General features: G+C 44.1%; 2 protein-coding genes and 1 pseudogene across 4 annotated transcripts in view; 2 read left to right on the forward strand and 1 right to left on the reverse strand.

Annotated features, from left to right (window-relative positions):
• The window catches only part of LOC145860375 (BOLA class I histocompatibility antigen, alpha chain BL3-7), a 15,303-nt gene extending 14,022 nt beyond the window's left edge, over positions 1-1,281 (forward strand). Inside the window, exon 8 of the mRNA XM_082961147.1 lies at positions 1-1,281. This exon is cut by the window's left edge and continues 613 nt beyond it. The gene's annotated coding sequence lies outside the window, so the exon portion shown is untranslated.
• A 10,055-nt stretch (positions 1,282-11,336) lies between these two features.
• Positions 11,337-24,778, reverse strand: LOC106569962 (tapasin). Of its 2 annotated transcripts, XM_014141751.3 has the most exons (9): positions 23,208-23,489; positions 20,754-20,936; positions 18,639-18,887; positions 17,995-18,354; positions 17,411-17,734; positions 17,040-17,138; positions 16,863-16,891; positions 15,050-15,086; positions 11,337-11,896 (listed from the first exon to the last, which is right to left on the reverse strand). In XM_014141751.3, the coding sequence occupies exons 1-8, from the start codon at positions 23,263-23,265 to the stop codon at positions 15,075-15,077; spliced, it is 1,314 nt and encodes a 437-aa protein (XP_013997226.3). In that variant the 5' UTR covers positions 23,266-23,489; the 3' UTR covers positions 11,337-11,896; positions 15,050-15,074. The 2 variants fall into 2 exon arrangements, with proteins under 2 accessions (XP_013997226.3, XP_013997227.3); XM_014141752.3 differs by lacking the exons at positions 11,337-11,896; positions 23,208-23,489 and adding an exon at positions 24,489-24,778 and having other exon boundaries at positions 13,773-15,086.
• Positions 24,779-34,676: 9,898 nt separating this feature from the next.
• On the forward strand, positions 34,677-51,708 carry LOC145850460 (BOLA class I histocompatibility antigen, alpha chain BL3-7-like; annotated as a pseudogene). Its single transcript, XR_014380413.1, has 8 exons — positions 34,677-34,911; positions 39,978-40,238; positions 47,143-47,419; positions 47,759-48,058; positions 48,275-48,373; positions 48,669-48,686; positions 48,949-49,015; positions 50,684-51,708. The product of XR_014380413.1 is annotated as a BOLA class I histocompatibility antigen, alpha chain BL3-7-like (transcript).
• The last annotated feature ends 17,111 nt before the right edge of the window (positions 51,709-68,819 follow it).

The raw sequence follows: 68,819 nt of genomic DNA on the forward strand, positions 1-68,819 counted from the left end.
TGTACTATAATTTTGTTGAGTTATAATGCCACTGTGTGACAGACTTATCTCAGTCTTACAGTTATAATCAATGGAACACCATGAAAATGTGTTTCTGGAAAGGATTAGGTTGTTGTGAGATGTTAAATTAAGATTTGAACTTCTGTTATTCTAACTGAAGCCACCAAAACAATCACATCTTAAAATATATATTAATTTAAATTGGAAAAACACAATTATTTTGTTTGAATGTGTAGTGTAGCAGCACATGTATAACTTTGTGGGTATAACTTTGCTCACAATAACTTGTTTAATTGCCTGTCCATATGTTCCATTTGTACATTTCTCTTTTACTGAAATGGGCTTTATTTTTCTAGTTGTTTTGATTTGATGATACGTTTGATTACGATGGGGCATAACATATTTTTTGACTGTACCTTCTGTAGTTGGTGTATATGGGCTTAAGAAGTCATATAATATACTGCTCTTTTCATGACATACTAACCAGGTAAATCCAGGTGAAAGCTATGATCCCTTATTGATGTCACCTGTTAAATCCACTTCAATCAGTGTCGATGAAGGGGAGGAGACAGATTAAAGAGGGATTTTTAAACATGGATCATTGAGAGGGGGATTGTGTATGTGTGCCATTCAGATGGTGAATAGACAACATATTTAAGTGCCTTAGAACAGGGTATGGTAGTAGATGGTTTGAGTGTTTCAAGAACTGCTACTCTGCTGGGTTTTTCATGCTCAACAGTTTCCCGTGTGTATCAAGAATGGTCCACCACCCAAAGGACTTCCAGCCAACTTGACACAACTGTTGGAGGCATTGGAGTCAACATGGGCCAGCAACGCTTTCGACACCTTGTAGAGTCCATGCCTAGACTAATTGAGGCTGTTCTGAGGGCAAAGGGGGGTGCCACTCAATATTAAGAAGGTGTATATTTTGATGACCTGTATGAAGGTTGATGGGGAGGCAGGTAGTGGTTAAGTGCTTCGGGCAAGTAACCAAAAGGTTGCTTGTTTGAATCCCACCCTTACAACAACAAAAAGAGTACTGCACTTTCAACAATGCAACTGCAGTTGACTGGGATTTTGCAGAACAGTTGAACTGCAGTTATATTTCACTGTGACTGCAGTTATACTGCTTTTTTTCTTCTTTTTTTAAAGCATACTGTGCTCTTGACTGCAGCTGACTAGGTGAGAAATCTGCCGCTGTGTCTTTGAGCAAGGCACTTAACCCTAATTGCTCTTGACAGTGTCTAGTAAATGTTTGAATAAAATGCTTATTTAAAAGGGGGATAATCTCTGCACTGTTTCTTTTGTCCTCTAAAGATAATCATATACAGAGACTAGAATAAATCATGTTCAGTATCTTTACTTGTATGGAGGTCCACAGCACTGCTTGTTTTCATTCTCTTCTAATCAGTGACTGATTCAGACCTGGAAAAACCAGGTGAGTGAACTCTGCCCTACGAATGAATCAATGCTATTTATTGATCAATAAACAGCCAGGCAGAAAATGGCACTAGCAGTACTTGGGCCCTCTAGGGCTGAAATGAACAGTGCTATCACAACCTGAATCCTGCCTGACAACCGATGACATCAATGTTGGTTAATTTTAAAATAGTCTTCAGTATCAACAGTAGCACATTTTAAGGAATGTAGTGAGGTTGCCAGAGAATCTTTATTTTTTTGAGCAGTGTATAAAGGGAACACTAAAATAACACATCCTAGATCTGAATGAATGAAATAATCTTATTAAATACTTTTTTCTTTACATAGTTGAATGTGCTGACAACATAATCACACAAAAATAATCAACGGAAATCCAATTTATCAACCCTGACAGGTCTGGATTTGAAATTACACTCAAAATTAAAGTGGAAAACCACACTACAGGCTGATCCAACTTTGATGTAATGTCCTTAAAACAAGTCAAAATGAGGCTCAGTAGTGTGTGTGGCCTCCACGTGCCTGTATGACCTCCCTACAACGCCTGGGCATGCTCCTGATGAGGTGGCGGATGGTCTCCTGAGGGATCTCCTCCCAGACCTGGACTAAAGCATCCGCCAACTCCTGGACAGTCTGTGGTGCAACGTGGCGTTGGTGGATGGAGCGAGACATGATGTGCTCAATTGGATTCAGGTCTGGGGAACGGGCGGGCCAGTCCATAGCATCAATGCCTTCCTCTTGCAGGAACTGCTGACACACTCCAGCCACATGAGGTCTAGCATTGTCTTGCATTAGGAGGAACCCAGGGCCAACCGCACCAGCATATGGTCTCACAAGGGGTCTGAGGATCTCATCTCGGTACCTAATGGCAGTCAGGCTACCTCTGGCGAGCACATGGAGGGCTGTGCGGCTCCCCAAAGAAATGCCACCCCACACCATGACTGACCCACCGCCAAACCGGTCATGCTGGAGGATGTTGCAGGCAGCAGAACGTTCTCCACGGCGTCTCCAGACTCTGTCACGTCTGTCACGTGCTCAGTGTGAACCTGCTTTCATCTGTGAAGAGCACAGGGCGCCAGTGGCGAATTTGCCAATCTTGGTGTTCTCTGGCAAATGCCAAACGTCCTGCACGGTGTTGGGCTGTAAGCACAACCCCCACCTGTGGATGTCGGGCCCTCATACCACCCTCATGGAGTCTTTCTGTCCGTTTGAGCAGACACATGCACATTTGTGGCCTGCTGGAGGTTATTTTGCAGGGCTCTGGCAGTGCTCCTCCTTGCACAAAGGCGGAGGTAGCGGTCCTGCTGCTGGGTTGTTGCCCTCCTACGGCCTCCTCCACGTCTCCTGATGTACTGGCCTGTCTCCTGGTAGCACCTCCATGCTCTGGACACTACGCTGACAGACACAGCAAACCTTCTTGCCACAGCTCGCATTGATGTGCCATCCTGGATGAGCTGCACTACCTGAGCCACTTGTGTGGGTTGTAGACTCCGTCTCATGCTACCGCTAGAGTGAAAGCACCGCCAGCATTAAAAAATGACCAAAACATCAGCCAGGAAGCATAGGAACTGAGAAGTGGTCTGTGGTCACCACCTGCAGAACCACTCCTTTATTGGGGCTGTCTTGCTAATTGCCTATAATTTCCACCTGTTGTCTATTCCATTTGCACAACAGCATGTGAAATTTATTGTCAATCAGTGTTGCTTCCTAAGTGGACAGTTTGATTTCACAGAAGTGTCATTGACTTGGAGTTACATTGTGTTGTTTAAGTATTCCCTTTATTTTTTTGAGCAGTGTATATAAACATCTGATGTAATTCTCTTTATAATAATCCACTGGGAACTATAGTATACTCCTCATGTAACTACTGCCACACTATTCATATCCACAGTGACTCATTTATCAAGCTGAGAAAATGAACATTTTACAGGAGGAATAGGCCACATCAGGTTTTATGGCAAATTCATTACAATAATTTATGCTCCTAATAAGAACATGTCACAGTAAAAGTCCTTTGATAGCGCAAACCGTTTGTTTGTAGAATTTGTACAATGAACTACAGGGAGGGGGAAAAGTATTTGATCCCCTGCTGATTTTGTACGTTTGCCCACTGACAAAGAAATAATCAGTCTATCATTTTAATGGTAGGTTTATTTGAACAGTGAGAGACAGAATAACAACCAAAAAATACAGAAAAATGCATGTCAAAAATGTTATAAATTGATTTGCATTTTAATGAGAGAAATAAGTATTTGACCCCTCTGCAAAACATGACTTAATACCTGGTGGCAAAACCCTTGTTGGCAATCATAGAGGTCAGACGTTTCTTGTAGTTGGCCACCAGGTTTGCACACATCTCAGGAGGGATTTTGTCCCACTCCTCTTTGCAGATCTTCTCCAAGTCATTAAGGTTTCGAGGCTGACATTTGGCAACTCGAACCTTCAGCTCGAACCTTTGGCAACTCAAACCTTCAACAATTCATATATGTTACGAAATTGCGAAACGTACCATATGTTACGAATTTGCAAAATGTATATGTTACAAGTTTCTATTTGTTGTGGCTAACGCTGGCAAATGCTAACATTAGCTAGTTGGCTAACATTGGCTAGGTTAAGGGTTAAGGTACGGTTAGGAGAAGAATTAGCTAAAAGGGTTAAGGTTAGGGTTACATGCTAAGTAGTTGCAAAGTAGCTAAAAATGTAGTAAGTAGTTAAAGCTGCTAATTAGCTAAAATGCTAAAGTTGTCCATGGTGAGATTTAAACACACAACCTTTGGGTTGCTAGACATTTGCGTTATACACCCACCAATCCATTCTAACCAATCATCCTTTTCTTTTTGCCTTAAGTAACGTTCTGTCTTATGTAACCATATCAAACGTAACATATCATACTAATTTGAGTGGCCCGGATATACATTTACTATGTAAGTTATTCATTCTATTTTTGACAACAAAACATTTTAGGCATGTAACACCTTTAGGTTAAACAATTGAGGCAAGAGTATGCAGTTTGAAACTGTCTTTCGTTGGGGCAGTGTTGGGATCAGTTGAGAGAGAACACAGTGTGTCTGTGTAGATGTGAAGGCTGATCTGGGATCAGAACATGCCCTTCCTGTAGCGGTGGATCAGTTCTGACACTCCAATGGTACTCAAAAATGTTGGGAACCATGAGGATGAAAATGTTGGCTATAAAACAAGGCTTTCAAACACACACACACACACACACGCCACACACACACTCCCCTCCCTCCCACCCTGTACCTTGTTGTCCCAGCCAACGGTCATGCTGCCCATGGAGAGGCCCATGCCTCTGTATCCCAGCATCATGTTACACAGCAGTTTAGAGGCTGCAGACACTGAGATCCTCTGCTTGTTCCTCAGTTTGTACAGCCTGAGACACAAAGAGATGGTCAGTCACTGTATGAGACAAGGCAGTCAGAGTGCTGAAACACCAGATACATTTTAACACCCCAGATACATAAAGGCATTAATGTGGGTTGGAAGCAGACCAAGAAGTTCAATACAGGAGAAGGCTAGTCTAGATAAGCATTATGGCCAAAACGTTAAGTAGATGGTATCTACAAAGTTACTGGTTGATATTGATTTGGTGGTATGGTGCTTACTTTGTTTCCAATGCATTTGTTTTGAGTGTATAGAAATTGATTGGTGCATTTTCTCTTCATCCAACCCTCACTGCCCCCCCTTGCCCACAGTAGTGGTGTGTGGGTAAAATCAGTGGGGAAGCCAAGCCAGGAAAAAAGCCATATTACAACCTATGTTGTGTGATAATTGCATTGTTTGCACTATAACCTATTAGTTCATATACCTTGACACCGTGATATGTAGGCCCAAGGCCCATATAATAAGACACAGTAGAAGAATAAATTCAAACACACCTTTGTTTCATTACAAAACCGGAGAGCAACCTCTGTCCGGTGAAGTCCACAAACCATATTGCATGTAGTTACATGACCTACAGCATGGTCAATCAAGTTAATGTTTCTGACATTTTCGGAAACATTCCAATCAAAAACAGTTTAGTCCAATCAACATATGCTAAACATTATGTGGCTGTCCATGGTACTGATTTCTGTTTGTGTGTGTGCATAAGTAGAAGGAAAACACCCTACTTGTAGAGAAACACCAATGCTATCCTCTTTTTCATATTGACAAAACGGTTTATCACCCTGTCATACAGAACACGCTTCTAGTTTTTGTTGTCCTAGGCTACCTGGCTAAAATTCTTGCTCGCTAGCTTAAAACCTGTTGGGGCTAGGGGGCAGTATTTGCACGGCTGGATAAAAAACGTACCCGATTTAAACTGGTTACTACTCTTGCCCAGAAACAAGAATATGCATATAATTAGTAGATTTGGATAGAAAACACTCTAAAGTTTCTAAAACTGTTTGAATGGTGTCTGTGAGTATAACAGAACTCATATGGCAGGCCAAAACCTGAGAAGATTCCATACATGAAGTGCCCTGTCTGACAATTTGTTCTCCTTCTGTGGCATCTCTATCGAAAATACAGCATCTCTGCTGTAACGTGACATTTTCTAAGGCTTCCATTGGCTCTCAGAAGGCGCCAGAAAGTGGAATGACGTCTCTCCTGTCTCTGGGCGAAAAACAGCAGGAGATTTTGTGAGTGGTCAGGCTGAGAACAATGACACTGGAGATGCGCGTTCATGTGAATTCTCCATTTTTTTCTTTCAGCCTTTGAATGAATACAACGTCGCCCGGTTGGAATATTATCGCTATTTTACGAGACAAATCGCATAAAAATTGATTTTAAACAGCGTTTGACATGCTTCGAAGTACGGTAATGGAATATCTTGAAATATTTTGTCACGAAATGCGCTCGTGCGTCACCCTTCGGATACTGACCTGAACTCACGAACAAAACGGAGGTATTTGAATATAACTATGGATTATTTGGAACCAAAACAACATTTGTTGTTGAAGTAGAAGTCCTGGGAGTGCATTCTGACGAAGAACAGCAAAGGTAATCCATTTTTTCTTATAGTAAATCTGAGTTTGGTGAGGGCCAAACTTGGTGGGTGTCAAATTAGCTAGCCGTGATGGCTGGGCTATGTACTCAGAATATTGCAAAATGTGCTTTCGCCGAAAAGCTATTTTAAAATCTGACACCGCGATTGCATAAAGGAGTTCTGTATCTATAATTCTTAAAATAATTGTTATGTATTTTGTGAACGTTAATCGTGAGTAATTTAGTAAATTCACCGGAAGTTTGTGGTGGGTATGCTAGTTCTGAACATCACATGCTAATGTAAAAAGCTGGTTTTTGATATAAATATGAACTTGATTGAACAAAACATGCATGTATTGTATAAAATAATGTCCTAGGAGTGTCATCTGATGAAGATCATCAAAGGTTAGTGCTGCATTTAGCTGTGGTTTTGGTTTTTGTGACATATATGCTTGCTTTAAAAATGGCTGTGTGATTATTTTTGGCAGGGTACTCTCCTGACATAATCTAATGTTTTGCTTTTGCTGTAAAGCCTTTTTGAAATCGGACAATGTGGTTAGATTAACGAGAGTCTTGTCTTTAAAATGGTGTAAAATAGTCATATGTTTGAGAAATTGAAGTTATAGCATTTTTAAGGTATTTGTATTTCGCGCCACGCGATTCCACTGGCTGTTGACTAGGTGGGACGCAAACCTCCCACCTTGCCCAGGGAGGTTAACTTCCTTTCATGCACGGGCAATGATTATCCAGCTAGTTAACATTAGCCTACTACATCTAGCAACATATGGAACATCCATCCTCCCAGAGGCACAATGTATGAATTTATGGTTGGATCAGAATTGACGTTATAATCATTGTCCAGTTTGGAGAATTAAGTAAAACCACCAGTCCAAATCCCTATCTCCATCCATGGCTAATTTAGGAAAGGGACAATTTTAGCTAGCTAGCCACCGGAGGACAACAACATTTTTCTGCCAAATTAAGTTTGGCTTGATGTGATGTGGGGGGGGGGGGGGGGCTACATGAATACACGCCATTGCTTGACAGACGGATTTACTCAGACAGGCGTCAATGATTATGATATTAACACCATGTAACTGTATAGCAGGACTCAATCCCACAGAGACAAGTTTTAACAGACCTGCACTCCTTAGCCAGCAGTCTCTCCCAGTACTGGCAGTCAGCAGCACTACCAGACATGGTCCCCAGCAGGTAAGGATTGATCTCTATCACCTTGTTAGACTTTATTACATCCCATCACAAATAGTCCTCATTTGCTCAACGTTGTTGGTCATTCCTGGCAATACACTAATCTAACAGCTCTGATGGTAAGACCATCAATAAGAAAAACATTCATTAAAAATAGCCTATACAGGGCAAGATAAAACGTAACCAAAATATTAAAAACAATATTTCAAGTTCAAGTTTTATTGCCACATGCAAGTACAGTGAAATGCTTAACTTGCAAGCTCAACCCAACAGCAGAGTATTCAATATCAAAAAAGTATAATAATAAAACAAATACATATTAAAAGAAATAAGAAATTAACCTATGTACAGGGTCAGTGACAATATCAAATGTACAATGTGCAGGGATACTGGAGTAATTTGAGGTAGATATGTCCATGTAGGCAGGGGATTAGGAGAAAGTAACTGGTAGTAAGATAAATAATTATAAAAACAAAGCACTATGCCAGCAACATAAGTGTTGGATGGGTGTGTGTGTGCAAGAGTGTCAGGGTAGTGATAGACAGATATACATGTAAACAGGGCTGAAAAGTGACTAGTAGCAGGAATATACACTGAGTATACCAAACATTCAGAACACCCCCCTTGCCCTCAGAACAGCCTCAATTCATCAGGGCATGGATTCTACAAAGTGTTGAAAGCATCCCACAGGGATGCTGGCCCATGTTAACTCCAATGCTTCCCGCAGTTGTGTCAAGTTGGCTGGAAGTACCATGTCAAGTCCCTAAGAAACTTGAAACCCATGACACATACCTCCAGGGAATTTCTATAAATAAAACATATTTTCTTGAGACACAAAAATGATATTCCAATTGAATGTTGTCTTATACTCACATGTACCATTAGAATCAATAGAAAGCAATGACAGGGTTCAATCTTTAATTACACAATAGAGCCACTAATTACACAACACACAATTATCTGCATCCACATATACACACGCTCATGTACACAAGTCATTTGAGTTCCTCTAGAGATTAATTCTCAAACAGACAGTATTTTTAATTTGTCAATATTTGAATCGGTCTCATATTAAAAGATCATTTGTCAGATGATTAAGACATGAAGGTCAGTCAAAACAGAACATTTCAAGAACTTTGAAAGTTTCTTAAAGTGCAGTCGCAAAAACCAACAAGCGCTATGATGAAACTGGCTCTCGTGAGGACCGCCACAGGAATGGAAGACCCAGAGTTACCTCTGCTGCAGAGGATAAGTTCATTAGAGTTACCAGCCTCAGAAATTTCAGCTCAAATAAATGCTTCACAGAGTTCAAGTAACAGGCACATCTCAACATCAACTATTCAGAGGAGACTATGTGAATCATGCCTTCATGGTCGAATTGCTGCAACGAAACCACTTCTAAAGGACACCAATAAGAAGAAGAGACTTGCTTGGGCCAATAAACACGAGCAATGGACATTAGACTGGTGGAAATTTGGTCCTTTGGTCTGGAGTCCAAATTGGAGATTTTTGGTTCCAACCGCTGTGTCTTTATGAAACGCGGTGTGGGTGAACAGATGATCTCTGCATGTGTATTTTCCACCGTAAAGCATGGAGGAGGAGGTGTTATGGTGTGCGGATGCTTTGCTGGTAACACTGTGATTTATTTCGAATTCAAGGCACACTTAACCAGCATGGCTACCACAGCATTCTGCAGCGATATGCCATCCCATCTGGTTTGGGCTTAGTGGGACTATCATTTGTTTTTCAACAGGACAATGACCCAACACACCTCCAGGCTGTGTAAGGGCTATTTTACCAAGAAGGAGAGTGATGGAGTGCTGCATCAGATGACCTGGCCTCCACAATCTCCCGACCTCAACCAAAATGAGATGGTTTGGGATGAGTCGGACTGCAGAGTGAAGGAAAAGCAGCCAACATGTGCTCAGCATATGTGGGAACTCCTTCAAGACTGTTGGAAAAGCATTCCAGGTGAAGCGTGTTGACAGAATGCCAAGAGCATGCAAAGCTGTCATCAAGGCAAAGGGTGACTATGTGAAGATATAGTATCTCAAATATAAAATATATTCTGATTTGTTTAACACTTTTTTGGTTACTACATGATTCCATGTGTTATTTCATAGTTTTGATGTCTTCACTATTATTGAACAGTGTAGAAAATAGTAAAAATAAAGAAAAACCCTTGAATGAGTAGGTGTTCTAAAACCTTTGACCGGTAGTGTATGTATATATGTTATTATTATAATGTTTTATTTTTTAGGCTATCAATATTTATCTTATCAGTCTCAGAACCTATTTAGACAAAACACAAGTGAATAGCCAAATATGTATACATTTGTTATCTTTAATTTTGGATCAGGGAAGGCCATGTAGCTTAAAGTGATATGGCCACTGGAGATAGAGGTGAGGGGAGGGCTGGTGGGTCTGGGCAGCTGTTGATGTTAGTATGATGTCGTCGTTTGTATGTGTATTTACTGTATTGTTGATAAAATATCAAATTAAATAAATAAATAAATAAATAGGGATCAGGGATTAGGCAAATACAGTTGCGATCCTTGCCTCTGAGAGTACAACCATATGGTAAAAACTAGCCAAAAACTCATCTCCATGATTTACAATGGAGTTGAGTAGTGATGAGTAGGGGCTGACTGCACCGGTCAGTCGATACTTGTAAAAGTGTCCATTCTTTAATGCCTACCTTGTACCTATATTTGTCCTGTGTATCCCCGTTTTCTCCTTTGGGCGCTACAATAAAAGTAGCGTTTTACAGGACCTCTGCCAAGGGATCCGCTGTTCGTTAAAATCCTCAAGAGTCTATTACTGCACCTGTGCATCAATCTATGTAATATATATATAAAAAAACATCAAAATCCATCAATTTAAGCTAGAGATATGTTTCTTTTTGTTGCATGGGCTGCATCTCAATCCACCACATCTGGCTATCCGCATCTGCGGTGGAAGGTAGCCGAACTACAGGGGTGTTTGTCAGACCATGAGACAGCCCGAAAATAGGTCTTCTCACGAAAACATCTGTAGAGTCCAAACGGGTTGGCCTACAAACTATGACCACTATGGAAAAATGAGACTCGCACGAATACATTGGTGTTCCCCATTTTACGCTATGGGTGTTCCCTGTTTTGCTCTACGGTGTTCTCCGTTTTACTCTATGGATGTTCCCTGTTTTGTTCTACGGTGTTCTCCGTTTTGCTCTACGACCCCCACAAGTGTCACGAGACTTGTCTGAAATTGGTAATACTGATGTGCCAACTTCTGTCTCTAGTGTCTGAACCGTTTGGGGCGACATAAAGGCATCCTTAAACTCAAAGCAGCCCATCATTGCACAGCAGATTTTTTTCATGTTGGAAGGGGCTGCTTTTATCAAAAACTAGGGATTACAGCACCAAAATAAATTAACGCGGTTACACAGGACCAACAAATGTACAAGGTATGCATTAAAGAATCAACGTTTGTACAAGTATCGACTGACGTGACTTGATGTCCACACTCATCGCTGCTCAACTCCATTGTCGAGTTGAGTTTAGTCAGCTAGGTTAAAACCAAAGAAAAACATCAAGTAAGTATTCACATCCTTGAGTGAAGTTGTGTGGAAGCTGAAGCACCCCTAGTCAAAAGATCCTAGGATTTTCATATGATAAGTACTTCTTATCACATGACCAATAACACCAATTAAACAGGCAAAAGTGTTTTGAAGATGAACAAAGGCTTTATTACATCTCATCACAAATAGTCTTCATTTTCTCAAAGCTGTTGCTCATTCCTGACGGCACATTAATCTAACAACTCTGATGTGATGGTAGGAACATCAATAAGAAAAGAACTGTTCACAGTAGCCTATACAAGGCAAGATATAATTAAATATTACCCAAAACAAACAAAATGAAAACAATATACACACTTCCATGATGATTTAAAAAAAATCCAATTGAAAAGATTACTTTCAGAATCCATAGGAAGCAAATAATGACAGGGTTCAATCTTTAAATACAGGGTCCATTAACCAATTAGAACTACTAATAACACAACATAAAATTATCTGCATCCACAGGTACACACGCTCATATGCACAAGTCTCTTAGTCTCCTAGTGGTTAGAGGGTTGGGCCAGTAACCGAAAGGTTGCTGGATCGAATCCCTGAGCTGACAAGGTAAAAATATTTCGTTCTGCCCCTGAGCAAGGCAGTTAACCCACTGTTCCCCGGGCTCCGAAGACGTGGATGTCGATTAAGGCAGCCCCCTGCACCTCTCTGATTCAGAGGGGTTGGGTTAAATGCAGAAGACACATTTCAGTTGAAAGCATTCAGTTGTACAACTGACTAGTCCCCATTTCCCTTTCCCCTTCTTCGAGAGATTCATTCTCACACTGTTATAAAACAGTAGTTTAATTTGTCAATATTTAAATCAGTCATCTATTAAAATATCTTTACAACTAAACGGCCGGAACCAGAGCCACCTCCAGAAATAGGTGGGTTGGGGAGGGGGGGGGTGTTGACGGCAGCCACCCTCCCTTCCCTCCCTTTAGAAAAGGGGACTTTTTTTTGGTGTTGCTTGGGGTTATTTTTTGTTAAGGTGCTTCTGGGGTAGCACCTTTAAGGGGGGGGTACTGTCACGTCCTGGTCAGTATAAGGTTAATTGTTTTTGTAGTTTGGTCAGGACGTGGCAGAGGGTATTTGTTTTATGTGGTTCGGGGTGGTGTGTTTGTGTAAAGGGTGTTTGATTTAGTATTTCCGGGGTTTTGGTTGATGGTCTATGTGTTTGTATTCTATGGTTAGTCTAGTGTGTGTGTTTCTATGTTTGGTTAATTGGGGTTGGGACTCTCAGTTGAAGGCAGGTGTTGTCTATCTGCCTTTGATTGAGAGTCCCATATATTAGGGTGTGTTTGTGTATGTGATTTGTGGGTGATTGTTCTGTGTGTAGCCTTGGGCCTTACCAGACTGTTTTTTGTCGATCGTAATTATGTTTGTTATTTTGGGTGTTCATTTTGATAGTTAATAAAAGTCAAGATGAGCCTGCACATACCTGCTGCGTTTTGGTCCTCCTTCACCGACGACAAGCGTGACAGAATCACCCACCAACAAAGGACCAAGCAGCAGAAGAAGGAGCAGAGGGAATTCGAGCTGGACTGGCGGGAGAAGTGGACCTGGGAGGAAGTTCTGGACGGGGCCGGACCTTGGCACCAGGCTGAGGATTATTGCCGCCCGCAGTGGGAAATTGAGGCAGCCAAGGCAGAGAGGCGTAGGTACGAGGCCATGGACGCGCTGAGGGAGAAGCACGAGAGGCACCCCCAATAATTTTTTTGGGGGGGGCACACGGGTAGTTTGGCTAGGCGTAAGAAGAGCCGGAAGCCAGCTACCCGTGGTTATATGGAGGAGCGTATGGGGTGGAGAGCGCTATGTTTCGCTGAGGAGCGAACTATCTCACCCATACGCACGCACAGTCCGGTGCGCGTTATTCCAGCCCCTCGCAGGTGCCGTGCTAGAACGGGCATCCAGCCTGGTAGGAGGATGCCTGCGCAGCGCATCTGGTCGCCGGTACGCCTCCGAGGACCAGGCTACCCAACTCCCGCTCTACGCACGGCTACCATCAGGCCCCTGCACAGCCCAGTCTGCCCTGTACGAGCACCCCGCTCGTACAGGGCTACTAGTTCCATCCAGCCAAGGCGGGTTGTGCAGGAGGTAAGATCTAGACCGACTGTGCGCCTCCATAGCCCTGGGTTTCCAGCTCCTGTCTCTCGTGCGGACCCGGAAGTGCATCAACCCAGTCCGACTCGTCCTGTTCCCGCTCCCCGCACTAGCCTGGAGGTGCGTGTTCATAAGCTGGTATATCCGGTACCAGCACCACGCACCAGGATTATAGTGCGTCAGCCCGCCAGTCAACAGTCGTCATCAGAGCTGCCCGCCAGTCAACAGTCGTCATCAGAGCTGCCCGCCAGTCAACATCAGAGCTGCCCGCCAGTCAACAGTCGTCATCAGAGCTGCCCGCCAGTCAACATCAGAGCTGCCCGCCAGTCAACATCAGAGCTGCCCGCCAGTCAACATCAGAGCTGCCCGCCAGTCAACATCAGAGCTGCCCGCCAGTCAACATCAGAGCTGCCCGCCAGTCAACATCAGAGCTTCAGAGCTGCCCGCCAGTCAACATCAGAGCTGCCCGCCAGTCAACATCAGAGCTGCCCGCCAGTCAACATCAGAGCTGCCCGCCAGTCAACATCAGAGCTGCCCGCCAGTCAACATCAGAGCTGCCCGCCAGTCAACATCAGAGCTGCCCGCCAGTCAACATCAGAGCTGCCCGCCAGTCAACAGTCGTCATCAGAGCTGCCCGCCAGTCAACAGTCGTCATCAGAGCTGCCCGCCAGTCAACAGTCGTCATCAGAGCTGCCCGCCAGTCAACAGTCGTCATCAGAGCTGCCCGCCAGTCAACAGTCGTCATCAGAGCTGCCCGCCAGTCAACAGTCGTCATCAGAGCTGCCCGCCAGTCAACAGTCGCCAGACAGGCCAGACTGCGCTGAACTGCCGGAGTGGCCAGACTGTCCCGAGTGGCCAGACTGTCCCGAACTGCCCCCCGGCGATGCCAGACTGGCCCGACTGCCCCCCGGCGATGCCAGAGTGGCCCGACAGCCTGGAACGGCCGGAACCAGAGCCACCTCCAGAAATAGGTGGGTTGGGGAGGGGGGGGGTGTTGACGGCAGCCACCCTCCCTTCCCTCCCTTTAGAAAAGGGGACTTTTTTTTGGTGTTGCTTGGGGTTATTTTTTGTTAAGGTGCTTCTGGGGTAGCACCTTTAAGGGGGGGGTACTGTCACGTCCTGGCCAGTATAAGGTTAATTGTTTTTGTAGTTTGGTCAGGACGTGGCAGAGGGTATTTGTTTTATGTGGTTCGGGGTGGTGTGTTTGTGTAAAGGGTGTTTGATTTAGTATTTCCGGGGTTTTGGTTGATGGTCTATGTTTGTATTCTATGGTTAGTCTAGTGTGTGTTTCTATGTTTGGTTAATTGGGGTTGGGACTCTCAGTTGAAGGCAGGTGTTGTCTATCTGCCTTTGATTGAGAGTCCCATATATTAGGGTATGTTTGTGTGTGTATTTTGTGGGTGATTGTTCTGTGTTGAGCCTATGCTTTGCAGACTGTCAGTTTATCGTTCGTTTTCTTGTTGTTTTTGTATTCGTGTTGATTTAATTAAATGTTCAAAATGAACAACTGCACACCTGCTGCGTATTGGTCTACCTTTTCCGATGACGATTTCGCATTATCGTCAGAAGACGAAGATACTTGTGACATTTACAATATTCTTGTCAGAAATGTATTGTCAACTGCTGTCAGAAACTAAATATCTTATTTCCATGTACCACCTTCCACAAACTGTACACTTTTATTCCTGAAATTCCAGCTTTGTTCCATTACACACTCACCTGGAAATCCCAGGTGTTTCCACATTTACTTCACTTTCTGTAATTGAGAGAGGACAAGGATGAGCCCAATGTGTGTAAACTAACAAAACAGACAATGGGAGAAATCCAAAGATCTCATTCAAAATACACAAAAGATAATGTCATCATATTATATAGTAATCCAGGGGCTGGAGTTTTAACTAGAGGGACACAGCTTGAGATAAAAACAGTTTTGAGAAAGACAGTGTTAGCTGAGAAATATACATAGATACAGTGCATACGGAAAGTATTCAAACCTTTTCCACATTTTGTTATTTTACAGACTTATTCTAAAAGTTATTGTCCCGCCCTGACCTGAGAGCCTTTTTATGTCTCTATTTAGGTTTGGTCAGGGTATGATTTGGGTGGGCATTCTATGTTGTATTTTCTATGTTTTGTATTTCTTTGTTTTGGCCAGGTATGGCTCTCAATCAGGGACAGCTGTACTTCGTTGTTGCTGATTGAGAGCCCTTTTTCCCACCTGTCCTTGTGGGTAGTTAACTTTGTTTGTGGCACTTTGCCCTGTAAGCTTCACGGTCGTTTTGTAATGTTTATTGGTTTTGCTGGCGTTATTTCAATAAAGAGGAAAATGTACACTCACCACGCTGCACCTTGGTCTACTTCATCTGACGATCGTGACAGTTATTAAATAAAAATTGTCCTCAAATCTACACACAATACCCCATAATGACAAAGAAAACAGAAATACCTTATTTACATAAGTGGTCTCCATTCTTAAATGGAAGAAGTTTGGAACCACCAAGATTCCTCCTAGAGCTGGCCGCCCGGCCAAACTGTGCAATCGGGGGAGAAGGGCCTTGGTTGAGGAAAGTGACCAAGAACCCAATGGTCACTCTGACAGAGCTCCAGTTCCTCTGTGGAGATGGGAGAACCTTCCAGAAGGACAACCATCTCTGCAGCACTCCACTAATCAGCCCTTTATGGTAGAGTGGCCAGACGGAAGCCACTCCTCAGTAAAAGGCACATGACATTCCATTTGGAGTTTGCCAAAAGGCACCTCAGACCATGAGAAACAAGATTCTCTGTTCTGATGAAACCAAGATTGAACTCTTTGGCCTGAATGCCAAGCGTCACGTCCTGGCACCATCCTTACGGTGAAGCACGGTGGTGGCAGCATCATGCTGTGGGGATGTTTTTAAGTGGCAGGGACTGGGAGACTTGTCAGGATCGAGGGAAAGATGAACGGAGCAAAGTTTAGAGAGATCCTTGATGAAAACCTGCTCCAGAGCGCTCAGGACCTCAAACTGGGGCGAAGGTTCACCTTCCAACAGGACAACAACCCTAAGCACACAGCCAAGACAACACAGGAGTGGCTTCGAACATCTCTGGAGAGACCTGAAAATAGCTGTGCAGTGACGCTCCCCATCCAACCTGACAGAGCTTGAGAGGATCTGCAGAGAAGAATGGGAGGAACTCTCCAAATACAGGTGTGCCAAGCTTGTAGCGTCCTATCCAAGAAGACTCAAGGCTGTAATCACTGCCAAAGGTGCTTCAACAAAGTACTGAGTAAAGGGTCTGAATACTTACAGTATGTAAAAAGAATATGTCCGTTTTTTATTTAATACATTTGCAAAATTTTTCGCTTTGTCATTATGGGTTATTGTGTGTAGATTGATGAGGGGGAAAAAACGATCTAATCCATTTTAGAATAAGGCTGTAATGTAACAAAATGTGGAAAAAGTCAAGGGGTCTGAATACTTTCCAAAGGCACTGTACATAGTAGTTACATGTAAGTACAAAATATGTCTGACAACATTTATGAAAGCGTAATCACCTTCTCTTGTGTGTAAGCAACATCGGACCCTATAAAGACAAGAAAAGGACAAGCATTAGATTGACAAACAAGATCCAAATTCATTCTTTGGATGGACACAGTCGCTTTACGGCTTCAACATCTTACGTTACATTAGTGTAGTTTTTGTGTGTCTTAGTTCAAACTGATTGTAGTTACCAGAGCTAAAAGTCCAGGAGACGACCTTGATCAAACCATAGATCCCCAGGGCCACAGCAACCATCGCCATATAGTCCTCAATGGAGGGAGCACTGACACCTGATTGGGGTGAAGAGAGAGGGAGTAAATTTAAGACATACGCATGAGTGTTGTATCAAGTCAAATGTTTTTGACTTTTCAGATCAATATAATTGCATATCAGTAATTATACTAGTGTGCCTAGAGACACTGACCATAACCACAGATCTAGGATCAGATGACCTTACTCCAATCCTAACCTTTGCCTTTACAGGGATAGAAATATCTGTCTCTGAATCAATGGATAGGGGTAACATCCATAAACTTAATGCAGCTCTATTAAATTCTCTCACCAGTGATATTGAGGGTGACGCTGGCCCGCCGGGTGCCTCCACGGTGGACGGCCACACAGGTGACCTCCCCGCCGCGGCCCAGGTCTAGCTTGGCTGAATCCAACTCCACACGGCTGGTCTGGCTGTAGGTGCTGTCTGGGCCCTGTCTGTGGCCCGTCACACTGCCCTGACCCAGGGGGCTGACCCTACCGCCCGGCCCTGTTAACACCCAGTGGAACTCCAGGGAGAGGGGGTAGAATCCTGACGCCTCGCACTGCACCGTCACCACCTGGCCGGGCATGGAGAGAGGGAGCGGGGAGGGGAAGATGGAGAGGGAAGGAGGCTCTGGGAGAGATAGAGGGAGAAAGAGGAGGGAGAGAATGAGGTAAGATAGGATAATACACACTTATGGCATGTAATCGAATGACATTCAGTTGACCATGACATACCATTATAAGAATGTACTGTATAAGGAGTTGCAGTAGTTATTTCAGTGAATAAATATGTAATGACAAAGGGGTTGAGATTCTACCAAACAGTTCTGAAACAAACATTGCAATGGTTTAGTTTTGGCCGACTAAACAAGCATATTCATCTCTCCTCACCTACTATCTCCAGCTCCACTGCCACCTGAGCCAGGAGATAGGGCAAGTACACCGTGCAGATGTAGGTTCCTGAGTGGCGCACTTCAGCTTCCTGCAGGATCAGTGATGCATTTCCTGTCTCGTGCAGAGCCGTGAAGTCTAGCCCCGCTCCCTCTTCCTGGATCTCTGCAAATCGGTCTGTCTTGCCGTCGTAAGCCAGGACCAGACGGCCATCGCCCCTGAACTGGTAGCGCCACTCCACAGCGAAGCCAGAGCCAGAGAGAGGAGAAGAGGCATCCACCCAGAACCCACAGTCTAGAACAACTGGTTCCCCGAGTCTGGAACGGATCATGAAGGTTCTACTGGACACACTGAGCAGCACTGAGAGAGAGGGGTAGGAGAGAGACGTTACACTTTTAACACTACCTTACCTGTGACATTACGTGATAATGAACATCACGGGTTGCTATACTTCCTCATGGTGTGTGACAAATTAATTTCAATGATGGTTAATAATAAGTCATTATCACTGTGGTGTTGGTAACTGTATGTCATTTTGATTAGAAGTCCATCTTTATCACTTGTAATGGTTATACAGTATATGACAATCTGTCTGACGTTTACAACCCTTGCTCAAGAAGAATGTCATTCCTTTTCAATCATACCCTTGGGTTCCTTGGTTGCCGTGGGAGCCCGCATGACATTGGAGAGGCGCAGCTGTCCGTCAAAGCCCTGCAAGGCAGCAGTGTACCAGTCGGCTTGCAGGTAGATCGGACTGTGGGCAGAGTCCGTGAGTGGGACTGTCCATTGGACGGTGGATGGCTGGGGCATGAAGGGGTTGATCTCACACTGTGGCTTCTGGACTGAGCCTTCTGGTGGGTGCATAGAAGAACTGCAGAGGGTAGCTGCTGGGTCTGAGGAGAGAGGGGGAGATTTGTCTATTGAAGTTATCCTTTCAATTAAATAACATTTATTTTTCTGAAAAGCTCTGCCTAAAATGGCAACGCTCTTGTAGCCTTGTATGATTTAAATTACAGGCTTGGTGTCACACCAAATTGATTGACTGCACCTGTAACAGCCACTGGTTTGTCACTCAAATCAGGCATAATTTCTAAAGAGATTGTCCTATTTAATACAGTTGAAGTCGGAAGTTTACATACACCTTAGCCAAATACTTTTAAACTCAGTTTCACAATCCCTGACATTTAATCCTACTGAACATTCCCTGTCTTAGGTCAGTTAGGATCACCACTTTATTTTAAGAATGTGAAATGTCAGAATAATAGTAGAGAAGGATTTATTTCAGCTTTTATTTCTTTCATCACATTTCCAGTGGGTCAGAAGTTTACATACACTCAATTAGTATTTGGTAGCATTGCCTTTAAATTGTTTAACTTGGGTCAAACATTTCGGGTAGCTTCCCACAATAAGTTGGGTGAATTTTGGCCCATTCCTCCTGACAGAGCTGGTGTAGCTGAGTCAGATTTGTAGGCTTCCTTGCTTGCACACACTTTTTAAGTTCTGCCCACAAATTTTCTATAGGGTTGAGGTCAGGGCTTTGTGATGGACACTCCAATACCTTGACTTTGTTGTCCTTAAGCCATTTTGCCACAACTTTAGAAGTATGCTTGGGGTCATTGTCCATTTGGAAGACCCTATTTGCGACCAAGCTTTAACTTCCCTGACTGATGTCTTGAAATGTTGCTTCAATATATCCACATAAGTTTTGTTCCTCATGATGCCATCTATTTTGTGAGGTGCACCAGTCCCTCCTGCAGCAAAGCACCACCACAACATGATGCTGCCACCCCCGTGCTTCACGGTTGGGATGGTGTTCTCTGGCTTGCAAGCCTCCCCCCTTTTCCTCCAAACATAACGATGGTCATTATGGCCAAACAGTTCTATTTTTGTCTCATCAGACCAGAGGACATTTCTCCAAAAAGTACGATCTCTGTCCCCATATGCAGTTGCAAACTGTAGTCTGGCTTTTTTATGGCGGTTTTAGAGCAGTGGCTTCTTAGTGCTGAGCGGCCTTTCAGGTTATGTCAATATAGGACTTGTTTTACTGTGGATATAGATACTTTTGTACCTGTTCCTCCAGCATCTTCACAAGGTCCTTTGCTGTTGTTCTGGGATTGATTTGCACTTTTCGCACCAAAGTACGTTCATCTCTAGGGGACAGAACGTGTCTCCTTCCTGAGCGGTAGGATGGCTGCATTGTCCCATGGTGTTTATACTTGCATACTATTGTTTGTACAGATGAACGTGGTACCTTCAGGTGTTTGAAAATTGCTCCCAAGGATGAACCAGACTTGTGGAGGTCTACAATTGTTTTTCAAGGGTCTTGGCTGATTTCTTTTGATTTTTCCATGATGTCAAGTGAAGAGGCACTGAGTTTGAAGGTAGGCCTTGAAATACATCCACAGGTACACCTCCAACTGACTCAAATTATGTCAATTAGCCTATCAGAAGCTTCTAAAGCCATGACATCATTTTCTGGAATTTTCCAAGCTGTTTAAAGGCATAGTCAACTTAGTGTATGTAAACTTCTGACCCACTGGAATTGTGATACAGTGAATTATAAGTGAAATAATCTGTCTGTAAACAATTATTTGAACAATTACTTGTGTCATGCATGAAGTAGATGTCTTAACCGACTTGCCAAAACTATAGTTTGTTAACAATAAATTTGTGGAGTGGTTGAAAAACAAGTTTTAATGACTCCAACCTAAGTGTATGTAAACTTCCGACTTCAACTGTATATAACGATAAATACTGACCAGTGACGTAGTAGACTCTATCATGGTCTGTAGATGGTCCCTGCTTTGATCTGGTTTCTTCACTGTCTGGGTCTGTATTGATGTAAAGTAGTGACTTCTCCTGGCTCATAGCAGCATGGAAGCCCCCACCTGGTTTCTCCTGGACAAACCAGCACTCCAGAACTGGACAACTTGCTCCATAGACTGGAAGAGAGAAGGATGAGGGAGTTGTGTGAATGTGAAGCCAACCAATGTGGGTATGTGAAAAAACAGAATTAAATAGAACAAAACTGTATCTCTATGGGTGAAGTGATGTAGACTACTGTAGAATATGGATGGGTATGAAAAGGCAATCAGAATAGAAACAAGTTATTGAGTAATGATACATGCTTAGCATTAAGACTGTGAAAATAACTCTAAATCTCTATTCAACTGCATGTAAATGAATATGCCAGCTTTATATAGGGCTGTTTTCCCGTGTGCATTTTCTACAAGGTATATACACTGCTCAAAAACATAAAGGGAACACTTAAACAACACAATGTAACTCCAAGTCAATCACACTTCTGTGAAATCAAACTGTCCACTTAGGAAGCAACACTGATTGACAATAAATTTCACATGCTGTTGTGCAAATGGAATAGACAACAGGTGGAAATTATAGGCAATTAGCAAGACACCCCCAATAAAGGAGTGGTTCTGCAGGTGGGGACCACAGACCACTTCTCAGTTCCTATGCTTCCTGGCTGATGTTTTGGTCACTTTTGAATGCTGGCGGTGCTTTCACTGTAGTGGTAGCATGAGACGGAGTCTACAACCCACACAAGTGGCTCAGGTAGTGCAGCTCATCCAGGATGGCACATCAATGCGAGCTGTGGCAAGAAGGTTTGCTGTGTCTGTCAGCGTAGTGTCCAGAGCATGGAGGCGCTACCAGGAGAAAGGCTAGTACATCAGGAGACGTGGAGGAGGCCGTAGGAGGGCAACAACCCAGCAGCAGGACCGCTACCTCCGCCTTTGTGCAAGGAGGAGCAGGAGAAGCACTGCCAGAGCCCTGCAAAATGACCTCCAGCAGGCCACAAATGTGCATGTGTCTGCTCAAACGGTCAGAAACAGACTCCATGAGGGTGGTATGAGGGCCCGACGTCCACAGGTGGGGTTTGTGCTTACAGCCCAACACCGTGCTGGATGTTTGGCATTTGCCAGAGAACACCAAGATTGGCAAATTCGCCACTGGCGCCCTGTGCTCTTCACAGATGAAAGCAGGTTCACACTGAGCACGTGACAGACGTGACAGAGTCTGGAGACGCGGTGGAGAACGTTCTGCTGCCTGCAACATCCTCCAGCATGACCGGTTTGGCGGTGGGTCAGTCATGGTGTGGGGTGGCATTTCTTTGGGGGGCTGCACAGCTCTCCATGTGCTCGCCAGAGGTAGCCTGACTGCCATTAGGTACCGAGATGAGATCCTCAGACCCCTTGTGAGACCATATGCTGGTGCAGTTGGCCCTGGGTTCCTCCTAATGCAAGACAATGCTAGACCTCATGTGGCTGGAGTGTGTAAGCAGTTCCTGCAAGAGGAAGGCATTGATGGTATGGACTGGCCCGCCCGTTCCCCAGACCTGAATCCAATTGAGCACATCTGGGACATCATGTCTCGCTCCATCCACCAACGCCACGTTGCACCACAGACTGTCCAGGAGTTGGCGGATGCTTTAGTCCAGGTCTGGGAGGCGATCCCTCAGGAGACCATCCGCCACCTCCTTGACCTCCCTACAACGCATTCCAAGGCGTTGTAGGGAGGTCAAACAGGCATGTGGAGGCCACACACACTACTGAGCCTAATTTTCACTCGTTTTAAGGACATTACATCAAAGTTGGATCAGCCTGTAGTGTGGTTTTCCACTTTAATTTTGAGTGTGACTCCAAATCCAGACCTCCATGGGTTGATAAATTGGATTTCCATTGATTATTTTTAAGTGATTTTGTTGTCAGCACATTCTCAACTATGTAAAGAAAAAAGTATTTAATAAAATTATTTCTTTCATTCAGATCTAGGATGTGTTGTTTAAGTGTTCCCTTTATTTTTTTGAGCAGTATATTATGCAAAGTATCTATTCTTAAATCAGCAGTTAAACCAATAACAAAGCGACCTCCCCACCACTGTTTCAGGGGAATGGGGCTGGAGAAATGCGACCACTCTAGATTATATTTTGTGGGATACGACATTTGAACTAAACTCATGATCCATTTATAAATTATATTCTTCAAGAATCAATGGGTACATATCATTAATTTATAAGTCCAAAAATGAATGTAGCAGCTGCTGATTGCCCCTTTAACTCAATAAAGTTTTTTTCATTTATTGTAATTAGCTACAACCTAAGGTTAATTGAGTATACAGAAGATACAGTAACAGTGCCACCAGTAACACATCCATCACCATATCAAATGTGCAGTAAGAAAAGCTGACCAATTTACCGTGCATGAAGTAACTAAAGGCAAGAAAGGATTGCAATATTGTTGATATATTGGTCATGTTAGTTTTCGACAGTGTCCTCGACTATTCTGTAGTCTGATGGATAAGAAAAAATTTGGAGAAATATGTCTTCAGAGTTCCACTGTAACTCCCCACAGCAAACTCTACTTTCACTTTCATTTTGCAGACAGACACTGACATGCGCATAGCCAGACGAGACATAGACAAAGCACCATGTTATACAGTAAAAACAAAAATAGTCCAGTATGTACGGTTTAGAAACTACGGAAGAGTATTAGGGCCAAGTGAAGAGGAAAAAAAATAAACAGTGACAGCTGGTACTTTGATTATTATTTTTTGCAATATAGTACTTTAAAAAACTGGAAATATTTCTAGAATAAAGTGGCAATATTTCAACTTCGAGAAAAAAAAGTCGAAATAACATTTCGTGAATAAATTGGCAATATTTCAAGCATAAACTCGACATTTAATTTCGTGAATAAAGTCAAAATGTTTAGAATAAAGTCGCAGTTCTATTTCAATATTAGCGCAGGGTATTTGGTTAAATGCATGTCTCCCTGGCTGCCTTTTGCTGTGCGCGCCACCGTTGAAATGCCTGAGGTTGTCTCTTTTTGCACATAATAACCATAATAACCATAAGTAGGCCTATTAGGACCTGGAATAAGTTGTGAAGAAATAAAGAAACTCAGTGGTAAAAATAAGTCAATACACTGATTTTATGAGGGACAAATGCAAAAACGTGAAAAATAAATTGAGTTCCAAACTCAAGAGAGCTTGTGCACACATTGCAGAATGCACAATCAACACAAGATGGCGCTCCAACACTGCACCGCTCACAAGAATGGTCAAGATCACATAATTTCTAAAGAAACAAGGATTTAGGGAATCTGTGGACAACAAACGGAACAGTACAGCTCAAGAGAACTATTTCATGTCACGCACGCACACACAGATTTGTGATGACAGGCAACTTCTACGTGACGGAGTATGGTGAAGTTGCCTTAAAAACGCTGATCTTAGGTCAGTTTAGAATCTTCCCCACAATGGTTAAGATTAGGGGGGAGGAGAAGCTGATCCTAGATCTGTACCTTGAGGAAACTTTTCCACGGAGCTACAAAGACAAACAAAAGTCAACCCAAGTGCTATATACTAACTGAACTTGATTTGGTTATCCTCTTCACACACATACCAGAACACACTGTGGGAGTGGCAACAATTCCAGAACAGATTTTAATTGGGGAGAAAAAATGAGAAATAATTACCAAAGATGACTTGGTTGGATGTGTAGGCCTGTTACTGTAGTTATGATCAAAGAGTTTCAGCCAGTGTCCACTGGCTCTGTTCTAGTTCTTTCAGTAGCCTGAAGTCGTTGTGACACAAAACCCCTTTTTAAGTGAAAATAATGTAGGCTAACAAACAAATAATGTGTCAATGTAATAGTCCAACATCCCACACAGCAGTTTGGATATGAAAACCATGTACTATATAGGCTCCTAGACTAGATGTGTCAGTGTGTCGGACATCTCACGATGGAGGGTAGATAGACACAAGATGGCTGCATACTGACTCTCTTTCAGGAAAGGGTGTAGGATTTACCTCAACAGTGTTTGACTCCACCCTCCTCTGTATGTGTGTTTCTGTGTTTCTGTGTGTGTGTACACAGTACTTTCCATTGCATTTCTATGATGTATTATTTTATTGCTGTTTTTCAATGTGATGATATAAAATAATTTAATATTAAATGGAGCTAAATCCAACATGATGCGCCTCCTTCAATGGGTTACATACAGTACGCCAAATAAATTCCATAGACCTTAGCCTGAGATACATATAGCTCTATTATGTCATCCTCCCAAACCACAAGCCCCCTGAGAATACTATAGAAAGAATAAATTGTTTCTCCTTTTTCATGTCAAAATAATCCTCCTCCTGATTTGAGTCAAGGCCATTGTAAGAACTAGGCCTGCAAGACCTAGTGGGCTCCCGAGTGGTGCAACGGTCTAAGGCTCTGCATCTCAGTGCATCTCATCTCAGTCACTCATGTTGTGTGATGTCTGCAGTAGAAATACAGGATTCTGTCACGTCCTGACTATAGTAAGATGTTATTTTCTATGGTAGAGTAGGTCAGGGCGTGACAGGGGGTGTTTTTCTATGTTTTGTATTTCTATGTTCAGGTTCTAGTTTTGTATTTCTATGTTGGGTTTGTTTGGGATGATCTCCAATTAGAGGCAGCTGGTCCTCGTTGTCTCTAATTGGAGATCATACTTAAGTAGGTTTTTTTTTTTCCACCTGGGTTTGTGGGAGATTCATTTTGAGTAGTGTGTGTGTGTGTGTGTGTGTGTGTGTGTGTGTGTGTGTGTGTGTGTGTGTGTGTGTGTGTGTGTGTGTGTGTGTGTGTGTGTGTGTGTGTGTGTGTGTGTGTGTGTGTGTGTGCGCCACCTCTGCGTGCGCCACCTCTGCGTCAAGGTTTGTTGTTTTTTTGTCATTCAGTTTATTTATGTATTGCATAGTTTCACAGTATAAATAAAATGTGGAACGACACACACGCTGCACTTTGGTCCGCTCATTCCTATGACAACCGTGACAGATTCAGAATACTGTCAAACATGATGTTCTCTTGTAATATTTAATCAAACCAAACGAGTCAGTCAATAACATCACTTTCATCTCTATGTTTCAGGCTTTTTTCAGGCCAACAGTGATCGCCTACTTTCATGTCGCTTGCTATTCTGAAGAGATCACTGAAATTTAAAGAAAATGCTTTATCTTGTAGTTGTTCATTATTTGTTATGACTTTTTAGATATATTTTGTTTGACGGTATCCATTTTAGAATGTGATTGTTTTTTTCCCCTTGTATCTTCTGATGTTGGTTCCAACTCCTCCAACAACTCTGCTTCAAAAGACATGAGGTTTCTCCCTCACTAATCAAACAGGTGAATATCTCTCTGGGTGTCTTTGAAACACCAATGTCAACTTTCTCACCAATCTCCTATTGACGTGAATTCATGTCATGATGTACTCAGGTTTGAGTTACTAGTGGATATCTCAAGTTAGGATTTTTTCAGTGGACTACGCTTTACTATAGTTTTTTTAATCGCTTTGTGATTTGGCACATTTTCTAAACTCAACTCCAAGCTGGTAACACTTGCAGCCAGTGTTTCACCACACGACCATTGATCCAAAATATAAGTTTACTGTGAAATATAATGAGTACATTGGATTAATCACCAAAACATAATGATATCTTAATGTAGTTATTTTAACAACCAATTAATCCAATAGAAACAAATGTAAGAGACTTGTTCCAAAATTGCCCTTTAAACGTAGTATGCTAGCTACAGTACTGTATATTACAGTACATTATAGTTTCACATTAGGGAATACACTTGCCTACCCATAAAAATTGACTGAACATCACATTTCCATAATTTATATCCCATGTGTGATCATTGAAGACATCTTTCATAATGAAATTAAATGAAAGAAACAATATTTAGCAGGCACTAGTTAGCATATTTCCGTATTGTAATGGTCCTGTAAGTGGCTCAGTTTGTAAGAGCATGGCACTAGCAACACCAGAGTTTGTCAGTTTGATTCCTACTCAGGTCACAAAATTTGTGGATATTGTTTTTTTTACAGTACTGTATTGGCCAAAGCAATTTTAGTAATGCAATGTGAACACCTCCAACTTCATCCTGGATTCATGTTTACTGTAAAGGGGATGCATTTCTTTCTTGTTTTGGACTTTCTGGATTATTTGCGTATTGGTATTGATATTGTATTACTGCACTGTAGGAGCTAGAAACAAAAGCATTTCGCTAAACCTGCTGTAACATCTGCTAATCTGTGTACGTGACCAATAAACTTTGATTTGATTCGTTACATACGGTACATCTCTGATCTTGTCAATATCAGATTTTTGCATGAGGCACCAGACACTGACTGGTTTTGAAATTGTTGCATGTTGTGTTTATATTTATGCCCATAGGGAAGAAGCAGGGGGAGGGGTCCATAGGGGAGTAGCAGAGGGGAGCAGGTAGCTGACTAGTGGTGGCTATTCAGCAGCCTGATGGTCTGAGGGTAGAAACTATTGGCCAGTCTTCCAGTTTTTGCCATGATGCTCCTGTACTGCCCGCGTCTGAGTCATTGAATTCCACAACAACTACCTAATACACACAAATCTAAAGAGATGGAATAAGAATAAGTACATATAAATATACGGATGTGCGATGGCCAAGCGGCATAGGCAAGATGCAGTAGATGGTATAAGATACAGTATATACATACGAGATGAGTAATGTAAGACATGTCAACATTATTAAAGTGGCATTGTTTAAAGTGACTAGTGATCAATCAAATGTATTTATAAAGCCCTTCTTACATCAGCTGATGTCACAAAGTGCTGTACAGAAACCCAGCCTAAAAGCCCAAACAGCAAGCAGGTGTAGAAGCACGGTGGCTAGGAAAGACTCCCTAGAAAGGCCAGAACCTAGGAAGGAACCAGGCTATGAGGGGTGGCCAGTCCTCTTCTGGCTGTGATGTGTGGTGATTATAACAGAACATGGCCAAGATGTTCAAATGTTCATAGATGACCAGCAGGGTCAAATAATAATCCCAGTGGTTGTCGAGGGTGCAACAGGTCAGCACCTCAGGGGTAAATGTCAGTTGGCTTTTCATAGCCGATGTCGTGTCTTTGGGGTACCATTAAATTGAAGACATGTTTATCAATTAACTCCCTGTAATTACTATCACGCGATTAAACTGATTAATCGTTTAATTGTAATCAACTAGGAGATCGGGGCACCAAGGAAAATATTCAGATTACAAAGTTATAATTTTCCTAATATAACTTTCCTATATTATAATATAGGCCGATTATCTTCTGGTTTAAATGGCGTATTTTACCTCTCGTCCAGTCTCATTCCAAACGTCGTAAATTGTTGTATCTGCACGAACCCAGTCTTTACTAAAATCATCCATACATCAATTGTCTTAAAATCATTTATTTACTACACTAAGTAATTAACAGAAAACATACAAACAGTAATTATTGTCACAAAGGATTGGTATAGTAATGTGCCCTAATGGCTAACAGGCAGGTCGGCCTGTTGAACAATGGATCATAAAAGGTCAGCTGTGGCACACAGAGTTCATTAATATTAACAATTGACAATTGAAGGCTCGCTCATTCGGGAACAATTGCAATCAATATGTATTTACGCTCATGTGTCGTCGGGATCCTTGTTCGAGCGTCGTTCTGATGGAGAGTTCTCTCTCTCTCTCTCTCTCGGTTAGAATGGATCTTTCAAAGCGACATTCATTAATGTCGTTATAGAATGGATGTTTCGTTGGTCTTCGCGTTCGATGATATAATTTACTTAGCTGCAGACTAATAATTAATATCAAAGACTTGTTCTTATTCTGTCGGTCTCGATAGTCTAAAAGTTAACCACGTGGTGTAGTTCACTTTCAGTAGAGGAATTGGATGGTAAAACCTACTGGCCAACTCACTAATGGAGTGGAGGCCTGGTCTGGAGAAATGTAAATCAGGGTGGGTTTTATAGGTGACCCTAGAACAGGCTTGTCAAATGACGCCTGGTCCTGTCTGTGTCCCTGGGGGGTGTGCTGATGACTGAGTTAAGCTTAGTACAGTAATACAATTCTATCACATTAACATCAGTACATAGCATCTCAATGTATTACAAATAGCTTTATCCTTATTAATACATTTTATACAACCATTATGATGCAAGTCTCATCGCTGAGGCTATTATATAAACAGTTTTATGGTAATATGGCTATATTGTCTCTTCTGAGTATCACAAAATTGTACCAAGCGGACCAGTTCGTAGCTGGATTCTTCACCAATCTTCCATACCTTCTCCAGAACACACATGTCGCTCGGTTCTCCAATTCTATGAGTTGGAAGAATTTCCCTTGTCTCTCTATGAAACATGTGGTAGGAGATTATCCTCTTAGAGTTTTTACAACCCTTTCACACAGGGCCTGGGTTGGGGGGGAAGGTAGGTTGGGGGATGGTACAAAGGGGAGGGGGTCAACTGTCCTTCCTATACCCAAAGAGGCCAACGTCATGACACCGATCATTCAGAGTATCTCTACCGCTCCTGCAGTCTCTAGAGAGTTGAAAACAACAGGTCTGGTACAGGTAGCACATCCGGTGAACAGGTCAGGGTTCCATAGCCGCAGGCAGAACAGTTGAAACTGGAGCAGCAGCATGGCCAGGTACTCCTGAGGCCAGGTAGTCCTGAGGCATGGTCCTAGGGCTCAGGTCCTGAGAGAGAGAGTCACAGTTGTCGCAGCAGTATGTGCACTCATCTTGTTTTTATTGAGGACAAAGAAGGTAAACCAAAACAAAAAAAAACACAACGACGACTAACAGGCCGGTAAGGCAACAAAGCTATACCCAGCACAATCTCCCACAAAAAACCCATGAAAACAAACTCCTACTTATAGGACCTTCTATCAGAAGCAACGATAACCAGCTGCTTCCAATTGAAGGTCCAACCCCAATAAACTAAACATAGAAATAGACTAGACTAAACAGAACATAGAAATACTCTAACATAGAACAGTGCCCAAAAACCCCGGAATACATAAATCAAACACCCCTCTACATAGACACACACCCCGAACCACATAAACCAAATACCCCCTGCCACGTCCTGACCAAACTACAATAACAAATAACCCCTATACTGGTCAGGACGTGACAGAGAGAGAGAGAGAGAAAGCAAGAAAAAGAGAGAGAGAACTATAGAGAGCATACTTAAATTCACACAGGACACCAGATAAGACAGGAGAAATACTCCAGATAACAGACTGACCCTAGCCCCCCGACACAAACTACTGCAGCATAAATATTGGAGCCTGAGACAGGAGGGGTCGGGAGACACTGTGGCCCCGTCCGACGATACCCCTGGACAGGGCCAAACAGGCAGGATGTAACCCCATGATCCATTTATTAAAGTGGCCAATGATTTGAGCCTCTATGTAGAGATTGCTGTTTAGCAGTCTGATGGCCTTGAGATAGAAGCAATAGCTCAATCTCTTTTTTTCAGGCCCCAGCTTTGATGCACCTGTATTGACCTCGCCTTCTGGATGGTAGCAGGGTGAACAGGCAGTGGCTCGAGTGGTTGTTGTCCTTGATGATCTTTTTGGCCTTCCTGTGACAACAGGTGCTATAGGTGTCCTGGAGGGCAGGTAGTTTGACCCCGGTGATGCGTTGTGCAGGCCGCACCAGCCTCTGGAGAGCTTTGCGTTTGAGGGCAGGGCAGTTATCGTACCAGGCGGTGATACAGCCCGACAGGATGCTCTCAATTGTGCATCTGTAAAAGTTTGTCAGGGTTTTAGGTGACAAGCCAAATTTCTTCAGCCTCCTGAGGTTGAAGAGGCGCTGTTGCGCCTTCTTCACCACACTGTCTGTGTGGGTGGACCATTTCAGTTTGTCTGTGATGTGTACGCCCGAGGAACTTAAAACTTTCCACCTTCTCCACTACTGTCCCTTCGATGTGGATAGGGGGGTGCTCCTAGTGCTGTTTCCTGAAGTCCACGATCATCACCTTTGTTTTGTTGACGTTGAGTGAGAGGTTGTTTTCCTGACACCACACTCCGAATGCCCTCACCTTCTCCCTGTGTCATCTGCAAACTTGATGATTGAGTTGGAGGCATGCATGGCCACGCAGTCATGGGTGAACAGGGAGTACAGGAGGGGGCTGAGCACGCATCTTTGTGGGGCCAAAGTGTTGAGGGTCAGCGAAGTGGAGATGTTGTTTCCTACCTTCACCACCTGGGGACGGCCCGTCGGAAAATCCAGGACCCAATTGCACAGGGTTGAGACCCAGGGCCTCAAGCTTAATGATGAGCTTGGAGGGTACTACGGTGTTGAATGCTGAGCTGTAATCAATTAATAGGATTCTTACATAGGTATTCCTCTTGTCCAGATGGGATAGGGCAGTGTGCAGTGTGATGGCGATTGCATCATCTGTTGACCTGTTGGGGCGGTATGCAAACTGAAGTGGGTCTAGGGTGGCAGGTAAGGTGGAGGTGATATGATCCTTGATTAATCTCTCTAAGCACTTCATGATGACAGAAGTGAGTGCTATGGGGCGATAGTCATTTAGTTCAGTTATCTTTGCCTTCTTGGGTACAGGAACAATGGTGGTCATCTTGAAGCATGTGGGGACAGCAGACTGGTATAAGGAGCGATTGAATATGTTGGTGTTGTGACGTGGCTGGTTTTCTTTTTGTAGTCCGTAATTGCCTGTAGACCCTGCCACATAAGTCTTGTGTCTGAGTCGTTGAATTTCGACTCCACTTTGTCCCTATACTGACATTTCGCTTGTTTGATTGCCTTGCGGAGAGAATAACTACACTGTTTATATTCGGCCATATTCCCAGTCCTCTTTCCATGGTTAAATGCGGTGGTTCGCAGCTTTCAGTTTTGCGCGAATTCCGCCATCCATCCACGGTTTCTGGTTAGGGTAGGTTTTTAATAGTCACAGTGGGTACAACATCTCCAATGCACTTCCTTATCAACTCAAGATGGAGTCATGGTCAGATTTGCAGAAGAGAGGGCCTTGTATGTATCGCAGAAGTTAGAGTAGCAGTGGTCCAGTGTATTGCCCGCGCGAGTGCTGCATTCAATATGCTGATAGAATTTAGGTAGCTTTGTTCTCAAATTTGCTTTGTTAAAATCCCCAGCTACAATAAATGCAGCCTCAGGATATATGGTTTCCAGTTTACATAGAGTCCAGTGAAGTTCCTTGAGGGCCGTCGTGGTATCTGCTTGAGGGGGTATATACACAGCTGTGATGATAACTGAAGAGAATTATCTTCAGAGATAATATGGTTGGCATTTGATTGAAAGGAATTCTAGGTCAGGTGAACAGAAGGACTTGAGTTCCTTTATGTTATGATTACACCATGAGTCGTTAATCATGAAGCATACACCCCTCCCTTCTTCTTCCCAGAGAGATGTTTATATCTGTCGGTGCAACACATGAAGAAACCCGGTGGCTGTACCAACATATCCCGAGAGAGCCATGTTTCTGTGAAACAGAGAATGTTACAATCTCTAATGTCTCTCTGGAAGGCAACCATTGCCCTAATTTCATCCACCTTGTTGTCTAGAGACTGGACATTGGCGAGTAGTATACTAGGAAGTGGTGGGTGTTGTGCACGCCTTCGAAGTCTGACCAGGAGGCCGCTCCGTCTACCTCTTCTGCTGTGATGTTGTTTTGGGTCGACCTTAGATCCAATGTCCTGGGTGGTGGTCCGAACAAAGGATGTTGGTAAGTTGACGTCGCTCTTATATTCAGTAGTTCTTCCCGGCTGTATGTAATAACACTTAAGATTTTCTGGGATAACAATGTAAGTAATAATACATAAAAAAACGAAATACTGCATAGTTTCCTAAAAACTCGAAGCGAGGCGACCATCTCTGTCGGCACCATCTTAACAGCATATACACTGCATTCGGAAAGTATTCATTTTTTCAATATTTTGTTACGTTACAGCCTGAATCTAAAATGGGTTAAAACAAAAATGTCCTCATCAATCTACACGCAATATCCCATAATGACAAAGCAAAAACAGGTTTTTAGAATTTTTTTGCAAATGTATAAAAATACAAAACTTAAATATTTACACCTTCGGCAGCAATTACAGCCTCAAGTCTTCTTGGGTATGATGCTACAAGCTTGGCACACCTGTATTTGGGGAGTTTTTCCCATTCTTCTCTGCAGATCCTCTAAAGCTCTGTCAGGTTGGATGGGGAGTGTCACTGCACATCTATTTACAGGTCTCTCCAGAGATGTTCGATCGGGTTCAAGTCCGGGCTCTGGCTGGGCCACTCAAGGACATTCAGAGACTTGTTCCGAAGCCAAACCTGCGTTCTCTTGGTTGTGGGGTTAGGGTCATTGTCCTGTTTGAAAGTGAACCTTCACCCCAGTCTGAGGTCCTAAATGCTCTGGAGCAGGTTTTCATCAAGGATCTCTCTGTACTTTGCCCCATTCATATTTCCCTCGATCCTGACTAGTCTCCCAGTCCCTGCCATTGAAAAACATCCCCACATGAAGCATGCGGTGAAGCATGCTGTCACCACCATGCTTCACTGAAGGGACTGTGCCAGGTTTCCTCCAGACGTGATGCTTGGCATTCAGGCCAAAGAGTTCAATCTTGATTTCATCATACCAGAGAATCTTGTTTCTCATGGTCTGGGAGTCTTTAGGTGCCTTTTGGCAAACTCCAAGTGGGATTTCATGTGCCTTTTACCGAGGAGTGGCCTCCGTCTGGCCACTCTACCATAAAGGCCTGTTTGGTGGAGTGCTGCAGAGATGGTTGTCCTTCTGGAAGTTTCTCCCATTTTACAGAGGAACTCTAGAGCTCTGTCAGAGTGACCATCAGGTTCTTGGTCACCTCCCTGACCAAGGCCCTTCTCCCCCGATTGCTCATTTTGGCTGGGCGGCCATCTCTAGGAAGAGTCTTGGTGGTTCCAAACTTCTTCCATTTAATAATGATGGAGGCCACTGTGTTCTTGGGGACTTTCAATGTTGCAGACATTTTTTTGTACTTTTCCCCAGATCTGTGCCTTGACACAATTCTCTCTCAGAGCTCTATGGACAATTCTCACCTGCAGTGTCAACTGTGGGACCTTACATACAGTAGACAGGTGTGTGCCTTTCCAAATCATGTCCAATCAATTGAATGTACCACAGGTGGACTCCAATGAAGTTGTAGAAACATCTCAAGGATAATCAATGGAAACAGGATGCATCTGAGCTCAATTTCAAGTCTCATAGCAAAGAGTCTGAATACCTATGTAAATAAGGTATTTCTGTTTTTTATTTTTTTATACATTTGCAAAAAATCGAAAAAACGGTTTTCGCTTTGATGAGGATTTTGATGAGGATTTTTAATTTATTTAATTCATTTTAGAATAAGGCAACATGTAACAAAATGTGGAAAAAGTCAAGGGGTCTGAATACTTTCTGAATGCACATCTTTGCAGTCCAATTTTTTTATTTAACTAGGCAAGTCAGTTAAGAACAAATTCTTATTTACAATGACGGCCTAGGAACAGTGGGTTAACTGCGTTGTTCAGCTCTGGGATTTGATTTTGCAACCATTAGGTTACTAGCTCAACGTTCTAACCACTAGGCTACTTGCCGCCCCAAAAGAAAAGGCTTACATTGGTCAATTATAGGCTTCTCATATCGGTAACTGAATGCACTCAACACCTGCAGGGACATACACTATCTAGTAGTGTTGCAATGACTAACCAATCAAAGTTAGTTAAAATATCTCAGCCCCCAGCTCCAGGCCCAATCAGAATTGATACCATTTAGGCTACCTTCAGTTACAACCTCTGCTGCTTGGTTTAACCTAGATTTTACTGATGCTGGAGCTGCCTAAATTCTCATTGGCTCAATGACGTCATACAAACATATTATATCTTGGTGCGAACTGCAAACTATATTTAGGGTTTCTCAACCCAGAGATGCAACATCACGAGACGTTCGTGGAACGCTTGCGGAGCAGGACACCCCAATACGGAAACATTGGGAGAGACAACAAACAGATGGGTAGTTGACAGACCAACGTCGACATGAAGGGTTGTATCCTCATGTTCCTGGGAATAGTGTACCATCGTGAAGCATTTGGTGGTCAGTATAAAGTTTCATGTATTGTAGCTTTAGGAAGATATTTATTTTTTCCCGTAGCTAGACTATTTAACTTTAGTTATTATAAGGCCTAATAGGCCTATGCATTTACTTATCGTCACATTAGGCTTTTACAAACGTTTTCTTCCGAATCAGTAACGGATAAAATAGTAGTCCTTATGCACATTCCATTATCGAACGTTCTACACGCTTCCTACCGGCGTATCCTATAGAACGGAAGTCAGTCTAGTTGTTATCGACGATATAACGTTACTACAACTATGTCGCAGTTTTTTTACTAGGTGTCTTCAGGACTTGCCTCCTATTAATGATCTACATCGAATTGTTAAATCAGCCTCAGAGACTCCAACTAGCAAGAATGAAAAGGGGTTCAAGATGTGTGTGTATGGATATCATAAGGTAGGGTGACCATACGCCCTCTTTTTCCCGGACATGTCCTCTTTTTGGACCTAAAAAAAATGCGTCCGGCCGGGATTTCTAAATCGCCCAAAATGTCGGGGATTCGGCTTTTGCTTTCTATAGTCGCCATTCATTGTGTGGGGTTTTGCATTGCCAATACTTTCTCTTTAGGTCCCGCCTTCTCACACGCCACCATTGGTGGGTCATGTAGGCCTACGCAAACATTGGTCAAACTGCATCTCAATCATTACCCTCACCATGGCAACAGCCAAGAGACAGCAGCAGCTTGCTTGTCAACAGTGGCACATGGCTCCAGAACAGCGTAAAAATGCCCAAACGCAAATGTAAATTCACAGACGATTTACAGAGAATATTCCCGTGTTTTCGTCTTGGTCGGGATCCGTGTGAAGCAGAATGCATGACCTGCAAAGCTGGCACGTATGTGTCAGTGTCAAATAAAGGTGCTAGCGACCTAGAAGCCCACATAAGCTCCGCAAAACACAAAATTACAGCTAAAGGAGAGTTCGTCAGGTAAATTAACTGACTATTTTGCGAGAGCAGGTAAAACAGAAGATGCTGTTACTGCTGCGGAGGGAGTTTTTTGCATTCCACAACACGAAGCATCACAATAGCTACAGATCAATGGACTGCACGTCGGCCTTGTTAAAAACGTCTTTCCCTGATTCCGAGACTGCGCGAAAATGTTCAAGCGCTCGTACTAAGACCGAAGCAATTGTTAACGCTGTGAAAGCACCACATTCTGTCGACATAGCTCAGAAAGCACTAGAAGACATACCTTACTGTGGTGTTTCTACTGATGGGAGGAATCACGGTGCAGTGAAAATATTCCCTCTGCTTATTCAGTATTTTGATTGGAAGAATGGTGGCGTGCAAAGTAAATTAGTCGAAGTTAAACACACTCCAAATGAGACAGCTGATACGATCGCGCAATACATCAAAGAAACATGTGGAAAATAACGGGATTTTTTCCAAATGTATTGCATTTACAGTACGTCCTCTTTTTCCCGGACATGTCCTCATTTTTGAAAACTAAAATATGGTCACCCTATCATAAGGTGATTGCACCAATTTGTAAGTCGCTCTGGATAAGAGCGTCTGCTAAATGACATAAATGTAATGTAAATGTATATAGGAAGCTACATAGACAACTGAAGGTGAGTACCAAGTCAGTGACAGATAACGTTAGGTAGCTACAATCATATTAGCTAGCTAATTTAACTATTAACTGTAGCTAGTTAGTTACTTCGTAAAATGATGTAACGTTGACAGAATCTACCTGAGAATGCATTTTTGTTAGTTTGGTTAAGTTATGCTTGCTAGCTAAAAATATCTATTCAAATAGTTATAAAAAGTAGTACTTTTGGGGGGTTTGTATGTGAGTATGTGCCTAGAATCAGTGCAAAATAGGGTCAATGCAGATAGTCCAGGTAACCACTTGATTATATATATATATATATATATATATATATATTGCTCAAAAAAATAAAGGGAACACTTAAACAACACAATGTAACTCCAAGTCAATCACACTTCTGTGAAATCAAACTGTCCACTTAGGAAGCAACACTGATTGACAATAAATTTCACATGCTGTTGTGCAAATGGAATAGACAACAGGTGGAAATTATAGGCAATTAGCAAGACACCCCCAATAAAGGAGTGGTTCTGCAGGTGGGGACCACAGACCACTTCTCAGTTCCTATGCTTCCTGGCTGATGTTTTGGTCACTTTTGAATGCTGGCGGTGCTTTCACTGTAGTGGTAGCATGAGACGGAGTCTACAACCCACACAAGTGGCTCAGGTAGTGCAGCTCATCCAGGATGGCACATCAATGCGAGCTGTGGCAAGAAGGTTTGCTGTGTCTGTCAGCGTAGTGTCCAGAGCATGGAGGCGCTACCAGGAGACAGGCCAGTACATCAGGAGATGTGGAGGAGGCCGTAGGAGGGCAACAACCCAGCAGCAGGACCGCTACCTCCGCCTTTGTGCAAGGAGGGGCAGGAGAAGCACTGCCAGAGCGCTGCAAAATGACCTCCAGCAGGCCACAAATGTGCATGTGTCTGCTCAAACAGTCAGAAACAGACTCCATGAGGGTGGTATGAGGGCCCGACGTCCACAGGTGGGGGTTGTGCTTACAGCCCAACACCGTGCAGGACGTTTGGCATTTGCCAGAGAACACCAAGATTGGCAAATTCGCCACTGGCGCCCTGTGCTCTTCACAGATTAAAGCAGGTTCACACTGAGCACATGTGACAGACGTGACAGAGTCTGGAGACGCCGTGGAGAACGTTCTGCTGCCTGCAACATCCTCCAGCATGACAGGTTTGGCGGTGGGTCAGTCATGGTGTGGGGTGGCATTTCTTTGGGGGGCCGCACAGCCCTCCATGTGCTCGCCAGAGGTAGCCTGACTGCCATTAGGTACCGAGATGAGATCCTCAGACCCCTTGTGAGACCATATGCTGGTGCGGTTGGCCCTGGGTTCCTCCTAATGCAAGACAATGCTAGACCTCATGTGGCTGGAGTGTGTCAGCAGTTCCTGCAAGAGGAAGGCATTGATGCTATGGACTGGCCCGCCCGTCCCCCAGACCTGAATCCAATTGAGCACATCTGGGACATCACGTCTCGCTCCATCCACCAACGCCACGTTGCACCACAGACTGTCCAGGAGTTGGCGGATGCTTTAGTCCAGGTCTGGGAGGAGATCCCTCAGGAGACCATCCGCCACCTCATCAGGAGCAAGCCCAGGCGTTGTAGGGAGGTCATACAGGCACGTGGAGGCCACACACACTACTGAGCCTCAATTTTACTTGTTTTAAGGACATTACATCAAAGTTGGATCAGCCTGTAGTGTGGTTTTCCACTTTAATTTTGAGTGTGACTCCAAATCCAGACCTCCATGGGTTGATAAATTGGATTTCCATTTATTTTTGTTGTCAGCACATTCAACTATGTAAAGAAAAAACTATTTAATAAGATTATTTCTTTCATTCAGATCTAGGATGTGTTGTTTAAGTGTTCCCTTTATTTTTTTGAGCAGTATATGTGTGTATGTGTGTATGTGTGTATGTGTGTATGTGTGTATGTGTGTATGTGTGTATGTGTGTATGTGTGTATGTGTGTATGTGTGTATGTGTGTCTGATGGCTTAGGGATAGAGGCTGTCTCAGAGTAGGTTGGTCTGAGAGCCGATGCTCTGGTACAGCTTGACAGACGGTGGCAGAGAGAACAATCTATGGCTTGGGTGGCTGAAGTCTTTGGCAATTTTTTATCTGTTCCTATAACACCGCCTGATATTGGAGGTCCTGGATGGCAGGGAGCTCGGCAGCAGTGATGTACTGATTACCAGCCTTTCAAAGCACTTCATGATTACAGATGTGAGTGCTATGGGACAGTAGTCATTTAGGCAGGTTACCTTTTGAGTTCTTGGGTACAGGCACAATGCTGGTCAGCTTGAAATGTTCATTACAGACTGGGACAAGGTGAGGTTGAAACTGTCAGTGAAGACACTTGCCAGCTGGCCTGCGCATTCTCTGAGAATGTACCTTTGCATTCCATCTGGCCCAGCGGCCTTGCAAGTGTAAACCTGTTTAAAAGTCTTACTCACATCGGCCTATAGCTTGTTCAGTAACAACACTGGGGTGCTACTGACATATTCAGGAAAGAGGCTAAACAGTCAATTCTGCCACTTTTGAGAAACAGAATTGACCATTTACCTTCCTCTCTGAATATGATGTCAGCATTACCCCAGAGGACTGTAAACAATGACAGGTTTTGTACATGGACTCTGCAGTGTTATTCCTACAGAAATCAAGAAAATGTATTTTTTATTTTTATTTTAAATCTTTCTCCCCCTTAATTAAATATAATCCACTAATAGACTTTCATAAAAGTCTATTTTGATGCCATATTACCTTTAGCTGAGTGTGAACTGAGTCAAATAGGAACTACCAAGTGGTTTATACGATCGGGATGAATACAGTATAATGTCAAATGTAAAGTTGCTAAAGATTAGTGTCATCTATCAGTCTTACAGTGATGGTGGTCTTTGGCTTCTTATTATCAATGTACTTACATTATTCATCAGACACTCTTATCCAGAGCGACTTACAGTAGTGAGTGCATATGTTTTCGTACTGGTCCCCGGTGGGATTCCAACCCAAAACCCAGGCGTGGCAAGCACCATGCTCTACCAACGAAACCACATGGGACCATATCATGTACATTGGAATGAATGCAATGTTTTCACTTGTGTTTATCACATGTAATAAATCCACTGAAATATCTGTCTAGGAATATCACTTTGTTCCATTTCACAATACTGTTCTTAGTGTTCAGTGTGTCCATCTATATATCAGACCATCTATATATCAGACACGGATTCCAGATCATTCTCTCGATAAAACATTCTTGGTTCTCCATGTCTGATACACAACATGTGTAATATCTAGGGGTTACATGCTGTCTTAGAATTGTTCAAAGTAATATTTAATAAACAACCAGTTTATTGATCAGTAGTGTGGAGAAACTAGAAAGTGAATATAGAGAAAATGTAACCTCTGTTTAGTCTACATGACTTAGAAAAACAATTATCTGTTCAGAATTCAACATTAACATTTACTTTCTTTCCTCTAGTGACTCACTCCCTGAAGTATTTCTACACCGCGTCTTCTAAAGTTCCCAACTTCCCAGAGTTTGTGGTTGTGGGGATGGTGGATGGTGTTCAGATGGTTCACTATGACAGCAACAGCCAGAGAATGGTGCCCAAACAGGACTGGATGAACAAGCAGACAGACGCAGAGTACTGGGAGAGGGAGACAGGGATTGCCTTTGATTCCCAGCAGGTTTTCAAAGACGACGTCAATATTCTAAAGCAGCGTTTTAACCAAAGTGGAGGTAAGTCCTTCATCTTTACCTCATCTGATTCATTGTTTGTGTAAACTGTCAAAATCCCTTATTCTAGGAGACAAGAATTAATCAGGATTAGAGAAGTGATCACTAAAGTTACAGATCTAGAATATCCAGGATGTACAGATCTGTCCCTACTTCCTGTTTCTGTTTCCTTCACACACTTACCCCACAGCATCATTATCTGATTTCAGTGTTAGAAAGCATCTAACATGGCCTCCTTTGTTTCTCTGCTTATGTTTACTGTATGTATGGTCCCACTCCTGGACACCAGCACAGCATTCATTTTAAAACTACTGTGTGCTGTTTTAAGTGTGTGAAGGACAGATGATGACCAAACCACTACTGTAAATGGAATAAAACTATGAGCATCTTTATGGATGTATAGTATGTCATTGTTAAGGTCAGTCTCCAATTACCTGAATGGCAGGTTGGTGAAAGTCAGATCTCTGCTTGGAATACATTTGCATGTTTAATTTGTCAGTCAGTCCCTCTAGTCTGCTCTGTGGAGCTTTCAGTGTGTGTGTGTGTTATCCACACTGCCCAGCTTTGTGCTCCCCCTCTGTCCCCCACAGTAGAGCTGTAGTCTCCTCACTCTCTCTGATCTGATTGGACAGTAGAGAGAAGCAGAGGAGCAGAACATGATGATAGTGATGATGATGATGTGTTTGGTCTTCTCTGCTCTAATGGACCAAAGCTCCCAGTGACTCCCTGTGGGCTCTGCTGTTGGAGCTGCAGGCCCTCAGGGGAACTCTCTACACACACACCTGTCACCCTCAGGATCTGGGGATCACACACACACCTGTCACCCTCAGGATCTGGGGAACACACACACCTGTCACCCTCAGGATCTGGGGAACACACACACCTGTCACCCTCAGGATCTGGGGAACACACACACACCTGTCACCCCCAGGATCTGGGGAACACACACACACCTGTCACCCCCAGGATCTGGGGAACACACACACACCTGTCACCCCCAGGATCTGGGGAACACACACACACCTGTCACCCCCAGGATCTGGGGAACACACACACACCTGTCACCCCCAGGATCTGGGGAACACACACACACCTGTCACCCCCAGGATCTGGGGAACACACACACACCTGTCACCCCCAGGATCTGGGGAACACACACACACCTGTCACCCTCAGGATCTGGGGAACACACACACACACACCTGTCACCCTCAGGATCTGGGGAACACACACACCTGTCACCCTCAGGATCTGGGGAACACACACACCTGTCACCCTCAGGATCTGGGGAACACACACACACCTGTCACCCCCAGGATCTGGGGAACACACACACCTGTCACCCCCAGGATCTGGGGAACACACACACACCTGTCACCCCCAGGATCTGGGGAACACACACACACCTGTCACCCCCAGGATCTGGGGAACACACACACACCTGTCACCCCCAGGATCTGGGGAACACACACACACCTGTCACCCCCAGGATCTGGGGAACACACACACACCTGTCACCCCCAGGATCTGGGGAACACACACACACCTGTCACCCTCAGGATCTGGGGAACACACACACACACACCTGTCACCCTCAGGATCTGGGGAACACACACACCTGTCACCCTCAGGATCTGGGGAACACACACACCTGTCACCCTCAGGATCTGGGGAACACACACACACACACCTGTCACCCTCAGGATCTGGGGAACACACACACACACACACCTGTCACCCTCAGGATCTGGGGAACACACACACACACACACCTGTCACCCTCAGGATCTGGGGAACACACACACACACACACCTGTCACCCTCAGGATCTGGGGAACACACACACACACACACCTGTCACCCTCAGGATCTGGGGAACACACACACACACACACCTGTCACCCTCAGGATCTGGGGAACACACACACACACACACCTGTCACCCTCAGGATCTGGGGAACACACACACACACACACCTGTCACCCTCAGGATCTGGGGAACACACACACACACACACCTGTCACCCTCAGGATCTGGGGAACACACACACACCTGTCACCCTCAGGATCTGGGGAACACACACACACCTGTCACCCTCAGGATCTGGGGAACACACACACACCTGTCACCCTCAGGATCTGGGGAACACACACACACCTGTCACCCTCAGGATCTGGGGAACACACACACACACACCTGTCACCCTCAGGATCTGGGGAACACACACACACACACCTGTCACCCTCAGGATCTGGGGAACACACACACACACACCTGTCACCCTCAGGATCTGGGGAACACACACACACACACACACCTGTCACCCTCAGGATCTGGGGAACACACACACGCACACCTGTCACCCTCGGGATCTGGGGAACACACACACACGCACACCTGTCACCCTCAGGATCTGGGGAACACACACACACCTGTCACCCTCAGGATCTGGGGAACACACACACACACACACCTGTCACCCTCAGGATCTGGGGAACACACACACACCTGTCACCCTCAGGATCTGGGGAACACACACACACACACCTGTCACCCTCAGGATCTGGGGAACACACACACACACACACCTGTCACCCTCAGGATCTGGGGAACACACACACACACACACCTGTCACCCTCAGGATCTGGGGAACACACACACACACACACCTGTCACCCTCAGGATCTGGGGAACACACACACACCTGTCACCCTCAGGATCTGGGGAACACACACACACACACCTGTCACCCTCAGGATCTGGGGAACACACACACACACACACCTGTCACCCTCAGGATCTGGGGAACACACACACACACACACCTGTCACCCTCAGGATCTGGGGAACACACACACACACACACACACCTGTCACCCTCAGGATCTGGGGAACACACACACACACACACACACACCTGTCACCCTCAGGATCTGGGGAACACACACACACACACACACACCTGTCACCCTCAGGATCTGGGGAACACACACACACACACACACACCTGTCACCCTCAGGATCTGGGGAACACACACACACACACACACACCTGTCACCCTCAGGATCTGGGGAACACACACACACACACACACACCTGTCACCCTCAGGATCTGGGGAACACACACACACACACACACACCTGTCACCCTCAGGATCTGGGGAACACACACACACACACACACACACCTGTCACCCTCAGGATCTGGGGAACACACACACACACACACACACACCTGTCACCCTCAGGATCTGGGGAACACACACACACACACACACACACCTGTCACCCTCAGGATCTGGGGAACACACACACACACACACACACACCTGTCACCCTCAGGATCTGGGGAACACACACACACACACACACACACCTGTCACCCTCAGGATCTGGGGAACACACACACACACACACACACACCTGTCACCCTCAGGATCTGGGGAACACACACACACACACACACACACCTGTCACCCTCAGGATCTGGGGAACACACACACACACACACACACACCTGTCACCCTCAGGATCTGGGGAACACACACACACACACACACACACCTGTCACCCTCAGGATCTGGGGAACACACACACACACACACACACACCTGTCACCCTCAGGATCTGGGGAACACACACACACACACACACACACCTGTCACCCTCAGGATCTGGGGAACACACACACACACACACACACACACACACACACACACACCTGTCACCCTCAGGATCTGGGGAACACACACACACACACACACACACACACACCTGTCACCCTCAGGATCTGGGGAACACACACACACACACACACACACACCTGTCACCCTCAGGATCTGGGGAACACACACACACACACACACACACCTGTCACCCTCAGGATCTGGGGAACACACACACACACACACACACACACACACACACACACCTGTCACCCTCAGGATCTGGGGAACACACACACACACACACACACACACACACACCTGTCACCCTCAGGATCTGGGGAACACACACACACACACACACACCTGTCACCCTCAGGATCTGGGGAACACACACACACACACACACACACACACCTGTCACCCTCAGGATCTGGGGAACACACACACACACACACACACACACACACCTGTCACCCTCAGGATCTGGGGAACACACACACACACACACACACACACCTGTCACCCTCAGGATCTGGGGAACACACACACACACACACACACACCTGTCACCCTCAGGATCTGGGGAACACACACACACACACACCTGTCACCCTCAGGATCTGGGGAACACACACACACACACACACACACCTGTCACCCTCAGGATCTGGGGAACACACACACACACACACACACACCTGTCACCCTCAGGATCTGGGGAACACACACACACACACACACACACCTGTCACCCTCAGGATCTGGGGAACACACACACACACACACACACACCTGTCACCCTCAGGATCTGGGGAACACACACACACACACACACACACCTGTCACCCTCAGGATCTGGGGAACACACACACACACACACACACACCTGTCACCCTCAGGATCTGGGGAACACACACACACACACACACACACACCTGTCACCCTCAGGATCTGGGGAACACACACACACACACACACACACCTGTCACCCTCAGGATCTGGGGAACACACACACACACACACACACACCTGTCACCCTCAGGATCTGGGGAACACACACACACACACACACACACACACACACACACACCTGTCACCCTCAGGATCTGGGGAACACACACACACACACACACACACACACACCTGTCACCCTCAGGATCTGGGGAACACACACACACACACACACACACACACACCTGTCACCCTCAGGATCTGGGGAACACACACACACACACACACACACCTGTCACCCTCAGGATCTGGGGAACACACACACACACACACACACACCTGTCACCCTCAGGATCTGGGGAACACACACACACACACACACACACCTGTCACCCTCAGGATCTGGGGAACACACACACACACACACACACACCTGTCACCCTCAGGATCTGGGGAACACACACACACACACACACACACCTGTCACCCTCAGGATCTGGGGAACACACACACACACACACACACACCTGTCACCCTCAGGATCTGGGGAACACACACACACACACACACACACACCTGTCACCCTCAGGATCTGGGGAACACACACACACACACACCTGTCACCCTCAGGATCTGGGGAACACACACACACACACACACACACACCTGTCACCCTCAGGATCTGGGGAACACACACACACACACACACACACCTGTCACCCTCAGGATCTGGGGAACACACACACACACACACACACACCTGTCACCCTCAGGATCTGGGGAACACACACACACACACACACACACACACACACACACCTGTCACCCTCAGGATCTGGGGAACACACACACACACACACACACACACACACCTGTCACCCTCAGGATCTGGGGAACACACACACACACACACACACACACACACCTGTCACCCTCAGGATCTGGGGAACACACACACACACACACACACACCTGTCACCCTCAGGATCTGGGGAACACACACACACACACACACACCTGTCACCCTCAGGATCTGGGGAACACACACACACACACACACACCTGTCACCCTCAGGATCTGGGGAACACACACACACACACACACACCTGTCACCCTCAGGATCTGGGGAACACACACACACACACACACACCTGTCACCCTCAGGATCTGGGGAACACACACACACACACACACACACCTGTCACCCTCAGGATCTGGGGAACACACACACACACACACACACCTGTCACCCTCAGGATCTGGGGAACACACACACACACACACACACACACCTGTCACCCTCAGGATCTGGGGAACACACACACACACACACCTGTCACCCTCAGGATCTGGGGAACACACACACACACACACACCTGTCACCCTCAGGATCTGGGGAACACACACACACACACACACCTGTCACCCTCAGGATCTGGGGAACACACACACACACACACACCTGTCACCCTCAGGATCTGGGGAACACACACACACACACACACCTGTCACCCTCAGGATCTGGGGAACACACACACACACACACACCTGTCACCCTCAGGATCTGGGGAACACACACACACACACACCTGTCACCCTCAGGATCTGGGGAACACACACACACACACACACACCTGTCACCCTCAGGATCTGGGGAACACACACACACACACACACACCTGTCACCCTCAGGATCTGGGGAACACACACACACACCTGTCACCCTCAGGATCTGGGGAACACACACACACACACACACACCTGTCACCCTCAGGATCTGGGGAACACACACATAGCTCCAGCATGCTAACGTTATTGAGAGATAATCTTCCTCATGTTAGTCTCTCCATCTCTCTCTCCTGTTGTTCCTGACTGAACAGAGGATCCTCTCACTTCCTCTATCTCTGACATCATCACTAGAGGACAGTCTTCATTTATCAACAGTGTTTTATTCATTTACACACCTCACTGAAAACTACAGTTCTACACAACATCCATTTGTTAGAATAACACTAGTGTACTGAACATAATGTGTATCTTCAACACAGTAGATAGAACCAAGCCAACATCAGCTGGTGTAGAATAGATCCACACTCTGAGTCTCCTCATCACCTCTCTGTCTCTGTGGTGAAGGTGTGACATCATCATCACACTGTAGAGGTCTGAGCTGATCTGTTTTATTCCAGTCTGGTTGAACAACTAATACATGATGATAGAGATCCCACTGGCAGACTGAATCTGGAGAACAGATTACACCGTGTTGCTGACTCTCTCTCTCTTTCAGGAGTCCACGTTCTCCAGTACATATATGGCTGCTCATGGGATGATGAGACTGAACAGAGAGATGGGTTTTGGGCAGCTGGGTTATAATGGGGAGGATTTCCTAGTGTACGACATGAATACATTAACTTGGAAAGCTCTTAAACAGCAAGCTGATGTCATGCGGGATAAGTGGAACCGTGACATCAGTAGACTGGTATTCTGGAAGACCTACTTCTCCCAGACCTGCATTGAGTGCCTGAAGAAGCAGGTGGTCAATGGGAAGAGCACTCTGAGGACAGGTAAACATTCAGAAATGTCACTTTCATTTGTCCTTTTATATATGCAACACTTGAAATCTATCTTTTGATTTGTGAATTCAGTCCAGTACTACATAATTATAGATGTGTCACTTAGGAACATTGAGAGATTCTGGAACAACAGTGAAATATGTCTGGTTAATGATCCAGAATGCACCATATTGTTGTGACATCATCTATACCACCAACATCCTTTATCTTTACTGATTCTGTGTAATCTACAGAAATCACCATCATTTATGGTATAATTTGGATAAATGTAGATGCTTTTAGTCTGCGCTCATTTCAAAATAACACCGATGAAATGTCTGAACTCTCCAGCCCCTCCATCAGTGTCTTTGCTCCAGAAGACCCCCTCCTCTCCAGTGACCTGCCACGCTACAGGTTTCTATCCCAGTGGAGTCATGGTGTTCTGGCAGAAAGATGGACAAGAACAGCATGAAGATGTGGAGAATGGAGAGACTCTCCACAACGATGATGGAACCTTCCAGAAAAGAACCCACCTCAAAGTGACGTCTGAGGAGTGGAAGAACAACAAGTATCAGTGTGTTGTTCAGGTCACTGGTATCAAGGAGGACTTTATCAAGGTTCTGACTGAGTCTGAGATCCAGACCAACAGGGGTAAGAGGGAGAAAGATTCAAATATACACTATAGCCAACCCTCCTACTGAATGTGCCCAATAAGCCTCATTTAAATTCACTCATCTGCTCAGTAAAGCTACCTTTCTGACTGCATGTTCTCATTGACCTTTTTACATGTAGGGGAATGCTGCTTGGATTTCATTTGAGATGGAAATGTGTTATGTTGCACTAGTCTGAATGTTCTGATGATTACAGATGACCCAGCCCCCATCATTGGAGGGGTGGTAGCTCTCCTCCTGGTCGTTGTTGTTGTTGTTGTTGGGGTCGTCATTTGGTCGAAGAAGAGTAAGAAAGGTGAATGAGGAAAGAAGGAAAGATATTATCAGCAGGGATTTAATTAGTAGTTTAGAAGTAGTAGTCAGGTCATAGTACTGGTTTAAAAGCAATAGTATAGTGGTGATGGTAGAAGTACAGTATGTTTGATTTTAATCTGATTCATGTAAATAAAGGATCTTGTTGTCACGTAGGCTTTATGTCAAGTCTGCAGTAGGAATACAGGATTTGGAATACTCTCAAACATATTCTCTTGTTGTATTCAAACAAAGCAAGCTATCAGTCAGTAATAACTTCATGTTTATATCCGTTTCAGGGTTTGTTCCAGCCAGCAGTAAGTGCCTCAGTTCATATTGTTCGCTATTCTGAAAATATCACATTTTTGTTTTGTGTTTGACTGTATCCATTTTAGAGTGTGGTTGTCTCTTTTCCTTGTAGATTGTGATGCTGGTTCAAACTTGGATGTTAATTGTTGTAGCTACTTAGTTAATATGGAAGGTTTTATTTACTGTGAACCATTCATTAGGAACTTGGTAATGAACCTGAACTCATGGGTTGTTGTTTTTCCTATCATTGGGGTTTTATTTCTGTTTTAGCTAACGACACTGACTCTGAGAACTCTGGGAAAGATCTCCTGAAGACTTGAGTCCTCTCTGCACTTCTGTAAGTAACATCAGATTAAGTCACTTAAGGTGTCCTCATGTCAATGAGCAAACTAGAGAAACAACCACTACCACACTGCTACTGGTTGGAATGTGTTTACAGTGGCAAGAAAAAGTATGTGAACCCTTTAGAAATACCTGGATTTCTGCATAAATTGATCATAAAATGTAATCTGGTCTTCATCTAGGTCATAACAATAGACAGTCTGCTTAACCTAATAACACACAAACAATTATGTTTTCATGTCTTTTATTGAACACACAGTGTAAACATTCACAGTGCAGGGTGGGAAAAGTATGTGAACCCTTGGATTTAATAACTGGTTGACCCTCCTTTGGCAACAATAACCTCAACCAAACTTTTTCTGTAGTTACAGATCAGACCTGCACAACGGTCAGGTGCAATTTTGGACCATTCCTCTTTACAAAACTGTTTTAGTTCAGCAATACTCTTGGGATGTCTGGTGTGAACTGCTCTCTTGAGGTCATGCCACAGCATCTCAATCGGGTTAAGGTCAGGACTCTGACTGGGCCACTCCAGAAGGCGTATTTTCTTCTGAAGCCATTCTGTTGTTGATTTACTTTTGTGTTTTGGGTCGTTGTCTTGTTGCATCACCCAACTTCTGTTGAGCTTCAATTGGCAGATAGACAGCCTAACATTCTCCTGCAAAATATCTTGATAAACTTGAATTCGTTTTTCCGTCGACGATAGCAAGCTGTCCAGGCCCTGAGGCAGCAAGCAGCCCCATACTTTAGTTGGGATGAGGTTTTGTCTTTTTTTTCTCCACACAGTGTTGAGATGTTTGGAAGGAACACACAACTGTAGTTTCATCTGTCCACAGAATATTTTGCCAGTAGTGCTGTGGAACATCCAGGTACACTTTTGCGAACTTCAGATATACAGCAATGTTTTTGTTTTGGACAGCAGTGGCTTCTACCGTGGTCTCCTCCCATGAACACCACTCTTGTTTAGTGTTTCTTGTTTAGTGTTTCACGTATCGTAGACTCGTCAACAGAGATGTTCGCATCTTCCAGATATTTTTGTAAGTCTTTAGCTGGCACTAGGATTCTTCTTAACCTCATTGAGCATTCTGCGCTGTGCTCTTGCAGTCATCTTTGCAAGACGGCCACTCCTAGAGAGAGTAGCAACAGCGTTGAACTTTCTCCATTTATAGACAATTTGTCTTACCGTGGACTTATGAACTTTTGTAACCCTTTCCAGCTTTATGCAAGTCAACAATTCTTAATCTTAGGTCTTCTGCGATCTCTTGTTGGAAGCATGGTTCACATCAGGCAATGCTTCTTGTGATTAGCAAACTCAAAGTTAGAGTTTTTTTTATAGGGCAAGGCAACTCTAACTAACAGTCTCATTGATTGGACTCCAGGTTAGCTGACTCCAATTAGCTTTTGGAGAAGTCATTAGCCTAGGGGTTCCGCATACTTGTCCAACCTACACTGTGAATGTTTAAATGATGCATTCAATATAGACAAGAAAAATACAATAATTTGTGTGTTATTAGTTTAAGCACACTGTTTGTCTATTGTTGTGACTTAGATGAAGATCAGATCAAATTTGATCTATTTATGCAGAAATACAGGTCATTCCAAAGGGTTCACATACTTTTTCTTGCCACTGTATGTGTAACCTCTCTCTTCTCATGTGTTTTAGGAAGCCGCTGAAGAGGACAGCAACGAAATAACAACAACAAATGCTGAACTTCTCATAAACGTATACTTACACACATCAGCCACACACACTCCATATATATTGAACAAAAATATAAATACCACCATTTCAAAGATTTTGCTGAATTACAGTTCATGTAAGGAAATTGGTCAATTTAAAATAAATTATTTAGGGCCTAATCTATATATTTCACATGACTGGGAAGGGGTGAGCCTGGGAGGGCATAGAACCACCCACTGGGGAGCCAGGCCCAGCCAATCAGAATTACTTTTTTATTACTTTATTACAGAACAAAAAGTCTTTCCACTAATGGGTGTAAACAAATTGAGCACAACATTTGAGAGAAATATGCTTTTTATGCTTATGGAACATTTCTGGGATCTTTTATTTCCGCTCATGAAACATGGAGCCAGCACTTTACATGTTATGTTCATATTTTTGTTCAGTATATAGAAAAATGTAAAAAAAATCTGGTTTCAAAAATATTCTTCGATGAACAGTTTTACTTTCATTTAATCATTGGTTTGGCTTTTAAACAGTTGTGCTGTACTATAATTTTGTTGAGTTATAATGCCACTGTGTGACAGACTTATCTCAGTCTTACAGTTATAATCAATGGAACACCATGAAAATGTGTTTCTGGAAAGGATTAGGTTGTTGTGAGATGTTAAATTAAGATTTGAACTTCTGTTATTCTAACTGAAGCCACCAAAACAATCACATTTTAAAATGTATGAATTTAAACTGGAAAAACCCTATTTTGTTTGACTGTGTAGTGTAGCAGCACATGTGTTGGTGGTATAAGATACAGTAATTGGTGACGTTTTGCCTTTGCTCACACTAAACTTGTTTAATTGCATGGTTATAAGCCAGACAAGGCCTGTCCATATGTTCCGTTTGTACATTTTTCTCTTACCGACTGCCGTTATTTTTCTAGCTGTTTTGATTTTATGAGACACTTGTGTCGTGTCTTTGGGGTACCATTAAACTGAAGACATGTTTATCAATTAACTCCCTGTAATTATTATCACGCGATTAAACTGATTAATCGTTTAATTGTAATTAACTAGGAGATCGGAGCACCAAGGAGAATATTCAGGTTACAAAGCTATAATTTTCCTAATATAACTTTCCTATATTAAAATATTCTATTCTATTATATTATAGTATAGGCCGATTATCTTCTGGTTTAAATGGTGTATTTTACCTCGCGTCCAGTCTCATTCCAAACGTCGTAAATTGTTGTATCTGCACGAACCCAGTCTTTACTAAAATCATCCATACATCAATTGTCTTAAAATCATTTATTTACTAAACTAATTAATTCACAGAAAGTATACAAACAGTAATTATCGTCACAAAGAATTGGTAGAGTAATGTGCCCTAGTGGTCTAAACAGGCATGGCTGGTGTCTTGTTGAACAATGGGTCATAAAGGGCAGCTGAGAAGGTACACAGAGTTCATTAATATTAACAATTGAACGCTCACTCATTCGGGAACAATTGCAATCAATATATATTTACGCTCAGTGTGTCGTCGGGATCCTTGTTGGAGCGTCGTTCGGTTGGAGAGTTTTGTCCGTGTTCTCTCTCTCTCTCTCTCTCGGTTAGAATGGCTCTTTCAAAGCGACATTCATTAATGTCGTCATAGAATGGATGTTTCGTTGGTCTTCGCGTTCAATGATATAATTTACTTAGCTGCAGACTAATAATTAATATCAAAGACTTGTTCTTATTCTGTCGGTATCGATAGTCTAAAAGTTAACCACGTGGTATGGTTCACTTTCAGTAGATGGATTGGATGGTCAAACCTATTGGCCAACTTCTCGCAATGGAGTGGAGGCCTGGTCCGCAGAAATGTAAATCAGGGTATAGTTTTATAGTGACCATAGGACAGGCTTGTCAAATGACGCCTGGTCCTGTCTGTGTCCCTGGGGGCGTGCCGATGACTAAGTTACGCTTGGTACAGAAATATAATTATATCACATTAACATCAGTACATAGCATCTCAATGTATTACAAATAGCTTTATCCTTATTAATACATTCTATACAACCATGTGGTGCAAGTCTCATCTCTGAGGCTATTATATAAACCGTTTTATGGTAATATGGCTATATTGTCTCTTCTGAGTATCACAAAATTGTACCAAGCGGACCAGTTCGTAGCTGGATTCTTCACCAGTCTTCCATACCTTCTCCAGAACACAAATGTCGCTTGGCTCCCCAATTCTGTGAGTTGGAAGAATTTCCTGTGTCTCTCTATGGGCCATGTGGCCAGAGACTCTCCTGGAATTTTACCACTCCTTCACACAGGGACTGGGTGGGGGATGGTGCAAAGGGGGGGAGGGGGTCAACTGTCCTCCCTGTACTCAAAGAGGCCAACGTCATGACACTTGATTACGATGGGGCATAGCACTTCTTTTGAGTGTACCTTCTGTAGTAGGTGATGGGGCAAGTGAACATGTATTGTAAGTGTTTTCTACTTTGTACAATATGGGTGCTCTACACATTTGAAGGAAAGTGCCATATTGGACCTTTTTTAAAAATAAAAAAATAAATGTTTTCAGAAAGATATATGTTCTAAACAGCAAAGGAGTTGAAGTGAAACAATTTGTTTGTATATGGGCTTAAGAAATAATAATGTACTATTTCAATGACAGACTGACCAGGTGAAAGCTATCATCCCTTATTGATGTCACCTGTTAAATCCACTTGAATCAGTGTAGATGAAGGGGAGGAGACATGTTAAAGAGGGATTTTTAGACATGGATTATTGAGAGAGGGTGAATGGGCAACAGTGTTAAGTGCCTTTGAACGGGGTATGGTAGTAGATGCCAGGCGCACTGGTTAGTGAGTCAAGAACTACAATGATGCTGGGTTTTTCATGCTTAACAGTTTTCCTTGTGTATCAAGAATGGTCCACCACCCAAAGGACATCCAGCCAACTTAACACAACTGTTGGACGCGTTGGAGTCAACACAGGCCAGCATCCCTGTGGAACGCTTTCGATACCTTGTAGAGTCCATGCCCCGACGAATTGAGGCTGTTCTGAGGGCAAAGGGGCGTGCAACTCAATATTCGGAAGGGATATATTTTGATGACCTGTATGAAGTTGATGGGGCGGCAGGTCGCCTAGTGGTTAAGAGCTTTGGGCAAGTAACCAAAAGGTTGCTGGTTTGAATCCCAGCCCTAAGTATTTTTAACACTGCAACTGCAGTCGACTGGTATTTTGGATGCAGTAATTGCAGAACAGTTGAACTGCACTTATATTGCACTGTGACTGCAGTTACACAGCTTTTTTTTTTTTTTTAAGTATACTGCATTTATTCTGCACTCTTGACTGCAGAGCTGACTAGGTGAGAAATCTGCCGATGTGCCTTTTGAGCAAGGCACTTAACACGACTTTCTCTTGAGACTGACTACTCAATGCTGAATGTAAATGTTTGAATAAAAGGTTTCTTCAATTAGGGGGATAATCTCTGCACTGTCTCTTTTGTCCTCTAAACGTAATTATATATAGAGACTAGAATAAATCATGTTCAGTATCGTTACCTGTCTGGAGGTCCACAGCACTGCTTGTTTTCATTCTCTTCTAATCAGGACTGATTCAGACCAGTTAAAAACAGGTGAGTGAACTCTGGCCAATGAATCGATGATATTTATTGATCAATAAACAGCCAGGCAGGAAATAGCACTAGCAGTACTTGGGCCCTCTAGGGCTGAAATGAACAGTGCTATCACAACCTGAATCCTGCCTGGCAACTGATTACATAAATGTTAGGCTACTGTTGATGCTGAAGACTATTTTATGGAATGTAGTTTCTGTAAGGGATGTAATTATATTTTATAATAACCCACTGGGAACTGTAGAATACTCACCATGTAACTACTGCTAAACTATTCATATCCACAGTTACTCATTTATCAAGCCGAGAAAATGAACCTATGGGAGAAATAGGCTTCAGGTTTTATGGCAAATTCATTCCAATAATTTAGGTGTCTGTGTAGTCGTGATAGGTGGATATACATGTAAACAGGGCAGAAAAGTGACATCAGGAATAAACTGAATAAATACTAATGGTAATATATACATATCAATAGGAGTAATAGTGACCAGTAACAGGATACATGGATACTAATGGTAATGTCAATCAATGAACAGCTGTGTAGTGATAATAATAAATGTAATCAATAATCATTTTAGCAGTGTAGGTGTGAGGGGGAGCAGTATTTGTTAGCCATTTAACAGTCTTATGGCCAGTGGATAAAAGCTGTTTAGGAGTCTGTTGGCCTGAGCCTTGATTCACAGGTACCATCTGCTGCCAGATGGAAGCATTGAGAACAGTCTGTGTCTCTGATGGCTGGAATCTTTTGCAATTTTTTAGGCCTTTCTCAGACACTGGCATGTACGTCCTGGAACGCTGGGCCGTCCGCACCACCCTCTGTATGGACTTACGGTCAAGTGTGGAGCAGTTGCCAAACCAGATGGTGATACAACCAGTCAGGATGCTTTCCATGGAGCAGCTGTAAAACTACCTAAGGTTCAAAGTGGCCATGCCAATCGTTTTAGCCTCCTGAGGGAGAACAGGCACTGCAGTGCCTTCACGACTATGCTGGTGTGAGAATACCAAGTTAATTCCTCAGTGATGTGGACATGAGGACCTTGAAGCTGATGAGCCATATATATATATATATATATATATATATATATACACATACTGTACGTCCAGGGAATTTCTATAAATACAACACATGATGAAAACAATTATATTCCAATTGAATTTTGTCTTACACTCAAATGTACCATTAGAATAAATAGGAAGCAATGACGGGGTTCAATCTTTAGTTACACTGGGTCAATTAACCCAGTAGAACCACTAATTACACAACACACAATGATCTGTGTCTACATATACACACGGTCATGTACACATCATTTGAGTTCCTCTAGAGATTAATTCTCAAACAGACAATGTTTTAATTTGTCAATATTTGAATCAGTCTCATATTCAAATATCCTTTGTCAGATGATTAATTGTCAACTGCTGTTAGACATTCAATATCTTATTTCAGGATATACTGTACATGTACCACCTTCCACAATGGTAACATTTTATTCCAGAGAATATTCCACAATGGTAACATTTTATTCCATGTGTTTCCACATGTACTTCACTTTCTGTAATTGAGAGGACAAGGATGAGCCCAATGTGTGTAAACTAACAAGAATAGACAATGGGAGAAATAGAAATACCTGGTTCAAAATTCACTAATACATAAAACATAATGTCATCATATTATATAGTAATCCAGGGGCTGGAGTTTTAACTAGAGGGACACAGATTGAGATAAACAAATATTTGGGCAAGACAGTGTTAGCTGGGAACGGAGTGTACAAAATATTAGGAACCCCTTCCTAATATTGAGTTGCACCCCTTTTTGCCCTCTGAACAGCCTCAGGTCGTCTGGGCATGGACTCTACAAGGTGTTGAAATCGTTCCACATGGATGCTGGCCCATGATGACCAATGCTTCACACAGTTGTGTCAAGTTGGCTGGATGTCCTTTGGGTGATGGATCATTCTTGATGTACTCGGGAAACTGTTGTGCATGAATAACCCTGCAGTGTCGCAGTTCTTGACATACTCAAACCAGTGCGCCTACCATACCCCGTTTAAAGACACTTAAATTTTTTGTCTTGCCCATTCACCCTCTGAATGGCACACATACACAATCCATGTCTCAAATGTCTCAAGGCTTAAAAATTCTTATCTGTCTCCTCCCCTTCCTCTACACTAATTGAAGTGGATTGAACAGGTGGCATCAATAAGAGATCATAGCTTAAACCTGGATTCACCTGGTCAGTCTATGTCATGGAAAGAGCAGGCGTTTTACACTCAGTGTACATAGTCTTAGGTTCTTATTTTTCAGAGTAAATAACCCACGGACACTAGAGAATCTTTAACCAAGTTTAATTCTTCCCAAAGGTTCTGTACAGCTGTAAGTAGACAGCAAAATATTTTCCTCCATCACAGTTATATACATCCTACTTAAGACACTCCCTCTCTCCAATCCTTACAGTTTATGCCCAACAGAAAGAAGGTAACCAGATACTAAACCCTGATTACTCCCTTAAGGGGAACTGACCTCACCCCTCATCTCCTGACCTCAACCCTTCCTTCACCTAATCCACAGATATTCATCTGTGTTCCCTATATCAACACGTCGCTCTCCTCTCCTCCATCAAACACATTCCAAAGCCTTCTGGCTTTCTACAGACTCTTTCTATTCAAGGCTTCTTCTCTATCATTTATTTAATATCTCGATGTTCAAAGTTTAGCCGATTCCAACAATAGATACATAGTAGTTACATGTCTGACAACATTTATGAATGCGTAATTAACTTCTCTTGTGAGTTAACATCACCGGACCCTATAAAGACAAGAAAAGGACAAGCATTAGATTGACAAACAAGATCCAAATTCATTCTTTGGATGGACACAGTCACTTTACAGCTTCAACATCGTACGTTACATTAGTGTAGTTTTTGTGTGTCTTAGTTCAAACTGATTGTAGTTACCAGAGCTAAAAGTCCAGGAGACGACCTTGATCAAACCATAGATCCCCAGGGCCACAGCAACCATCGCCATATAGTCCTCAATGGAGGGATCACTGACACCTGATTGGGGTGAAGAGAGAGGGAGTAAATTTAAGACATACTGTACTCAGGATCAGTTGTGTTGTATCAAGTCAAATGTATTTGACTTTTCAGATCAATATAATTGCATATCAGAAATTATACTAGTAGGCCTAGAGACACTGGCCTTAACCACAGATCTAGGATCAGATGACCTTACCATTACACCGATCTGTAGAGATCCTTAAGAGGTTATTAATAATTAATAAAAGGATCACTAGTCACTTTAAACAATGCCACTTTAATAATGTTAACATATCTTACATTACTCATCTCATCTCACTGTGTCATATTCATGTATTTCTATGTTTTGTCTAGTAAATCTGTTTCTATGTTTAGTTAATTGGGGTTGGGACTCTCAATTGAAGGCAGGTGTTGTCTCTTTGCCTTTGATTGAGAGTCCTATATATTAGGGTGTGTTTGGGTTTGTATTTTATGGGAGATTGTTTCTTGTTTAGCGTGAGTAAGCCTTTCAAGACTGTTTCGTTGATCGTGAGTTCGTTCTTTTGTTATTTTGGCGTTCACTTCGTTATTTCAATAAACGTAAAGATGAGCATCCACATTCCTGCTGCATTTTGGTCCTCCTTTCCCAACGACAACCGTGACACCATGTGTATGTGACCAATACAATTTGATTTGATTTATATGTCAACATTACCTCACATGCCCCTTGAAATGGTGTCTCTAGTCTAGAGAGTGATGCAAATTCGTTTTCATGGTCAGATTAGTCATCACTCGGTTTGAGGCTGTTCTTCATCTTTACTCTGTTGCTGCTGTCTCTCTGTTACATTATATCAGTGTATCTAAACAGAGCAGCGTCAGACAGAATAGAGACATACAGTAAGTGTACAAGCTTGTGAAATATGAGTTTCACCTATATAATCCGTTATGTGGTTGCAAGAAATATTTGCCAACATAATTTATTTTGATAATAAATGCAACACTTGCAAGGACGTGATGTGTGAATAAATTCAACACTTGCAAACATGTAACTTGATGTGTGAATAATTTCAATAAGATTTGCAAGAATGCAACTAAATTTGATAAAGAATGCAAGTAAAATTTGACTAAACTTGTAAGTGTTGAATGTTATTTTGTGAATCAAAACATTTGCCAATGCCTTGAATTTTGTCACTAATTTCAAGTTCCAGGAAGATGGCGACAAGTGCAGACGGGATTAAAGCTTGTTCCAAGTAACCTTAACTTTGACAGAGATAAAACGTAATTAAATGTAACAAAACTCAGTTTATAGTAAATACAACAGTTAAAAAACACCTTATGGAACAGCGGAGACTGTGAAGCCACACAAACCTCGGCACAGACAGATGCATACACACGATAACATACGAACTATACACACACGTACACTTGGATTTTGTACTGTAGATATGTGGTAGTGGTGACTCCTGGAGAAGAAATTGAGAAATCTGGACATTCAGTTGATTCAGAAACTCCAGTCAATAGTCCTGCACCGAAAAAGAAGCAGAAATAATTTTCTTTGCGCGAACTCCAGGTCAACATAATCAATGCTGTCTCTGCAAAGATAAATGAAACTGCTTGTTCTGCGTGATTTCCTGCAAGACAGGAATGTCAGTGTCTGGCCATGGCCAGCGAAGAGCCCAGATCTCAATCCCATTAAGCACGTCTGGGACCTGTTGGATCGGGGATGAGGGCTAGGGCCATTCCCCCCAGAAACGTCCGGGAACTTGCAGGTGCAAGAGTGGGGTAACATCTCACAGCAAGAACTGGCAAATCTGGTGCAGTCCGTGAGGAGGAGATGCACTGCAATACTTAATGCAGCTGGTGGCCACACCAGATACTGACTGTTACTTTTGATTTGGACCCCCCCCTTTGTTCAGAGACACATTATTCCATTACTGTTAGTCACATGTCTGTGGAACTTGTTCAGTTTATGTCTCAGTTGTTGAATCTTGTTATGTACAGGTCTCGGTGTAACGCTCATTCCTTCGACGATAAACGCAAATCCGACCACTTCATATGAGGTGACAGGAGCACTCTGACAGCTTGGCCTTGTTATATTGACTTGTCCTGACGTGCACGTTTGTGTGCCTGAACATCCCTAGCAACCTTTGGTGCTTGTTGTTGTTATGTTTTTTGCTACTCTAAAGTGATCACTGATACTGAAAGAAAACACTTCATTTTGTAGTTGTTCACCATTTTGTTATGTATGGTACGACGTGCTGTACGTCATAGTGTACGTTGTTATGGTTTACGACAGTGTGCTGCTTTATGGATGAATGGGTTGTCAGGATGAGTGGCACATGTCATTAAACGACAGAGTGATGTACAATGTGAAACCGTGCAGACGTGCGTTCTTCTACAGCTAGGCTAGATATAACATTGGCGACGAAGATGGCTGAATTCAGTTTACCACCGCCGGCACCATTCCTCGCCGTGCCTGGCGAACCTCCAGTCCCGTGGAATAACTGGCTTGATAGCTTTAACACTTATATCGAAGCTATGGACTTTTCTACAATCTCCGACAAGCGGAGGACAGCACTGCTCCGTCACTGCCTCGGTACAGAGGGACAAAGGATTTTCAGAGCGCTTGGATCGGCTCCTACATTCACTGCTGCAGTCAGCCTCCTACGGAACCACTTGGCCGGGAAAGAGCGAGTGCTCCTCCGACGCTACTGGCTACGGAAGAGACACCAACGGCCGGGTGAGTCCATTCAAAGCTACGTGGCTAATCTGAGGGATTTGGCTAGCTCTTGTAACTATGGGACACTTCCGGACGAGATCATCAGGGATCAGTTGATAGAGGGGACGTTATGTGAAAAGACAAGGGAGAAACTGCTTTTGGAATCGGATAATTTACAACTAGATGGAGCTATTAAAATAGCACTCCAGGTTGAAGCGGCGTTGGAATGCTCTACTATGCTAACAGACAGATCTGCAGCATACACTCGGCCCCCAGCCATTCTCACACAGCAGCTTCAGCCCGAGCAGGCGCACTACAACGATCACGCGCTGTGCATGGCCTCCCACGTTGATGGCTGCATGGACACAGACACCGGCATGCCCGTGCAGCAGGCACACAGACAAACGAACAGAAGTAGCTGTGGCAACTGCGGGGCTAGCTCTCACAATTCAAGGGCTTCAAACTGCCCAGCCCGTGGGAAAATATGCAAGAACTGTTCAAAATACAATCACTTTGCAAAAGTGTGTCGTTCTGCCCCAGCTACTAGCTCCACCCAGCACAGGCCCTTAGTTTCATCTCACTCTCAACATGAACGCACGGAAATTCGAACTGTCTCCACCAACCATGTGTCATTCAGGACATGCACTGTGCAGCTGGGTGAGGAGGGTTTGCCTTTGCTGCTGGATACTGGCGCTGCGGTGTCATTGCTCAACCTTGCCACTTACTACAAGTGTTTCAGTCACCTACCACTCCAACAGCCCTCCACTGCCCTGTGTGGGTACGGTAGATCCAAGATAGACATTGTAGGCACCCTCCAGGTCCCAGTACACTACGGCACCAAGCATCTGCCATCATTCACATTTCATGTTGCAAAGCGGGGTGCCAACCTCTTGGGCCTCGACCTCTTCACAGGCTTGGGATTCACGCTGAGAGATGACAGTGGGTCAGCTATCCACCAGGTTACCTGCACATGGCAACAGAACTGGCCAACTCTTTTTGATGGACTGGGCTGCCTCACAGCCTTTACTCACAGGCCCCTAGTGAATCCGGAAGTGACCCCAGTCATGCAGCCCCTGCGGCGCATTCCCTTTGCACTGCGTGATGACGTCACAAAAGATCTCCAGGCACAGTTGGATGCAGGCATCATTGAGCCAGTCAACGCTGCCCCCTGGATTTCAAACTTAGTCATTGCAACCAAAAAGTCAGGTGGAATCCGGACCTGCGTGGATCTTCGTGCCGTGAACAAGGCCGTTGTCCCGGATAAGTACCCGTTGCCTACAGCTGAGGAGCTGACCGCACAATTCCATGGCTCCACGATCTTCACGAATCTTGACCTTCGTCAGGGTTATCTTCAGGTACCCCTCCATGCAGCTAGCAGAGATCTCACTACCTTTGTCACACATGCTGGCGTGTTCAGATATACACGCATGCCTTTTGGACTTAACTCCGCCCCCAGCTGCTTCCAGAAGGTGATGAGCACCATCCTCGCTGGAATACCTGGGGTGGCGGTCTATCTGGATGACATCGTGGTCCACGGTCCTGACCTCCACATCCATGATTATCGACTCCACAGAGTATTCAGCGCTCTACTGCAGAACAACCTGACCCTTAACGGTGGAAAGTGCACCTTTGCAGCTCCAGCCGTCGAGTTTGTGGGGTTCCGCCTGTCGGCCAAAGGCATTGCCCCACTCATGTCGAACATTGAAGCCGTCCACAGGATCCCGGAACCGACCTCAGCCTCTCAGGTGGCATCATTCTTGGGCATGACAGCCTACTACCTCCGGTTTCTGCCCCACTACTCCCAGACCACAGCGACCTTCGCCAGCTCCTCAAGAAGGATGAGCCATGGGCCTGGACGGCAGCCTGCTCAGACGCGGTCCGCTCACTGAAGAGCCAGCTCACCACAGCCCCAGTCTTGGCTCACTTTGACCCCGTCTGCCCCACCATTGTCACATGTGACGCCTCAGCTGGAGCACTAGGAGCTGTCCTCTCACAGCTGCAGAATGGCATTGAGAGGCCCGTCGCCTTCGCCTCAAGGGCCCTGAGCCCCACAGAACAACGGTACTCTGTGGGCGAACGAGAAGCACTGGCCTGTGTCTGGGCGTGCGAAAGGTGGCACCTCTACCTCTATGGCCGTCTGTTCACGCTCCGAACCGACCACCAGTCCCTCACAACGCTACTGTCGGCATCAGGAACTGGCCACAAGCCACTTCGCCTGCACAGATGGGCCGACCGTCTCAGACAGTACGACGATCAGCTGAAGTTCACTCCAGGGAGGGATAACGTGGTGGCAGACCTCCTCTCACGCTCCTTTGACGCTCCTACTCCGACCGTCTTGCCAGACGACAACGAAACAGAGCTCGTACAAATGCTTTACGCTCCTCTTCAGTCAGTCGTCTCACTGGAGGAGCTGAAGCAAGCATCGGAACAGGATCCCACACTGTCTACCCTGCGTACCTACATACGCACTGGATGGCCAGCACACGTGCCGGAAGAGCTGGCGACTTTCGCCAGGGTGAAGCACGAACTGTCTTGCTGGGAAGAAGTCTGTGTCTCTCGAGGGTTTTGCACTGTGGTCCCAAGTGGTCTGCGTGCGCGTGTTCTATCCATGGCGCACGAGGGGCACTTGGGCATAGTGAAGGTCAAACAGCGATGTCGAGACCTTGTGTGGTGGCCAGGCATCGACCACGACATTGAAGCCCTGGTCAGGGATTGTGCTGCATGCCTCCTCAGTGGGAAAACAGGACAGTCCTCCCCACCCCCCCTGCAGCCTCTCGCATGGCCGTCCCGCCCCTGGGAGCACATCCAACTGGACATCTGTGGCGAGATCCATGGTCACGCAGTCCCTCACCATCAACGCTTCCTGGTGGTGGTGTATGACCTCCACTCTAAGTGGCCAGAAGTGGTTCCTGTCGGAACTGTCACAGCACAGGCCATCGTGGACATCCTAGACAGCCTGTTCACAAGGTGGGGCCTGCCCCTCACCCTTACCACGGACAATGGGCCCCAGCTAATCTCTGCCGAGTTCTCCTCATATCTCAGCAACAAGGGAATCAAACACATCCGCACGGCCTACTACAACCCACAAGCTAACGGAGGGGTGGAACGCTTCAACCAAACGCTGAAGAACGGCATCAGAGCGCACCTGGTCCAGGGGTGCACGTTCCAAACTGCTTTGAATCAAACGCTAATGCACTACAGAGCAAGCAAACACACAACAACACAGGCCTCCCCGGCATCCCTCATGCTAGGTCATGAGATGGAACTGCCACTGGACAGACTCAGAACACAGAGAGTTGCAGAACCGGCGACTAGGTGCACCCAAGAACAGCAGGCAGTGACCAGGCACCAAAGAGCAATGAAACAGCGTTTTGACAAGGCACACAGGGTGAAGAAGTCGATCATCCAAGTGTCTGACTGGGTCCGAGCCCGACGGCCTCAGCGGTGCAACAAAATGGCCTCATTCTGGTCGGAACCCCTGCAGGTCAGTCGACAACTGGGGCCCGCCACATTCATGTTGAGCAATGGATCACGCTGGCACGCCAGCCGCCTCAGGAAAGTCCCTGCTCCTCAAGGAATACGAATGCACACAGAACAGACATGCAGCTAGGCTAGATATAACACATTTATCATCTGACTTTGGATATATTATGTTTGACTGTATCCATTTTAGACTGTGGTTTTGTCTATTTTTCTTGTAGCCTCTGATGTTGGTTTCAACTCTTCCATTAACTCTGCTCCAAAGGCATCAGGTTTCTCTCTCACTAATCAGACAGGTGAATATCTCTCTCGGTGTCTTTGAAACACAAATGTCAACTTTCTCTCCAATCCACTATTGTCGTGAATGCATGTCACGATGTACTTAAGCTTGAGTTACCAGTGGATATCTCAAGTCAGGATATGGCCCAAGACGTTCTGTGGAATATGCTTTATTTGTTTGTTTTTTATCACTTATATACTATTTTCACAAGTACAGTATGTGGTGCATTTTCAAAACTCATAGTACAAAACTCCAAATTGGTAACACTTGTAATGCAGCCAGTCTCACATAAACCTTTCACTGTATAATGAGTACATTGGTTTAATCACCAAAACATAACGATATCTTTGCAATTTAGTTATTTTAACAACCAGTTAATCCAATGGCAAAAAATATAAGATACATGTTCCAAAATTGCCTTTTAAATGTAGTATGCTACAGTACTGTAAATTACAGTACATTACACAGTTTCACATTAGGCAATACACTTGCCTACCCATAAAATTTACTGAACATCACATTTGCATAATTTCTATCCCATGTGTGATCAAAGGTATGATCATTGAAGACATCATTCACAATGTAATGAATTGAAAGAAATGAAAGAAACAATGTTTAGCAGGCACTAGTTTGGATCAGGCCTGTCTTGAGCATTTGGCCACAGGTTCATTTTGAAATCGCAGTAAATATCTTAATTGTTCATGCACCTGCGGAAAAACCTTTTGGCATGGCGAAGCCCCTCCCCAGATTTTGTGTTAAATGCTCTTCAACAAAGCTTTCTTAGTGTCCAACAAGCTTTCTCTACCCCTAATCTTGTTCGGAACACCTCCAAAACAAAGGTCATGTGGTTTGGTAAGAAGAATGCCACTCTCCCCACAGGTGTAATTACTACCTCTGAGGGTTTAGAGCAGGGGTGGGCAACTCCAGTCCTCAAGGGCCTGATTGGTGTCACACTTTTTCTCCATCCCTAGCAAATTGCATTCTAAACTAAAGATCACGATTAGGTGATTATTGGAGTCAGGTGTGTTAGCTGGGGCTGGGGCAAAACTGTGACACCAATCAGGCCCTCGAGGACTGGAATTGCCCACCCCTGGTTTAGAGCTTGAGGTAGTCACCTCATACAAGTGCTTGGGAGTATGGCTAGACGGTACACTGTCCTTCTCTCAGCACATATCAAAGCTGCAGGCTAAAGTTAAATCTAGACTTGATTTCCTCTATCGTAATCGCCCCTCTTTCACCCCAGCTGCCAAACTAACCCTGATTCAGATGACCGTCCTACCCATGCTAGATTACGGAGACGTAATTTATAGATCGGCAGGTAAAGGTGCTCTTGAGAGGCAAGATGTTCTTTACCATTCGGCCATCAGATTTGCCACCAATGCTCCTTATAGGACACATCATTGCACTCTATACTCCTCTGTAAACTGGTCATCTCTATATACCCATCGCACTACCCACTGGTTGAGGCTTATTTATAAAACCCTCTTAGGCCTCACTCCCCCCTATCTGAGATATCTACTGCAGCCCTCATCCTCGACATGCAACAACCGTCCCCAAAGCAAACACATCCGTGGGTCGCTTGTCTTTTCAGTTCGCTGCAGCTAGCAACTGGAACGAGCTGCAACAAACACTCAAACTGTACCGTTTTATCTCCATCTCTTCATTCAAAGACTCAATCACGGACACTCTTAATGACAGTTGGGACTGTTTTGCGTGATGTACAATCGTGGCCAAAAGTTTTGAGAATGACACAAATATAAATTTTCACAAAGTCTGCTGCCTCAATTTGTATGATGGCAATTTGCATATACTCCAGAATGTTATGAAGAGTGATTGGATGAATTGTAATTAAATGCAAAGTCCCTCTTTGCCATGCAAATGAACTGAATCCCCCAAAAAACATTTCCACTACATTTACGCCCTGCCACAAAAGGACTAGCTGACATCATGTCAGTGATTCCCTCGTTAACACAGGGGTGAGTGTTGACGAGGACAAGGCTGGAGATCACTCTGTCATGCTGACTGAGTTCGAATAACAGACTGGAAGCTTCAAAAGAAGGGTGGTGCTTGGAATCATTGTTCTTCCTCTGTCAATCATGGTTACCTGCAAGGAAACACGTGCCGTCATCATTGCTTTGCACAAAAAGGGCTTCACAGGCAAGGATATTGCTGCCAGTAAGATTGCACCTAAATCAACCATTTATCGGATCATCAAGAACTTCAAGGAGAGTGGTTCAATTGTTGTGAAGAAGGCTTCAGGGCGCCCAAGAAAGTCCAGCAATCTCCTAAAGTTGATTCAGCTGCGGGATCGGGGCACCACCAGTACAGAGCTTGCTCAGGAATGGCAGCAGGCAGGTGTGAGTGCATCTTCACGCACAGTGAGGCAAAGACTTTTGGAGGATGGCCTGGTGTCAAGAAGGGCAGCACAGAAGCCACTTATCTCCAGGAAAAACATCAGGAACAGACTGATATTCTGCAAAAGGTACAGGGCTTGTACTGCTGAGGACTGGGGTAAAGTCATTTTCTCTGATGAATTCCCTTTCCGATTGTTTGGGGCATCTGGAAAAAAGCTTGTCCGGAGAAGACAAGGTGAGCGCTACCATCAGTCCTCTGTCATGCCAACAGTAAAGCATCCTGAGACCATTCATGTGTGGGGTTGCTTTTCAGCCAAGGGAGTGGGCTCACTCACAATTTTGCCCAAGAACACAGCCATGAATAAAGAATGGTACCAACACATCCTCCGAGAGCAACTTCTCCCAACCATACAGGAACAGTTTGGTGACGAACAATGCCTTTTCCAGCATGATGGAGCACCTTGCCATAAGGCAAAAGTGATAACTAAGTGGCTCGTGGAACAAAACATCAATATTTTGGGTCCATGGCCAGGAAACTCCCCAGACCTTAATCCCATTGAGAACTTGTGGTCAATCTTCAAGAGGCGGGTGGACAAACAAAAACCCACAAATTCTGACAAACTCCAAGCATTGATTATGCAAGAATGGCTGCCATCAGTCAGGATGTGGTCCAGAAGTTAATTGACAGCATGCCAGGGCGCATTGCTGTCCCAGACCTGCTGGAACCCTGACCTGTTCACCAGACGTGCTACCTGTCCCAGACCTGCTGTTTTCAACTCTCTAGAGACAGCAGGAGCGGTAGAGATACTCTCAAAGATCGGCTATGAAAAAGCCAACTGACACTTACTCTTGTGTTACTGACTTGTTGCACCCTCGACAACTACTATGATTATTATTATTTGACCATGCTGGTCATTTATGAACATTTGAACATCTTGGCCATGTGCTGTTATAATCTCCACCTGGCACAGCCAGAAGAGGACTGGCCACCCTTCATAGCCTGGTTCCTCTCTAGGTTTCTTCCTAGGTTTTGGCCTTTCTAGGGAGTTTTTCCTAGCCCCGTGCTTCTATACCTGCATTGCTTGCTGTTTGGGGTTTTAGGCTGGGTTTCTGTACAGCACTTTGAGATATTAGCTGATGTAAGAAGGGCTATATAAATAATTTGATTTGATTGCAGAGGTCTTGAAAAAGAAGGGTCAACACTGAAAATATTGACTCTTTGCATCAACTTCATGTAATTGTCAATAAAAGCCTTTGACACTTATGAAATGCTTGTAATTATACTTCAGTATTATTCCATATTAACATCTGACAAAAATATCTAAAGACACTGAAGCAGCAAACTTTGTGGAAATTAATATTTGTGTAATTCTCAAAACTTTTGGCCACGACTGTATTGTTGTCTCTACCTTCCTGCCCTTTGTGCTGTTGTCTGTGCCCAATAATGTTTGTACCATGTTTTGTGCTGCTACCATGTTGTTGTCATGTTGTGTTGCTACCATGCTGTGTTGTCATGTGTTGCTGCCTTTCTATGTTGTTGTCTTAGGTCTCTTTTTATGTAGTGTTGTGTTGTCTCTCTTGTTGTGATGTGTGTTTTATCCTATATTTATATTTTATTTATTTTTGTATTTTTAATCCCAGCCCCCGTCCCCCGCAGGAGGCCTTTTTTCCTTTTGGTAGGCCGTCATTCTAAATAAGAATTTGTTCTTAACTTACTTGCCTAGTTAAATAAAGGTTAAATAAATAAAAAATATATAAATAAACTGAAGGAGGGTGGTACGCTCATGGGAATGGCAAACATACATCTTCCACTTGTATTGTATTGTGTTGTAATGGTCTTGAGAGGCTATGTTCGTACGAGCTTGGCTCTAGCAACACCAAAGTTGTGGGTTCGATTCTCACTGGGGTCACATACCAAAATGTGTGGACTATTGTCATTTTCAAAAAAAGTGTCTGCTACATAAATGGCATATATTACAGAATTTCAGTACTGCATTGGCCAATGCAAATTTAGTCACATACCAAAAAACATGTTTTGGCTTTGTCATTATGGGGTATTGTGTGCAGATTGATGAGGAAAACCCCCCAATTTAATCCATTTTAGAATAAGGCTGTAACGTAACAAAATGTGGAACAAATCAAGGTGTCTGAATACTTTCTGTATGTGATGTGAAAAAGTAAGTACACCCCCTGGAAAGTTGACATTGTTATTTTACATATTTGGACAGATTAATTTGTAATCTTGACTTCAACACTATTGACAGATAAATTAACCTAATTTAACAAATGACACTGAAAGATTATACTTTGCAATCATTTATTCATACAAAAATCAACAGAAATGGAATTTGATCGTGTCAAAAAAACAAGTACACCCCTAATAATACGCCCCCTTCGGCTGAAATAACTTAACATTAGCCTTTTACATCTAGCTACATATTGAACTTCCATCCTCTCAGGCCAGGGGCACAACAATGTATGAATTCATGGTTGGATCAGAATCGCCGTTATAGTCATTGGCCAGTATGGAGAATTAAGTAAAACCACAAGTCCAAATCCCTGTCTCCACCCATTGCTACTTTAGGAAAGGGCCAATTTTAGCTAGCTGACTAGCTAGCCACCGGAGGACAACAACACAACAAGAT

Source organism: Salmo salar, chromosome 14 (assembly GCF_965601325.2).
Source record: "Salmo salar chromosome 14, fSalSal1, whole genome shotgun sequence".
Lineage (NCBI taxonomy): Eukaryota > Metazoa > Chordata > Actinopteri > Salmoniformes > Salmonidae > Salmo > Salmo salar.

Bases quoted from the DNA above. Each gene is read 5' to 3' on its own strand.
- LOC106569962 (XM_014141751.3), bottom strand. From the start codon at position 23,265: ATGACCAATATATCAACAATATTGCAATCCTTTCTTGCCTTTAGTTAC. The intron at 20,937-23,207 runs GTAAATTGGTCA...TCTCTCTTCCAG, and splicing joins CTTTAGTTACTTCATGCACG to TCTATGGAGCAAGTTGTCCA. The intron at 18,888-20,753 runs GTCAGTATTTAT...CTCTCTCCTCAG, and splicing joins TAGAGTCTACTACGTCACTG to ACCCAGCAGCTACCCTCTGC.